We start from the raw sequence: 72089 nt of genomic DNA, 5'->3' as shown, positions 1-72089 counted from the left end.
CTTAACGTTAATGAACTACATATTAGACATATTAGACACTTTGGGTACATATTAGACACTTTGGTTACATATTAGACACTTTGGGTAGAGTTTTTCCATGGTGTGCAAGGGAGTGGAAGTACAACTCTAATTGGCCTTAATTGGAGATGCATAATTAATTCTCTTCATACTGTGCTAAAATCCCAGTGTCTGTTGTTTCAATTGGCCTCTAAATATGAAGATGAAAAAATGTGGTATAGTAATAATGTTTATGAAATAAACTTTGAAATATAAAATACTTCTTATAAAATAATCATGGATCTTTTTATATTGATATGTGAATTATTTTTCCTTTCGTTTAAGACTACAAACTAATATTTAAATATATGTGTTGGAAAGATGATTGTATGAATTCTCCTTATACAAACTAGCAGTTTTAAAAGTCACTTATAAAAGAACTCACCAAACTCCACACCCAAAAAACAAATAATCCAGTGAAGGAATGGGCAGAAGATATGAATAGACACTTTTCCAAAGAAAAAATCCAGATGGCCAATAGACACATGAAACAATGTTCAACGTCACTCATCATTGGGGAAATACAAATCAAAGCCACACTGAGATACTACCTCACACCAGTCAGAGTGACTAAAATGAACAACTCAGGAAACTACAGATGCTGGCGAGGATGTGGAGAAACGGGAACCCTCTTGCACTGTTGGTGGGAATGCAAACTGGTGCAGCCGCTCTGGAAAACAGTGTGGAGGTTCCTCAAAAACTTAAAACTAGATGTACCCTATGACCCAGAAACAGCACTGCTAGGAATTTACCCAAGGGATATAGGAGTGCTGATGCACAGGGGCACTTGTACCCCAAAGTTTATAGCAGCACTTTCAACAATAGCCAAATTATGGAAAGAGCCTAAATGTCCATCAAGTGATGAATGGATAAAGAAATTATGGTTTATATATACAATGGAATACTACATGCCAATGAGGAAGAATGAAATATGGCCTTTTGTAGCAACGTGGATGGAACTGGAGAGTGTTATGCTAAGTCATACAGAGAAAGACAGGTACCATATATTTTCACTCTTATGTGGATCCTGAGAAACTTAACAGAAACCTATTGGGGAGGGGGAAGGGAAGGGGAAAAAAAAGTTACAGAGAGGGAGGGAGGCAAACCATAAGGGAAACCATAAACTCCTGAATACTGAGAACAAACTGAGGGTTGATGGAGGGTGGGGGAGAAGGGAAAGTGGGTGATAGACATTGAGGAGGGCACTTGTTGGGATAAGCACTGGGTATTGTATGAACACCAATTTGACAATAAATTGTATTTTAAAAAAAAGTCACTGGGGAGCCTGGGTGGCTCTGTCTGTTAAGCATCTGACTTCGGCTCAGGTCACGATCTCACAGTTTGTGAGTTCAGGCCCCATGTCGGGCTCTGTGCTGACAGCTCACAGCCTGGAGCCTGCTTTGGATTCTGTGTGTCTCCCTCTCTCTCTAACCCTCCTCTGCTCACACTCTCTCTCTTTCTCTCTCTCAAAAATAAATACACATTAAAACATTTTTAAAAAGTCACTTACAAGAGTATGGTATAGTGGAACTTGTAAATAAATAAAATTAAGGTTTGAGATTAAACTTTCAAAAAAAGTACTAAAATAAATCAGGAAGAATTCTGAAGTAATATAAATTACTTCAGGATTGATTGCCAGTCTTAAATAAATTCATAAAATAATAATTTGAATCCTCTATTTTATTATTCCCCCAAACACTACATCATGAAAATTTATATTACTGTCATAATGATATGAGAGAATTTTTAAATGCAGAGAAGAAAGCACGATTATGGAAAAGAAACAGAAAAACAAAACATGATGTTGCAACTATGAAACCATTTTAATTTTGTTTCAAATCCATTTAAATGCATTTTTAGTTCAATAATGGATTGACTATAATCAGATCACATTATGCTATAATTGACTCATTGAGTTTAATGTGACAAGAGGTTGTTAAGAGGCATGTCTTGTATATTATTTATTTGAAAGGTCAATTTTTGGATGATCTTATTGATGTCTACAGATAAGCTGATGATGCAATCCAGAATTGGGAATTGGGGATACTGTTATTTCTTCCCTGTGAGAGTACTTATAGTTAAAATCTTTGTCTTTATGTTAAAATAATTATGTATGTCTTTATCTTCAAAATAACCAAAAACATCTGTACTTTGCCAATAAACCTCCATGAAGTTTAAAAATAACTGAATTACTGAAGGCAAAAATACAGTTTCCTCCTGTGCAGTATGTTTCTATCAATACTGCATATGTCCTTTGTTATGACTTAACACATGATGTAATTTACAAGTACTTGAAAAATTACCAAGTATATTTTATCAATAGAGAGGACTATTTTCATTGATTCATTCAAAGAAGATGTTTTAATGTTTTAACTATTCTCAATTCCTCACATATGGAAGAATGGTTATTATTATTATTATTGCCCAATATTCCTGGATAATTGCTTGAACACTATATAACCCAACAAAACTGATAACTATAAAAGTTTAGAGAAAATATGTCCATCATTCTAATTTTTCTGTGACAATGGTTCATGCATATGGCTTATGATGAAACACAACTGGAGATTAAATTCATTGAGTTACAAAGTGTATCTATATTAACTCCACAGATGATATGAAATACTTCCAGTATTAAAAAATGAGAAAACCCTGGGGTGCCTGGGTGACTCAGTTGGTTGAGCATCTCACTTTGGTTCAGGTCATGATCTCACAGTTCGTGATTCCAGCTCCAGGTGTGGCTCTGTGCGGACAGCTCAGAGCTTGGAGCCTGCTTTGGATTCTGTGTCTCCCTCTCTCTCTGCCCCTCCTCCACTTGCTCTCTGTCTCTCTCTCTCAAAAATAAATAAACATTAAATTTTTTTTTAAATGGGAAAACCCTAATGTTTAATATTGGAAAGGAGCTAAAAACCTGAAATTTTGCTCAATGTATGGGAGAATGCCAGTTTTATTCACTGCTATAGATGGAGTATATTATAGTGCTGCTTCTTACAAGGTGCTCACTAAATATTTGTTGAATGAATGGATGGATGAGTAATGGCTGACACAGATAAATCAAATCAGTCAGTTTTAGAGCTAGATATTTCAGTGAATACCAGTTTATTCGAATATATTTATGAAACCATCAATATCTCGGTAACAGTTTTTTTGTTGTTGTTGTTGTTAAAATTAATACAATCATTTTCTAAATGTTTTAAGGAAATTCAATGCAGATTGAGTAGAAACTGCCAAATAAATGATGCCTTTCCCACTTTCGCAAAAGCTGTCAGAGTAATCTGGTTTAATCATTTCCTGCTATGATAATAGCACCCTTCTTGACCAGGAAAAAAAAAACAAAACCAAAAACACAACGGAACTCCTGAGCGCTAAGGGATGAAATGGAGGTGCCTAAAAAATCACAACAGACTTTGGGGCACCTGGGTAGCTCAGTCAGTTAAGCATACAACTCTTGATTTCAGCTCAGGTCAGGATCTCATGATTTGTGGGTTCAAGCCCTGAGTCAGGCTCTGTGCTGACAGTGTAGAGCCTGCTTTGGATTCTCTCTCTTCTCACTTTCTTTTTTTTTCCCTTCTCTGCTTTCTCTCTCTCAAAATAAATAAATGAACTTAAAGAAATTTTTAAAAAATCACAATAGACTCTTTTTTTAGTAGTGGTTTCAACTACTGCACTTGCAGGCTACAGTAGATACTCACATTTTGACCAGTACAAACACACATATAAAGATCTATTTGCCCTGACTACAAAAAAAAAAAAAAAAAAAGCTAAATCTACAGTACATATTACAGGTAAAAATAGGACATTCATATTTGATCAGGTCTGATTCCAGTATACATATTGTTTAATCCTAATTTACTAAACCGCATGCCCAATATCTTTTTTGATGTATTATTCTGTAAGTGCATTTTACACCAACAGTCTTAAAATGAGCTTTCCTTTACTATATTTTTTTACTGATGTAAATTATTAAATATTTATCTACTACTACATAGATACAAAAACAAAAACAGAATCCAAAAGTTGTGAAATTACTAGGTAGTCATTTAAGTTATAAGAAATACTGAAAATATTGAAGGTTTTATCATCACAGAATAAAACAAAATCTTTTTTGAGTTTATGCATTAAGGGTCAAACACCCTCTATGGTGTTGATGAGTTAAACCAATTTCCTCCTTTTCAGAATATATGTAGTTTTCTTGGATGATTAGACTGAATGTCTTTTTAACCCCAGTAAATACACCCAAATATTCATGTATCCAATAAGGAGATCAAATAATACATGCATATGTCACTTCACAGTTCTTTTCTTGGACACAGTATTTGTGTGGTTCTATTCTCCTATGATACTTATTTTTGTTATTTCTTTAGTTACCATTCCAGACTGAATTAAACCACAGTTTGAGCTTTCAGTTTATGCGATGATGATGACACTATTCTGCGTATAATGGTCCCTTGTCTCTTTTTTTAGTTGTCTATTACTGATAGAATATGAGTAACAAGATCATAAACATTCCTAATTAAGCCATAAGACATGACAGGTTGTGAGTTGTGTTGTAATATTTCACACCTAGTGTTCTGCTAAGCATGAGGCTGAAGGCTCCGAGCCATCAATGCACCTAAGCGTGAATTAACTCTGTGCAATTCATGCCCTGGAGTATCTGCCTTTGATTATGAAACAGTGAATTTGTTTGGCAATTAAGAAAATAACTTTGTTTTGTGTTTGCCCTAATTTAATTTTATGCATGCAGGTTACACAATATCAGTTTGTTTGGAAAAAAGATTTTTCAAATAATTTAAAATAGACTATGTAATATAATATTCTAAAATCAAAGAGAAACACTATTTAAATTTATTTCTTGGATACACTATAGCAAGATTCTCACTTTTGATTTCAACACATTCACTTTTGATGACAATTGACACAATTCTGTGGAAATCATTTTAAAGCCTTTGAGGGTAACTATTGCCTGATGCCCACCATACCATAATGAAATACAGTCTGAATGGTTTTGTCTCACTCAACTATTACCTTAATGCTATAAATGCATGACAGGTAAAAAAGAGAGGGTCATGTTTCAAAGGAAACACCACAGAGGCAGGTGACTTCTCAAATATAACATAGCTAACATTTAGAAAATAATATAGCAGTATATTTTGTGCTCCTCAGATAGTACCCCTTATTACACATGTACTTTGAAATAAAATCAATGAAGATAAAATAATAGCTGTAACATAGAGCTAAACCTTATTTTTAAGTTACTAGGAATTATATAAATATATAATGTACCATAAAAATTGATAAATCGGTAATCAGGAGAATAATGGCAGGCCACTTAAACAAAGCTATTTAAATGGAAGTATATTATTTTGATAAAACAAACGTTTCTTTGAACACTATTTAATGTCATCTTGCTTTTCCTAATAGTCCTGTGTTCATGATAGAATCAAAAAAGGTGTACCATAAACTTTCCTAGATTGCAAAGAAAATATATCATTAGTTTTAACAACATAGGTTTTGATGTTAGCTAAAACTCAGTTTGTTTTCATGTTACTAATCAAAATCCTTTATGTTAGAATAAAGAACTCCCTTTAGCATTTCTTGTAAGGCAGATCTAGGGGTCATGAGCTCCCTCAGCTTTTGTTTGTCTGGGAAAGTCTTCATCTGTCCTCTATTTTGGAAGACTTACTGGGTAAAGTATTTTTGTTTGATTTTTTTTTTTTTTTTTCTTTAAGCACTTTGAGTATATCATTCTACTCTTTCTTGGCCTGCAAGGTTGCTGCTGAGAAATGTGCTGATAGCTGCAGTGGGTTTCCTTGTATGAGATGAGTTTCCTTTCTCTTTTTGCTTTCAATATTCTTTGTCTTTGATTTTTGATAGTTTTATTATAATGTGTTTTGATGTAGTCATTTTGGGGTTGAATTTGCATGGAGACATATAAGCTTCAGGTACCTGCATGTCTGTATCTCTCTCCAGCTTTAGGTAGTTTTCATACATTTTATTTTTAAATCAGTTTTCTGTCTCTTTTTCCGCTTCGGGCATCTTCATAATGCAAAAATTGTTTTTGTTGACAATATCCCATAAGCCATATAGGCTTCATGTGCTTTATAATTATTGTGTTCACTTGGTAGTATCATGTTTCCTACAGTCTTGTGTTGGTGGCTCCACATTTGATGGAGCAGTCACCTGTTCTAGACTTTACATATTGGTTTTGGTGCAGAAAGATCTTTACCTGTGGGAGAGTGTGAGGGTGTCAGCTGGCTGAGGTGTGGCAATTCCAGCTCCTGGAAAGACCCAAGGGTGTTGTCTCCATGCATCTCCATTGGCTGAAGTCAGCATTAGCAATGGGTGCAGGGGTTCTCAGTGGCCAATGCTGCGGGTAACTGTAGTGGTGGTAAGGGCTATTAGGGTCTTCTGTGTCAAAGGCTGGTGGGGGACCTCTTGATCTCTTTTTTTCCCACAGGGATGTGGTGGCTGAGAGAGACCCTCGTGGCAGCAGGTCTGGCTTGCGGGCACACTAGGCACACTAGCGGTGGTAGGAGCACTTCACCTGGTGCATGGTGCCTGTGGAACAGCCATAGTGCTGGCAACTGGAACACAGGTGCTCCACAGAATGAAAGCAGCTCCAGGGTCCAGGGCACTGGGTAGCCCCCACACGGTGGCTCAGGTGCCTAAGCAGCTGTAGAGCAGGGTCTGAAGTACTGACACACATGGTAGAGCCAGGGTTCTGAGGTGTGAGGTGTGTGCGTGGTTGGGAGAGAGACTGGACACCCTGGTCCTGGACAGTGCAACAGCACTCCTTCTGAGGGCACACAGCAGCCTTCCCTCTCCATATGTCTGTGGCAGCAACAGCTGTTGGTTACCTCAGTGGCAAAAACTGCCAGTGTCCTCTGTGGAGCGGGCTGCAGGGGTCCACAATAAACTCTACCAGTAACTTCATCCTCTTGAAGTTAGACACAGTGAATTGCTCTGGTGATATTTAAAAGCTTACCTCCCCTGGAGCCATTTGCTTCCACTGCAAGGGTAATAAACCTAGAGATATTTTTTTCCTTTTTACCCCAGAAATATTTGATCATTATTTAGAGGTGAACAAGGTTAGGGGATCTCAGATCTTTGGGGTTTCTCTCCTCTGGTGCAAAATCTGCTGCATGTTCAGATAAATATCTAGCCCTCATTACATCATCATTTAGGGAACTGGAGCATGAGGAATGACTATAGGAAGTATGTACTCTTTAGTTTAGAATGATACATTATAGAATTCTGGACTGTATACACAAGTCTGGAGTGTGGTAATTAATAGTTATAGGACCACTGGAAAGTAATTTACTGACTTATTTTCTAATCTGTCTTATCATCTCGATTCAATATTTGAATTACTTGAGGAATACTTTTTTATTTTTTCCAAGATAGAAGCTACATGTTTAATATGAAATAATAAAGACAACAACACATTGTATATGAACAATGTACACACAGTCTTTGTACATACTGGCCTGGCCTGGCTGACAATCTCTGGGTTTTCTACACACCTTTGAGGATCACTTTTTAATTGTCTTTCTTCATATATCTTAATGCATGACATTATAACTCAGTCACCTAACTAATTAATTACTTAATTTCATCCAGAGATTGAGACAGAATATATTGCCTGTATTTTAGGAAACTTTACAACACACAGTGAGAATACATGCATTATAGCAATGACTTTAGGAATAGAAATAGAAAGGATAATTTTAATTTAGCAGTAGAATAAATAGTATTAGTCATTCATTAAATGTATCAAACATAAAATAAAACAAATTTTAACTCTACTGAGTATTGATTGTGATTCTTACTTCCTCCCAAATGCCTTTGTTTATTTCTAAATTGACATAATCTAAAACATTGCTATATTTGCTCTTTTTTCCCAAATAAAACATTTTCCAAATATGACATGAAGGAAGAGACTACATCTTATTTATGTTAATGTGTCCAGTGCCAAATGTACTATTTAGAATACAACGTTTGAAAGTAAAAAGAACATAATAGGAGGAGGATGAGATGGGAATAGAAAATTACTAGAAGTTTAGCTGTAAAATGGGGGTTTTAGAATACATGGGTATTCAAGTTAATAATGTTGCACAATAAACCACTTCAAATTTAATGGTTTACACTTAAATCATTATTTTTAAAGATTCTGTGGGTCAGAAATAGGGGCAGGGTTTGACATGAAAGGAACTTATTTAAGATAAATATGGAAGCCTACGATTTTACTTCTCATTTCATTATCTATGGTGGCTCACTGGTATTCCACTAGTGGTTTTATTGATTGATTTGAATTATTGATTTGAATCGTATTCATCTACCCACCTATTTCATGCATAAGCAGAGATAACTGAAAGTCTGGAAATGTTACACTTGGAAATATTAAACCTAGTGGTAGTTTCAGGGTAGTGAGACTTCTTGCCAACTAGCTTTGCTCAGAATGGTGTTCCAACAGAGCAGAATTAAAGCTGATAGCCTCTTTTGACCTACCTTTGGAAGATATATAGCTTCCTTCCCACATATTCTGTTGGTCAAAGCAGTTATAAACTTGTCTAGATTGAAGGAGAAGGAAATTAAATTCTACCTCCCGTTGGGGAAATGACAGGTTCACACTGAAAAAGAACATTGGGATGGGAAATGTTGGTATCTCTTGAAAATAAAATTATTTACCTGGAAATTGGTGAAATTGCCAAAGTAAACTAGGAAAAATATAAGGCTGATGTCTTAATTTTGAAAATGCATTCATTTATCAAATGGCAATAAAAGGGGAACCCATGAGTCAGACATAAGAAAAGTGTCTAAATTAGGAAGAAAATTAGAAAATTCAATGAAATGGAAAATGAAACAGGCCAATAAGAGTAAACAATTATGCAGAGGTATCTAGGAGGAGAAAACTACCATGATTATTTAATTAAGGGGATCAGACATTTGGTAATAGTCTCATGGTAGGTATGGTAATAGATTCATGAAGGGGAGAAAGTATCAAGTTTACTGACAACAGTAAGAATCCCTCCCCAAATGCCAGATTCTAATCCCAATTACTCTGCTCACTAGTTAGACAAAATACTTAAATGTCTATTCAACTTCTTCTCATCTCATTGACTTGTTATGAAGATTAACATAGGTCATAAATGCTTAGAACAATGCCTGGAAATATTAAATTAATATATTTTAAAAGACTTTTAGTTCAGTCAGTTGTATTCACTACTCGGACCCACACTGGCAGAGTAGGAGTTTGGATGTAACAACACAAGATTTTTAATTCCCAGGAGGCCAAGAAGGCGTTCCTATGCTCTTACCTACTAGTGAAATCCTTTGTCCCCACCTCTGAGGATGAGTCATCAAATTATACATCACAATGTATATAATATAGCTATTGTTAAAATCGTTGACTTTTCTATGATAAAAGGAATAATTAAGACTTTTTCTTAGGTGCATAGTTAGTTCGAAGAGCATGTCACTTCTATCAATCCAGCAAATACTTTTCAGACATCTGCTTTAATGAGCATCAATTATATCTTGTTACCTAACAGGAGAGTAAAATATGCTATGCCCAAACTATACCCTCTTCTCTATCCCATACATGACTATGTTCTGCATCATTTCAACAAAGTTACTGTTTATTTGCTATTACAAATACATTAGTAGGAAATTTGGCATAATCACACAGGTTGTATCTTTCATTAATACTAAAATCTTGCATGAACCCTTCCACCTGAGAAGGATAAGTGGAAAGGACCAGATAAAATTTAAAGCACAGTTCCATAAAAGAAGCCCAAATTCTTCTGGGCACATCCCATACACTGTGATTTAATTTAACTGCCACCCAACAGTGCAACTGCAAAAATAAAAGTGACTTTGGTTTATTCTATAAAGCCATCCATTTCTCTTGTGTTTGATTATTAAATGAGATATATAAAATAGTGGACATGATAAAAACACTGGAGATTTTGACTAAAGCAAAAACCATACAATATGGTTATATACAGTAAGGCAATGGTTGTCGAAGAGTAGGGTTTAGACCGGAAGCATCAGCATCACCTGGAAAATTGTTAAAAATGCAAATTCTCAGTCCCCACCCCAGAGGTCCAGGAATCTTTGTTTTACTAAAAGGCCCTTCAGGTGATTCTGATTAAACATAGTAAGGGGATAGTTTTGACTGGCATATGGAACCACCTACAGAGCTTTTAACAACCTAATTACAAATTTAATGTGCATTAAATTTACACTTCTTTGAATCAGGTGTGTAAAGAATACCTATCTTTATATCTCTTTAAGTACAAATGATGGGATCTAGTTTTTTATTGATTGTAGGATAGTTACAAACTGTCCATTAAAGAAAGATAAAGTTGGTGTTATTCCATTTGGAACTGAATTACTTTTGTCATGACTCTCTATTCAATCAAGGCTCTCTGATTTCTCTCCCTTCACCTTTGTATTTTTTTCTTCCTGGAGTGAGTGGGTTCACATATGTTCTTTAATTCAAGGAGGAATGGAGAGAGAAGCCTCATAACTATTCTCTGTCTACACTGACCCCCAAGTGGGATCAGTATACTTCAATTTCAAAGCTGTATATGTCAATCATTATTGATACCCTGGACGTGCTTTGGATTTGCTATACATTATTGATACCCTGTACTTCCTCAGGTAGCCTGCTGCACATACTCTACCTCTACCATGTCCCTCTCCCAGAGTACTTAGGGGGCTCTATGTATCTAACCCACACTTTCATCCCTCAGAGGAGATGGAAAGATTTAGAGAAGCCTCGTTACTGCACTGGGGTGTGCTGGAGGCTGCCTTTGGGTGTGAGACCTGCCTGAGCAATTCTATCCCCATTGTTACTCTTCCTCTCTGACAATGTGCTGAATGCAGCACTATTCTTGGTAGGGTGCAACTCTAGCTTCTGAAAGCTTTTTGTTGTTGTTGTTGTTGTTGTTTTTTGCTTCCCTTTCAACTATAACCAGAGAGTGAGGCATTGGTTCCCTTCTCAAGAATCTACCTCACATAGATTTCCTCAGATCATCCTCCCACCAGCTCTTAGACTAGGGAAGGGATTACTCCAAAATCAGTTTGCATACCTCTCCTGTCCTTTGTCTACATCATACCTTCTACGCACCTGATCCTTCATGAGTCTGCTTGTCATCCTGACACAGAGGCCATGCTAATGTCTGCACCTTTCCAATTTTAGTATGTGTGCTGGTGAAGTGAGCACTGGACCTAATCCTTCACGTTGTAGTATGTAACAGGTGTATCCAAGCTTTTGGAATTGCCTTAACTGCACCCTAACCCTATCTTTAAAGTTTTTACTTTTAATAATCTCAGCTTTTTTTGATATAAAACATACATTTTCAAATAAATACATAAGTTAAATGGTTGGATTATACAATGTTAAATGTTGCCTTATAATTATTTTCTCCACATTGGATTTGAAAAATAATCTATAAAGAAAATCCACTGACTTTTTTATTCTATGGGTATTCTTCCAAACTTTGAGATAATGCATGCCATGGACTTACTAGCATCAAGGACTGTTGGGAATAAAATGCCTAAAAAATTGTCTTTTAAATTTTTAAATTTGGTTGCAGTGCTTAAAGAAGTAACTCTGGATTGAAGAGCAGAGAATAAGCAACAGTAAATGTATTTACTTAATTATTTAGCACAACACATATTGATCTGAAGAGACCATTTAAGTACTGGTTTTAGAAACTAGAAATATAACAAAATACAACTAGTAATATAACTAGAAATATGAACAAACATTAAAACAAGTAAGAATCCTCCCCCACAAGTAGCTTTAACTTAATAAAACCTGAATTAAAGAACGTTGACTCTTTATGTCACTGAGCAGTCATTACTGTTAACTTCTAAAGGTCTTATGTAACTTGAAACATGTTTTTGACCATACTTAAAGGAGGCAGATCTGTTTCAAAGTCATTGTTGTATTAGTTTTCTCCGTGTAGAAATATGTATTTCAAATAGAAAACCAAGCCTTGGTCAGTTTTAACTCCCTGATAAGATTGTATAGATATGCCATGATACAATATGTGAATATAATTTATACATAAATTTTTTTTATAATAGGGACTGCATATAGCCCAGTATATGAAAATCTATAACAGTATTACAGGAGAAGCTCAGACAATTTAGAACTAACTTTCAAGTTTTTCAGTCATGAATAAAATATAGTCATAAGAGAAATAAAAAGCTACCTATTGGATTATGTCACCATCATGCTATGAAAGTATGTATGTCTAAGAAAAAATTATGGAGAAAATATAAATTATATGATTTTTTACCTTGTATCATATAGAAATAGAAATGGTATATTAAATGATAAAATGTGTCTTATTTTAAAAGTTTTGAATCATAGCAAATATGAATAAAGATTAAATCATATCAGTAAAAATACTCTTATCTAAACAGCCTTGAGGTATATCTTTTAATTTTACAAACATATGTGTTTCTAAATACTGTCATGTATTGCAAATATTAAGCAATTTTCTAATAAGCTTTCATTATTTACTTTGAAAACAGCTTATATTCCATTCAATTTAGAAAAAAACAAACTGAAATTTACCTCATTGCAAAGTTTAAAATATTTGTTTTAATGCCAACCAGTTGCTGTATTTCAAAGCCTAATTTCAAAAGTGGGTATTGAGAGGAGGAATCAAACATAAACTGTGTATTTTGCTAATGGTGCAAACTGGTCTGAATGAAAAGACAGGCTGGAAATAGAAAAGTCGATGAGGTAATCAATAAACTCAAAGAAGGATGAAATAGAGGATACACAAGTCCCATGATTAGTAAGCAGACAAGAATTCATAGCAGCATCCCCCCACAAAATACAATCTATTTCTCTAATATTTGGTGAAGGAATTAATCTGGAAACTGAACATAAATTCAGGCTCTCAATCTAAAAGGTACATTATTGGGAAAATGGAATTGAATACGTAATCATATTTAAAAATTGTGTCCAGGTGCAGGATGTTACTTGAATTCATAATTATTATCTTTATTATTTAAAAAATATATGCTATTTTATAAATACTTCAAATAATTTAGCACTTTGAAAATCTCTACTCCTCGTGTTCAATTAAGCTTTAAAATAAAAACTGTTAAATATTCTTTCTATATGGCACCACTGTGATTTTCCCTCTCTTAACTTTACAGTTATAGATTTTTGAATTTAACAAAGAACAAAAAGGAGTCAAACATAAAGCCAAAAAATGGGGGAGACCATTTCTAATGAGTTTAATATATTTTGATGAAACACTATATATATATATTAAATCTATTCTCAAGATGACCAGCATCATGTAATTAAACATTATTTTTCCCAATAAAATATATTTGAGTTGAGATCACGTATATATGCAAATTTATATGCAAAACAGAGAAAATAATAACAGTAAAGTCATAAAATCTAATTATATCTAAATCACATGGCTCTATTATTACAGACATTTCTGTATCTTTGCCCACTTAACTGTCTCTTTCTTGCTCTTTCTACAGATTCATTCCTTCAAAAAAAAGAATCAGAAAGGATTGATGACTAAAGAATATTTAGTTCTACAAATAAATATATTTCATCTGAATGTCAGTCCTGGAAGGAATTAGCAATGGGGGGGTGATTCCTATTCCACACATTCATACTTCTCTGTAACATACCACCCTAGGAAATGTTTCAAGCCTCATCTTTTTTTCCATCTTTGCCTCTTTTCCTAATCAAAATATATTTAGAGGAAATTATATTTTTATCAGTCTTTTATGCATAAATGTACAGTGTGTCGAGGTTACATGTAATAGCCTGTCACTCTGCTTAAAAAGATAAAAATCCATTCAGTAGTACACAGGTGGGAGATACACTGTCGTGTGGAAGTTTTTAATTAGCACCAACTTACTCTATCAGTGCACAACTTCCCTGCTAAAATGAGGTTCTATAATCAAAGTGCCCACTATTGTAGCAGACAGTGCTTTTGCCTCTCTAGCAATTGCTCCCCCTACTTTGTTTCTACCAAATACTCATTTTACGTCTGTCTCTTCTGAATTCCATAGAACTAAATAGATCTGGGGAACTTCCCTCAATCCCCTGCTCCTGACTCCAATAGGGGTAAGTGCAGTTAATTAAGCCATTTGGTGCACAGAGCAGGTGAACAAGAAATGACTGGTTTGAAGGGAAAGACTCTTATTCCATGCTTGAGAAAAAATAAAGGTTTTCACTTTCTCTGGGTGTGAACCAGGACCCAAAATGTTTCAGTGTCTCTGTCTGACATCTTATGGCAATGAGGGAAAGGCATGCATTGATTAAATATCCAGAGAGAAAGAAAAAAACAAACAAAAAACCTGGATGGTCTTCCTATCTACCGCTATGTCAAATAATACACTATTTTACTTACTGTTTACATTTTTAAAGTTTGATTTAGAGTTTCCGTTACCTGCAGCAAATAGCAAGAGCCATGATGGCCCCTGAAATGCAAACCTTTACATCCCCCTTTTAAGTTAGCAACTTAGTTCCAAAGGATTCAGTATAACTTTCTTAACAAAATACATTTTGGATTTTATGTATATTTTTGCTAGTTTTTGTGGTATAAGGTAATGGTTGATGTTGATTTGAATAACTGTTTCATGTCAGCACAAGCATGAATACTAATTGAACTAACCTATTTAATTTTCACAATAAAGAGGTGCTTTTATTCTCACACCACTTTTCAGAGGAGATCACCCCAAACAACAGAGTGATTGAGTGAGTTTATTAAGCAGCAGCTCCAGGATTAAACCCAGGCTGTTTAAGTTCAGAATCCATTCCTTATATGTCTACTAAAACAAAAATACTCCATAAAAGTTATCCAATAACTTCCATGAAAAATTAATATTATGGTGGATATTACTCCATCTTGGTACAGACTACATGTTTCTAATAATCCTGATTGGAGCTTATTTCTGCATTTGTTTTACTGAATAACAACAGATAAAAAGTGATGAAAGAAATGGAGAAACACTATGCTTACTCTCACGGTCTTCCTCGTCTAATCTCTATTTGTTGTCACAGTGCTTTTCACTTCATTAATTTTGGCTGACATAGTTCTAATTTCATTTTCTGGCAAATTTATGGCATTATATTTCTTTTATTCTGTAAATGTAAATATTGGGTAGAAAGAGAAATCAAAACTAGAAAGGAAACAAGATTCCTTCTACATTCTCGAGAGAAAAAGGAAAACAGTAATTAGAATGTAATCAAGAGAGAAACTGGTCAACATTACATATGTTGCACAAAAATAAAGAGCGTTTTCTGAGTGTTTCGTGACTCCTAATGAGAGAGAATTTAAATAACATTTTAAAAATGAGGATAAGTCGTAATTTGTAACGGTTTTCTTCAATCCATGACCCTGTGTCATTTTAATCTTGAATTTTAGAGCATTTAATGCCACTTTATGCTTTCACCTTTCTCTAGATTTATATTTCTGCTAAAGAAAACAGTTATAACAAAGAATTAGATTATTAGTTATTCATTACGTTTGTTTTGGTTGTTCCCACTCTGACCCCATACCATAGTACCAGGAACTGGTTTTAAATCACTTGTGGTAAAGTCCTTGCCTCTTTCTCATTTCTCACATCTGAGTTTCCAACTTAATCCATGTTTGCAAGTATCTACCCAGTTCAAAACCCACTAGTCCAATATCTCAAAATTGTCATTTAATTCTTATTAGATTGTGACTTAATTAAAATATCTTTTTTTATTTATCAAAGTCAAATATCACTGTGTCCATCCCTCACACTTATAGCCAGACTATTGCTGAAGCTGTGGTGTGAGTGTCTAGTGGGATCTTTTCCCAATCCTCCTGCTATATCTCTTTGGAAGTAACAGCTGAGCAACCAGAACTCTATCCTGCTACCTGCTGCTAGAAAGTCCATTGGTATGGATCATAGAAAGCTCAGTATTATTCCCTTGATCCAACCAACCAAACTCCATTCAAGGAAAAACTGTCACAGAGAATAACCTCTTCACTGCCAGATCTGAAACAATTTCAATTCACTCATTGAAAATTTCCAGGGGTAGCCAGTTATAGGGAGGCTCCCACATTTTTGTGAGCCAGTAGAAATGGCTATAGATACAAAAAGTCATATTTACGGGGTGGGAGGGAAAGGAACCATTGTTTCATCACTCAGTCCGTAATGAAAGGAAAATAATGTTAATATTAATATTTAAATGTTAATAATAGTATTAAAATATCCTAACTTTAGATCTTATAGATAAAAGTTTGTATTTGTATCAAATGAAGACCAATGGACAAAACAATGTATTTAGAAATTAAACCTTTTCAAAGAAAAGAGAGGGGATAGATTGCTCTTTCCTATGTTTCATCTGTTTCTAATATGTGAAATATGTAGATATATTAATTTAGTAAGATGCACAATTGTTGACAATAATGAGAGTCTATCTCTACATTATTTAATAATGCATTCCACTATACACTTCCTCAATAGCATTAATTAAAAACAAAAACAAAAACAAGAACAGACTTTGATTTATTTCTGTTCAGATATTTTTTAACACTTATCGAGCCACTATTATTTTTGGGCACTACATGTGCACTAGGGATAAAAGGTGATTAAGAGAATTCACATGCTAAAAGAAATTTACAGGGGCGCCTGGGTGGCTCAGTCGGTTGAGCGGCCGACTTCGGCTCAGGTCATGATCTCGCAGTCCCTGAGTTCGAGCCCCGCGTCGGGCTCTCTGCTGACAGCTTGGAGCCTGGAGCCTGTTTCAGATTCTGTGTCTCCCTCTCTCTGATCCTCCCCCGTTCATGCTCTGTCTGTCTCTGTCTCAAAAATAAATAAACGTTAAAAAAAATTTTAAAAGAAATTTACATTGAGTGGGATCTTTATCTCTTTTTGGAGGATGGGACAAGCAGAAAAGCACTGACACAAAGGTACAAACAGTTGGTGACTGTGCAGTAAAGGATTAACTCAGCTGTTCTGGGCTGCCCCATACTGTACTTCTCCAAAGAAAGTTAAGGCCTTTGCCTTAACTTGGGAAATTGGGACACAATTTCTAAATCCTTGGATCCTGCCTGTTCCCTCCCTCCCTCCTTTATTCCTTCTGTTCTTTCTTTCTTCTTTCCCAAAACAAACAAACAAACACAAAAAATAGGACTTCCAGTTTCCAGTCACATGTAAGGAACTTGGATGTTCCCACCCTGTCCTGTCAACACTAAAAAATTGAACAGACTGAAAATTCAACTGTTCTTGAATCTGTAAGGGAGGACAGAGGGGAAACTGCTGCCTCTCAGAGTGGAGACAGAGGTGAATCCAGGAGTTCTGGCTTACCAGAGAAGAAACTCAGGAGCAGGAACTGCCATGAGAACAGGTGCTGGGGTTGAAGACCCTGGACTGCAAATGACAAATTGCTGGAGGCTCTGTGTGGACAATTCTGAGTGAAAATTTCCAGGGGGAGCTGGTTATACGAAGGCCTCCACATTTGGGTGAGTTTTGTCTCCAGGAGCTTGTCTAGGCTTTCACAGTAAATACTGGAGAAAAATCCCCTCATGCTTCCTTGCAGTAGGGAGAGGGAAAAAGGAGCCATCTTAAAATACACCAGAACACCGCTCTTCTCCACAAGGCCTGCCCTTAGGGGGAACTAGTTAATCTGAGACTAACCTGCTGGGGTGTTATCTGAGCCTAATTGACCTGGGGAAAGGGAATGCCCAACTCCAATCCACTCTAGTCAAACACCATCCCCAAAACAGAGGTTTATGAAATCTCTGGCAGAGGTTCTATTCATGTCTCATGAATTCTTGTAGTGATATCTTGAAATATCACTTGGAGTCAATGGGAGACTGTTATTTTGAAATTAATGTAGTTATGGAACCACCACAAAATCTTGTTAAAAAAGAAGCATATATATTTCCACATCACAAATTTACTTTTTCAATATTTTATAAGCTATATTTAAATACAATTATTTCCTTAATAATTCTATAAATTATTTAATTTAAAAGAATTATTCTCAGAAGAGATCCTTTGATTTAATCAGACTACCAAAGGGGTCCACATCATTAAAAGATTAATCCCCTCGTTTATTATAGGCTACGTGTTTTGGAACTTTGAGTTTAGGGTGGTTGCCTTGGTTACCTGAAGCCTAGGCACTGGGGTCAGAACCAGGAGGATACCCTGAAGCAGGAAGTACAGATACTTACAAGCTCCCAGAGCATCTACAATCCATAAGAGGCAGCAGAGTGAACAGTAAAGAATATGTCTTCTGGAGTCAGAGTACTGAGTTTGAATCTTAACTTAACCCTCATTCTCTACTCTTTATCTGAAAAATGGTAACAAAAATACCCATAGCAGAGTTGGTTTAAAGATTACATTATTCACTATGTGCAAGACACTGAGTACATATCTGTCCTATGGTAATCATTCACTAAACACTTACCATTATTAATTTTTGAAGGTAGAATGTTTACACAATTTCCATTAAAAAAATTTTTTAGAATGTTTATTTACTTTTGAGAAAGACAGAGACAGAGGTGTGAGCGGGGGAGGGGCAGAGAGAGAGGGCGACATAGAATCTGAAGCAGGGTCCAGGCTCCCAGCTGTCATCACAGAGCCTGACACTGGGCTCAAACCCATGAACCGCGAAATCATGACCTGAGCTGAAGTCAGACACTTAACCAACTGAGTCCCCCAGGTGTCCCTGTACAATTTCCATTTTATCAACAATCATGATTCCTTCTTCAAAATTAGCAATATTTGATGCTTTTATGAAAGTAAAAAAGTTAAATTTGAGATCACATTTTAATCTGAATTTCAGAAGTAATGAAACCACTTATTGGTTTGTGAATTATGTTTCATGTTATTTCCTTATTATTATATTATAAAACTGACCTCTGGTCTTTTTTATTTATAACAATTTTTTCACATGTTGTTTTCTTGTGAATTCTCAGAAAGCAGAGCCTGAGACAAAGATTTATATGACGACACTGTGTTGAGAAAGTCTAAATAGGAGAAGTGGAAGCGAAGGACAAGGGAATAGGAAGGGCAAGAAGAAGAGACAGTGCAAGGATGCTTATCATTTGGTACTAAAATGTACCGACTACTTGATCTCATGACAGTACTCTAAGTAGCAATAAAATGAGTGCATCTCAACAAGGACTATATGAGAGAGGAAAGGTTAAGAACTTATGTGACTGGCTCCTAAATCTCATTAGTCAAAGATTTGCAGTCCTAGAGTTTAACAGAACCTCAATTTAAGTTGCTCATGCAAATGAGCTGAAACATTTCAGGCCTCAAGGTCAACAGAGAAGTCCCAGATTTAGAGGAAAAAGTATATGGAGTGGGGTGGTCAGGGTCTACCCATATGAAATCAGTTGCAAGCAGTAGAGGGTCAGCTGCTATATACAATCTCTGGGCTGGAACACCTGGCCAAAACCGGGGAGACAGGGCAGGATCTGAGGTGGTACTTATGAGATGCTTCATACAGATATCCAGATGTTAATCCTTTGTTGTAGATGTAACTTTTTCTTTTTTCTTTTTTTAATAGTTTAGGGTATAGACATATTTAAATGTATATAGCCTGATATCTCTGTTGTTTTTTTTGTTTTTTTTTTTTTTCAACGTTTATTTATTTTTGGGACAGAGAGAGACGGAGCATGAACGGGGGAGGGGCAGAGAGAGAGGGAGACACAGAATCGGAAACAGGCTCCAGGCTCCTAGCCATCAGCCCAGAGCCTGGTGCGGGGCTCGAACTCACGGACTGCGAGATGGTAACCTGGTTGAAGTCGGACGCTTAACCGACTGCGCCACCCAGGCGCCCCATGATATCTCTGTTTTAAAGATACTTTATTGGGTTGAATTTATATCATACCCAGTTGTATATACTATATTTGATTAATCTGAATAATCCTATAACTCTTCCTTAATGTCAATTAAAAGAGATTACTCCTCTGTTAAGATTATATTTCTAATATATTTAAACAGACTTAGATCCAAGCAGTATTGTTTGGATTAATACAATACAACAATACCTCTTGGTATGTTCCTCTTGAAATGGAGCTAAACTGAACACTTCCTAACTACCTGTAGTTATGAATTAAGAATGACTTTATAAGTTTAATTAATTAACAAACATTTTTTGTAGTTATTTTTCTTATACTGTCAAGCAGGCATATATATTTTTTTTTACTTTCCTTTCTTTCTGGAACACATTTTAAAATAAAGTGCTGATAATGATCACAAAGTTATGCCTCCAAAATAGCTGAAATGGTAAGAATTTTTAAAGAAAAATAATTATTTCCCCCTATGAAGGGCTACAGAATTACCTATTCCTTTGTTATACATGGCATTAGAAATGGAATTAAGTACTAAAATTATCGCTATAAATTCTTGTCTTTTATAGGAGGGATATTTTATAGTTGATTGCAAGCTCAATGTCCCATATTAGCAATTCATCATTTTACAATATTAATATTCATTTTTACTAAATATGGAAACTTCACATAATCAGCAATTTCCTCATCAATTTGGGAAAATCAAATTCATTATTAAGAGTTAGTATAACATTAACAGCAAAATGTCATTCCTGGTTTAAAAATAAACAAGTCTTGATTTACTTATTATATCTAGTTTTGCATGTTATAAGGAGAGAAAAAATTTATAATGTAATTAATTTATAAATTATTTTAAAGGATATCTTACTCATTCAACCTATGGGTAAATGAGAGAAAGAAAAGATAAAATAAAAAAAGAAAAAGAAAGTTTATTATTTTTTTTCTTTCTGAAATTACCAACACAAATTGCAAATGCACTTCTCATAGTCTAAACATAGACTTCATTCTTAGTCAATATCAATCTTTTCTTGGCCAATATAAATGCAAAATTAAGACTTAATTGTATCTATTTATATCAGAGAACTATTTAGAGGTTCTGGGCAAAACTACTGATCACAGAGAAATATCTGTTTCTATTCCAAGAGGATATATGGCAAGGAAGGGTACAATTACATATATTAGAGTAAAAGGAAGGGTCTTGTGCTGCTAAGACAAATAAAGGATAAAGTGGTTAGAAATCTTTCACAAAAACTTCGTGGATATATTAATATCTTATTGCTATATTCTTTGATTACTGAATACACAGTTAAATTATAGTTTACATTAAAAAATATAATCTTTATATTTGTTCACAAATTGGGCCCATTGCTTACATATGGGACTTAAAATAGCCCTTATTCTTTCTGAAAGAGGCATGTAAGGATCTTTCAAATGAGAAAATAATTGTAATTCATAACAAAGATTTATATTGTCTCTGATTTTTTTTAATAAATAGAGTTAGGAAATAGTAAGAACAGTATTTTATAAAACAATCAAACATGAAGTAAATAAAGTGAATCAAGTGCCATGCCTATAATATTATATAAATTCTCAGTAATTCCTCAGACTATTGTAATATGATTTGCTTTTATCTGCCTTAGCTACTAAACTTCCAAACTTACACATATATAGACAACTAATATTTTACAAGGGAGTCAATTCAATGGGAAAAAGATAAGTCTCTTCAATAAATGCTATTGTTAAATATGTATAATTATGTGCAAAAATTTTAAATTAGACCTACTGTCTTAACAGCATTCAAAAAAAAAAAAAACAACTCAAAATGGATTAAATATTTAAATAAAATACCTGAAACCATAAATCTCATAGAGGAAAACACAGGAAAAAAGCCCTTTGACTTTAGTTATGGCAATGACTATTTTGGATAGGACAGCAAAAGCACAAACAACAAAAGCAAAAATAAATAAGTGGGACTACCAGACTGAAACTTCTGCTCAGCAAAAGAAATAAACAAATAAAATGAAAAGATAACCTACAGAACAGGAGAAAATATTTGCAAACCATATATCTATAAAGAGTTACCATCCAGAATATAAAAGGAACATAGAATGTAATTACAAAAGCAAACAAACAAAAAATCTGATTAAAAAATGGGCAGAAGAACTGAATATACTTTTTTCCAAAGAAGACATCTGTATGGAGCCTGATCCATTAAAAGATGAATGATCTCACTCGTATGGGCAATCTGAAAAAGCCAAACTCATAGAAATAGAGTAGAATGGTGGCTGTCAGGGGCTGAGGAGATGGAGGAAATGGGAAAATACTGGTTTAACAGTATAAACTTCCAGCTATTCAATGAATAAATTCTGGATCTGTATATCATAGTAACTACAGTTAACAAATCTCTATTACGTACTTGAAAGATGCTGAGAGAGTAGATCACCACAGGAAAACATGATAATTATGTGAGGTGATGGAGGTGTTTACTAACCTTCTTGTGGTCATTCATCATTTTGCCATATATATGTGTATCATAACATCACATTTTATACATTAAAATAACACAATATTATATGTCAATTATATCTCAATAAAGCTGGAAAAAATTAAAACTATATTGCTTAAGTTGAAAATGAATAAATAATATTGCTATGGTCACGTGATTTACGATGTTATCAGTGGAACAAAACAGAAAGCATAGAATTAGCTCCACAAATATACTGATATTTGCTAGAGTTAGCATTACACAATCTATATAAAAATAATAATTCAGGGGGCACCTAGGTGGCTTCAGCTCAGGTCATGATCTCATGGTTTGTGAGTTTGAGCCCCACATCAGGCTCTGGACTGACAGCTCAGAGCCTGGAGCCTGCTCTGGATTCTGTGTCTCCTTTTCCCTTCCTCTCCCCCGCTCATGCTCTGTCTCTGTCTCTCAAAAAATGAATAAACATTTAAAAAAATTTTTTAATAATAACAATTCAGTATGTGACTTCAGATAATACCCTATCCATAAGGAGAAAAACGAAACTACAACACTACTCAGAGCATATCTCAAAGCAAATATAGGTCTTCCTTGACTTACAATAGGATTACATCCTGATAACCCATCATAGTTGAAAATGTTTTAATTCAAAATGTATGTAATACACATAACCTATCAAACATCATAATGTTCTCAGAACACTTACACTAGCCTACAGTGGGCCAAATCATTTAACTAACAAAGGCTATTTTATTTATTTTTAAAAGTTTATTTATTTTTGAGAGGGAGACAGAGTGAGCGAGCAGGGGAGGGGCAGAGAGAGAGAGAGAGGGAGAGAGAGAGAGAATGTCAAGCAGGCTCCGTACTGTCAGTATGGAGCCCAATATGGGGCTTGAACTCACAAACCATGAGATCATGACCTGACCCAAAACCATATGTTGGACGCTTAACTGACTGAGCCATTCAGGCACCCCCACAAAGCGTATTTTAAAATAAAGTGTTGTTGACAGTGCTGCTATAAATAGCCAAATTATGGAAAGAGCCTAAATGTCCATCAACTGATGAATGGATACAGAAATTGTGGTTTATATACACAATGAAGTACTACGTGGCAATGAGAAAGAATGAAATATGGCCCTTTGTAGCAACATGGATGGAACTGGAGAGTGTGATGCTAAGTGAAATAAGCCATACAGAGAAAGACAGATACCATATGTTTTCACTCTTATGTGGATCCTGAGAAACTTAATGGAAGACCATGGGGGAGGGGAAGGAAAAAAAAAGTTAGAGAGGGAGGGAGCCAAAATATAAGAGGCTTGTAAAAACTGAGAACAAACTGAGGGTTGATGGGGGGGTGGGAGGAAGGGGAGGGTGGGTGATGGGTATTGAGGAGGGCACCTGGGAATGAGCACTGGGTGTTGTATGGAAACCAATTTGACAATAAATTTCATATTAAAAAAAATAAAGTGTTGAATATTTCATGTAATTTCTGGAATACTATACTGAAAGTAAAAAAGAGAATGGCTATATAGGTAAAGGTTGGCTGTAAATGTGTTGGTTGTTGACGCAGGTGATCCTGTGGCTGACTGGGAGTTGTGACTGGCTACCCAGCATCATGAGACATTATCACACAAGATATCAGTAGCCCAGGAGAACATCACAATTCAAAATTTGAAGTATGGTTTCTACTGAATGTGCATCGCTTCTGAACCATCATAAAGTCAGAAAATCTTGTCAGACCATTGTTAAGTCAGGGATTGTCTGTACCGACATATTAAATATGTTAAAAGTTTTAACATATTTAATAGAACTATTAAATTCCTCAGAGTATGGAGGAATTTAATAGTCAAATGTTGAGAAAATTAAGACATATCTTTAAGAATTGGCATAGAAAAGGTCTTTAAAAAGCATAAGTAGCACAAATCATAAAATAGGTGAATTTTACTACATTTAACAAATAAAACCCATTTAATAGGCATAATATATTACCATAAGCAGAAAAGAAATATGTGTCCACAATGTATAAGACAGTCCTTTTGAAGTGATAAGAATAAAAATGTTCCAATAAAATTGGACAAAGCTAATAAATGGGAATTCACCCAGAAATAGATAAAAATGGGTAAAGCACGTGAAAACAGTGCTCAGATGCACTGGTTATCAGGAAACTAAAATTAAAACATGTCACAATTATCAGATTGGAAGAAAAAATATTAAAGCATTCTAATGCTCAATGTTGGTGGTGGTGTTGTAAAATGGGAACTATGATAATCTATTTTTGGAAATGTTATTTTGTATAACCATTTGGGAGATTAATTGGTACTGTCTTGTAAACTTGTAAAGTAAAAGATACACACTCTTGAATCAGTGAATATTTATGCATATATGAGAAATTCTTGTTTATTTACACTAGGGAGTGTTCAAAGAAGTACACTTCAGCATTAATTTTTTTTTCTCACAGCAAACTTGGAACTAACCTAAATAGTCATCAGTAGGGAAATGAATAAGTCAGTATGATATATTCATGTAATTTTACTCAAATTTAGGAATAAAGTAAATGAAGTAGTTTTATGTGTGTCAAAAACAACACAAAAACAAAGGCAGTTTTGTATGAAACAAAAAGTGGAGTAAAAAATGTAAGTCTTATGAGGATATATCAGATGTGTAATTTTTAAATGTATACATGATTGCATACATATCTTAAAATGTACTTACATGTGCAGATTGAAGATGTTTTTAAAATTCTCATTGCTAATTGTAGAAAAGAAGAGGAATGGGAATTAGTAAAGATACAACAGTACATTATGCCTGAATTAAATACATATAAGTACATCAACATTAAAGTTACACCCTAAATATGTTTATATATATATTTTCCCTTCTTTTTTCCCCTCTTCTTTCTTTTCTTCTTTCCAAAAAGTTTTATTAAGTGTATGCATATTACAAGTGCAAAGGATTTAGCAGTGAATGAAATCCCTTCCCTCAAGAATTTCATATTTTGTGAGAGTAAAAAGACAATATCCATATAAACAAAATATATAGTATATCAGATATAACAAGTACTGTGGAAAAAAAATTCAGTGGGGAAGGAGATAGAGAATGCTGAATGGGAAGTGGGTATTTAACATTTTATTGCTCAGTGAAGGCTTTGATTTTAAGGGGGGAATTTGCACTAAGTTGTAGCTATTTTTCTTAAATCATCTTAGGAAAATATTTTTGTAATTTTTAAAACATTAACAATTTTTATAATTGAGCAATTATAATTTGGTTTGTTTTCAATAATTCCAAGTGCCTAAGTCAACTAAGTTATGCCCCAAGAAAGAAACATTTATTGATTCTTGATTAATGGCAGTTTTTGATTGATAGATGCATGTGAAGATTGCTCATGATACACTAGTAATATATTCAACAGGAAATTTTTCTAATCCACTTATGAAATGTTCTCATTATGGTTTCCTTCCAACAAACAACTGAAGAAATTTTATTCCACTCCACTATCACATCAAGCCAAGGTTATTTGAAGGTTATATTGTATTTTCTACAAGGTTGATTTGAAAGCACTTATAAATCTTTAAGCCTTGTGTACCACTAAGCTTATTAAAATTTGTCATGTTAATAGTTGGTGTTTGAAAATTTTACTGTTGGAAAGTTACACGTTGATTTCTATTTTTTGTTTGTTTGTTTGCCAACCTGGGAATGGTTAGTGAATGATGAGTAGCATAGTAGAAGACATCACCCAGCTCATATTAGAACAATTTCCCACAAACTTGCTGAAGTGTATGCTTTTATTTATTTTTTTAAAGCATATATATATACATATATATATATATATGCATATGTATATATATACATATATTTGTGTGTGTATATATATATATATATATATATATATTACATGTTTATTTTAAAAAGAAAAAGTAGTATTTCATTAACTACCACACTGTTATAATACACTTTAAACGTACAATAAGGTAGCCTTTAAATTTGAGGTGCTCTTAAGGATAACAAATGAACAGAATTCCAAATTTTTGAAATAGGTTAACTGCTGCAGTTATAGGGATACATTTAGGAAAACTGTATAACTCTTACAAGAGCAGCAATGAAAGTTTATTTTGTATACTTTTTAATAATTGAAAATATAACAGGTAATTAAAAAATAAAAGGAAAATTTAGCATAATAAAAAAGATACAATTAAATGTACTGGATACATATAAATTTTAAGGGAAGAAGTGAAAGAGGAAAATAGTTGATATTTAAGTACACTGACTACCTAGACAAAAAAATACTTAAAAAAATCATAAACCTCTAGTTTTCTATGACGAATATCCATATTGTTAGAGTATCACCACTATGGAAGTGATTTTGTTATGTTTGAATATGTTATACTTTACTGGTAATTTACATGATGGCTTTTAAGGCTGTGGCAGGCATATGGTTTTTCCAAACAAGACTGGATAAAAAAAATCACTGTTAAGACACAACATACCTTATTTTTTTGGTCTTCCCATATTCAAGAAAAGGGATAATTCATTGTAACATTTTCTTACCACCCAAATACCTCAACCTATACATTTTAAACTTTTTTTTTTAAACATTGGTTATATGCTCAACTTCGTTATTGAAAGAGTATTAACAAGACATTATTTTGGTAAATTAAATATTAAATGTGGCTTATCAACAGGATTTGAAGGGTGACTATCCTTAGAGTTCCAAGTTAAAATGTAGTTTTCAAAGTCTTACAAGAGTAATGCTTAAAAGTAATTAAAATAATTAGCTTCAAAATGACAAACTGATAAACTAAGTAAAGTGTGCATAAACCATGTAACATTTGCTTGGAAACTTGATTTGTCAGTTACACCTAGAAATTACAGTCATCAAGAAAATTACAAAAAAATTTTTTTTATCATAACATGATTTCTTTGACCCCCACAACTTTTTTTTTTTTTTTTTTTTTTTTTTTTAAATTTTTTTTTTTTTTTTTTTTTTTTTTTTTTCAACGTTTATTTATTTTTGGGACAGAGAGAGACAGAGCATGAATGGGGGAGGGGCAGAGAGAGAGGGAGACACAGAATCGGAAACAGGCTCCAGGCTCTGAGCCATCAGCCCAGAGCCCGACGCGGGGCTCGAACTCACGGACCGCGAGATCGTGACCTGGCTGAAGTCGGACGCTTAACCGACTGCGCCACCCAGGCGCCCCCCCCACAACTTTTTTTTAAAAAATCCTACAACAGATAAATATCAACATGTTCTAATTTTTTTAATGTTTATTTACTTTTTTTTTGAGGGGGTGGGGTGGGCAAGGGGCAAAGAAAGGGAGGCACAGAATACAAAGCAGGGTCCAGGCTCTGAGCTGTCAGCACAGAGCCTGACATGGGGCTTAAACTCATGAACATGAGCTTATGACCTGAGCCAAAGGCTGATGCTTAACTGACTGAGCCACCCAGGAGCCTCCAACATGTTCTCGTTTCTATTCCAAACCACAGCATTGATGTATTTAGTTAGACTACCATTCACATTGTTATATTCAATTTTCTCTTTATATAACTTGGCAAAATTTCATTTCTTCTAGATTCCAAAAGTACCTACAAAACCCAGGCAATTTTACCATTTTTAATATGCTATGGAATATCATACAAAGTAAGGCATTTCAGTGTCATGTATAAATAAACAAGTTACTGTCAATCCAAAAATTTTTGCACATTAATAAAAGGATATCTAAAAACTTAACAACAATATTCTCACCACTGTATAAAAATAACCACAATGAGTAAGTCTTTGTGTAATATTTGTTCCACTATCTCATTTCCAGAGACTGTGACAAGCTATAAAGGTATTTCAGTGTTGGTAAGGGTATCTTGATTGCTAGTGGTGGACGTATTAGTGGTTCCTATATCAAACAGAACTTTGTTGAATATTCGCAAGGATAAGTGTGTCCTCCGGCAGTAATCAAAGCATCATCTCATGCAGCTTCCACAGATGCCAGGACTGTACTGCTAGAGTGAATACCTTGTTTTTATTCTGATGTGTTTTAATATGTTTGGCAAGGTGGTCACTTCTCATAAAGCGTTTTAAACATTCTGGACAAATTTCTTCTTACCTGTACATGATCTTCTGTGCTTCTATAATTCAAGTAAATAATTCGAGTAAATCTTTTACCACTGAACATCCAGTTACAAACAAAAGGGTGCTCCCCAGAATGCCAATGCAGATGAGCTCTAAGATGTGAGGTCTTCCCATGGACTTTACCACATCCTGGTATAGGACAAATGTGTTGCTTCTTTTTTCCAAGATTGCTACCTCTCCAGCACATTCTTTACGGTTGGGACAGGGGCAAGCTACCCTACAAAAAGTCTTTTTCCTTCTTGTTGCTGGTTCCCTTGTAGTGTATGCTTTTATATTTTTTCAAAGGTTATTTATTTATTTTGAGAGACAGAGAAAATGTGAGTGGGGGAGGGGCAGAGAAAGGGAGAGAGAGAGAGAATGAATGAATGAATGAATCCCAAGCAGGCTCCATGCTGTCAGCGTAGAGCCCAACATGGGGCCTGATCCCACCAACTGTGAGATCATAACCTGAACTAAAATCAAGAGTTGGATGCTTAACTGACTGAGCCATCCAGGTACCTCAAAGTGTATGCTTTTAAAAGTCACCTTTAACCTAGACTATTGTTTTACATAATGTGCTTTTGGTGACTTCACTCTTAAATATGGTGATCAACTCATGGTGGTGAATTGTCTAGATTCAAATGCTATTATGTTATTAAATTGCAATCAATGTTAATTTGTTGAATCATACAAGAGAATCATCCTTACTAGTTCTATTACAAGTAACAGTAATACTAAAAGTACTATTAGACTACTAAAAATACTACTACTACTAAAAGTAAGACAAAGTCTAATAACAACTAGTTAACTTACTAAGAATAGTGCTTCCCATGTTCCAGACATTACTGGGGAGAGGATGTTTTATAGCTGTTAACTCTCATTTTTCAGGTAGGCTGAAAAATTGTTGCCCAAGCATGCTAATACTCAACATTGGTGGTGGTCTAGTAAAACGGGAATTCTCATAATCTGTTTTTGGAAATATAACTTTATAAAACCATTTGGGAGATAAACTGGGCATTATCTTGTAAACTTAGAAAGTTGTGATGATGTTTGGATTGCACCCAGACACCACATGTTTCAACACTATGTACGTTTTTGTAAAAGAAATAATATGAGCTTAAAATACTTAGTGTAGTTCCTACAAATCCAACATAATTATATTTAGAACCTGATATATCAACAAGAGACTGAACAGGAGAGAACTCAGCAAATGTCTCCACTTATATCACCTCCACAAACTGGCCTATTCAAGTGACATGATTTTATAAAGTTTTTAAGATATGGTGATTTTAATTATGTTCTTGAATAGGCTCTTATTCTAATCAATGTGCACACTATTGGAATCTCTCTAAAACAGAATTTAGTTTTCAACAGTTTAATAAGAACATCAGCCAAAAAAAAAAAAAAAAAAAACAACAACAACAACAGGTGAGATGTTTACATACTCAAATTGTCATGATTTTAAACAGCTTTATTGAGATAACATTCACATGCCATAAATTCACCCATCTGAAGTGTAAAAATAAGTTTTTAGTACACTCACAGGAGGTGTGTAGCCATCACAACTATCTAATTTTAGAAAATATACATCTTTCTAGAGGAATCCCATACCTGTTAGCAGTCATTTCCCATTTCCCTAACCCTAGCTGCCAGCAACCACAACTCCATTTGCTGTCACTTTGGATATGCATATTCTGGGCATTTTATATAAATGGAATCATACACTATGTAGTCTTTTGTGACTGGATTTCACTTAGCACAATATTTTCAAGGTTCACCTGTGTATTTTATGCATCAGTACTTCATTTTTTTATTGCTGAATAATATTCCATTGTATGGATATACCACATTTGCTTATGCATTATTATTTGATAGACATGTGGGCTCTTTATACTTTTTGGCTGGTATGAATAATGCTAATAACTTTCATTTACAAGTTTTTGGACATATACTTTCTATTGGCTTTATACCTAGAAGCTGAATTGATTAGTCATATGGAAACTTTATGTTTAACATTTTGATGAACAGCCAGGCTGTTTTTCAAAGAACTGCACCATTTAATATCTTCATAAGCAATATAGGGGTGTTCTAATTTTTCCACATCCTGACCATTATTTGTTATTATCTAGTTTTTTTTTTTTTTGTGACAGTCATCCTAGAGAGTGTGAAATGATATTGATTTCTCAGATGGCTACTGAATTAGAGCATCTTTTCATGGCACTTTGTATGTATTTTTGAAGAAATCTCTATTCAAATCATTTAACCAATTTTAATTAGGCTATTCATCTTTTTTTTCAGTAGTTGTAAGAGATTTTTTTACTACTTCTGGATACAAGTAGTCACATATATGATCTGCAAACATTTTTTCTTATTCTATGAATTATCTTTTCACTTGATGGTGTCCTTTGAAGCACAACAGTTTTTAGTGTTGATGAAGTCCAATTTATATAATTTTTTCTTTTGTCACTTATTCTTTAGGGACCATATCTAAGAAAAAAAATGTATTGATATGGGGGGGGGTACCTGGTCAATTAGTCAAGTGTCCAACTCTTGATTTCAGCTTAGGTCATGATCTCCTGGTTCATGAGCTTGAGCCCCACATCAGGCTCTGCACTGACAGTGCAGAAGCTGTTTGGGATTCTCTCTCTCTGCTCTCTCTGTTCCTCCCCCACTGTGCTCTCCCTCCCTCAAAATAAATAAATAAACTTAAAAAAATAATAAAAAAGTAAAATGTATTGATATGGATAGAAAAAAATACCTTTCCTTTACTGAACACGTTTAGAATCTTGGTGATCATTTTAACAATTGAAATCACTCCTGTTGTAGATTCACAGATCATCAGGGCCTTTAGAAAAAAAAAGTGATAAATGGACTTAACAGTTAAAGCAAACCCAAAGAAAATTAGCTTTTGAGTTCTTGATATTTTAAATAAATACCCAACAGAGGTGGGAATATTACTAGCTGGAATTTTAATAAGAATGCACAACTCATAATGTAAGAAATTAAAATAATTTTGTCAAATAATAAGGATTAAAAAACTTCTCATTGCTTGCCTCAAAAGTGATCATTTGTCAATAGTGGAATCTAGGGAGTACTCAAACTGTTACTCTCTCAAAATAGGAGTAGAAAGCACTCTAAGATTCAGTTTTGGAATTTCAGCTATGCAATTTACGAAGTTCCTAAAATTGAAAGGCATCCTTAAAAAAAAACCTTTTTATTTATAACTCCTTAACTCCTTCATAAAAAAATGTACTTTATCAATATGTAAAACAGATAAGAACAATAGATATATTAGAAGATTGATATGTAACTTTAAAACTTACTCTTTATCACATATTTCAAAATTTATGCCTATAAAAATAGACTAATTACCATTATTAACTAGCTTTACGGGCTGAAGTAGTCATGATTTTGAACTAATAAAATAGACTCATCTTAAGAATATCCCCTATGTTATGGACTGAACTATATTCCCCCAAAATTGATATGCTGATGCCCTAACCCCCAGTGTGGCTGTATTTGGAGACAGGGCCTTTATGGAGATAACGAAAATTAAATGAGGTTATAGGGTGGGGTCCTAATCCAATAGGACTGGTGTCTTTATAAGAAGAGGAAGAGAGACCAGAAATCTGCGCATTTGCACACAAAGGAAAGACCATGTGAGCACACAGTGAAACGGCAGCAGTCTGCAAGCTGAGAGTCTCTTCACTGGAAACCAGCCCTGCTGACACACCTTATATTGGACTTCTAGCCTCCAGCAATGTGAAACAAGAAATTAAATTTCCATCGTTTTACGAAGCCTGTGGTATTTTGTTATGGCAGTCCATGCAGATTAATTGAACAATGACCTTACTCATAGGTTGGGCCCAACATCCGATTTAACTTGATACAACATATGGGAAAAGAACATTTGCAGAAAAATCACATTATCTGTTGCATTTCTTATTTTCTAGCTACTGGTGTATGTCAGTCAATGAGATCCCTGGAAGGCAGTCAGCCAGAAGTAGGACAGTGAAGTGAGGGCATTTCTTACTCTGGCTCCTTCCCTACAGGGTTACCCTCGTTCTGGAGTAGGGTAGGTTGAATGGAGGTGGCTGTGCCTCCCAAGCTATCGTCCTTTCCTTTCCTTTCCTTTCCTTTCGGTAATTGCTCCCTACCTTCCTTCTTTTAGTCCTAGAAGTGGTCCTAGCTTTGCCATTATTAGCTCCTTAGAATCATACCATCCTTTCTGATATGCTATACTCTGTTCACACTTTCATAAATATTCTCTTTATTAAAAACTCCCTGAAGTATTCTAATTTGACTGTGCCATCTGTTTCATGCTGATACCCTGCCTGAAACTGAGATCTAACTTCTAAAACAGATACTTTCAATTTTGAAGAAACTTATGTAAGTTATGTTAGTAATATGATGCTAATGTAGTCAAATTAAAGCATCACAAAAACATTTATTTAAACTGATTTTCTCCAAATTATCTATGTGCCAGCTTAGAATTACTAATCTTAGTAATCACAAAGTATGAGTCAGATTTCTGTAATGAGCCTTGTAGACCTTTCCTGGTACTGAAAAATTACTTGGAACCCTAAAAATGTCACAATATTAAGCAAAGCAATTAAAGATCATGACACAGATTCATGAAGTTTAGAATTCTACTGTGGTGATCAAACTGGTGATTTTTTTAATACTAAGAATTGATTTGAGCTCCCTATATTATGAAAAGAACAGTTTGTGAACCAGAGGAAGTAGAACATTCTTTTCACAATATAGAAAGATGCATAAAATGGAGATACTATATTTTCAGCAAACATAAAATGCAGAGTACTATATTTGGCAAGTCTCATTTCATGGGTCTAGGATGAAAACTGGTGTTTATACTTGTAAAAAAAGAAACTTGAGATTTTGATGAGCCAGTTTTGGAAATCATTACTCTATCCAATCTTTCTATCCTGAGAAAATAAAATGTTCATCTTTCAAGTCTGAGCTTACATTCTGTCGCTTTTCCACAACTTCCTATAAGTAACCCCAACTCAAACACATTTTCTTGGGAACCCAGTCTTTCATTCTTATGCAGACCTGATTCTGTCTTCTGTCCTGCTCTTTCTTCTTTTCTACCAAAAGGAAGAAAAAAGGAAAGAAGTTAGGAAGGAAAAGGGAAGAAGTTAAAAGAGAAATCATTATAATGTAATGTGGACAATACTGTTAGTGCTCAGAAAATTCCCATCCACTTTCTAAATTCCCCAGCCTCCATGAATTTGGGTTAAAGTCTTATAATCAGTTCTGTCATGTAAAATAGGAGGAAAAGTGATACAGAAATCAGTACCAAAAGAAGGGTGCAACTCTCAAAACAATAATATCTGGCCTGGAATCTGAGAGGACATCTGTGACAAAATTATTCCTGAATGTTGAAGAGATGATTATCTGTATCAGGTAGTGACAAAATTATTAATACTGCTGTCTGTTCTAAGCAGGAAAGAATATTGTTTCCTCAGTCAGAAGCTTTAAGGGAAAATGTTAGAAAACAGAAGGTTAAAAATATGTTCTGGTTGCTACTGAATATGCTGAGCAAGATATTACAAGAAAAAGATGGGCTTAAGAAATAATCGGCAGACTCAATAGTTAAAAAGAAGACAGACAGGAGACTTATAGAACTGGACAAAACTACTGCTCCTAGATCCCAAATAGGTACAAAAGGGATTAACAAAAGCTCTGAACAAAATGATCAAATGGCTTAAGGATAAATAGATTAAGGATGAAGACTTTACAACTATTTTTCCTGATACCTTCAATGCAGAAAACTTTAGATTGACAGAGAGGCATGAGTCAAGAAAACTAAGAAATAAAGTAGAATCGAGAACTACACCTTTTAAAAACAGCATTTTGCTATTAGCATGTAAAATTCATTAAGATTAGAAGACAATTAAGCATCTGTGGGAAATGTATTTCCAAATTAACTACAGATCTAGGAGTGGAAGAGTTTACATGAGACATACAATCACCCATGATCCCTGACACCACACTGATGACATGGGTTCCTGGTGTTTTTCTTTCCTCACTCACTGCTCCCTTCATCCTCACATTGGCTTCTCTCCCATCTTCCAGCCTGATTTGGAGCCCAATCTATTCTCTCTACATTCTCTTCATGAGCTTGGTTATACAATTATATGGTTTTAGCTAAAAATAGATTTATGATGTTTTTAAAAATCTAAATCTATATCTACCAACTCTTCACTAAGTTCCACAACTGATATTTTAATATTTATTTCAAGTTAGATATCTAATAGACCTCCCAAACTTAAAATGTACCAAGACAAAACAAAATAAAACAAATTTAAATAAATAAATAAATAAATAAATAAATAAATAAATAAATAAATAAAATGTGTCAAAACAGAGCTTTTGTTTTTCTCACCACTCATCCAACTCCTTCTGGCTTGTTGTGCTCCCAGCATTTTCATCTTAGTAAATAAAACCACAATCAAACAGATTCTCATTCCAAAAAGAAAAAGATAAACAATGCATATGTGAATATCTCTTCTGGAACAACAACCACAGAAGCCTATTATTCCAATAGCACCTGGAGAAGTCACAGAATTTTCCCTACATATACACCGAAGTCACCCCTTGCAATCAGAAATAATATAACCTCAGTCTTGACTAAATCTCCAATTTATTCAACCCCTTACTTTTCGTTTCTTTGCTCCAGCCATATCAGTTGGTCTCTCTTCTTTACCTTTATCATAATGCACCACCCTCAAATTCGGACTCTTGCTTTGACAGCCGAAACATTCTCATCTATCAGGTCTCAGGTCATATTACACTTTCTCAAAGAGGCTTCCAGATTGCTTTATAGAAAATAGCATCATCATTCCTTTGAAGTTTCATCACTTAATTAATTTCTACAAGCACTTATTAAAATTTGAGTTATCTTTTTATTTACTACTAGTCTCCACAGACTGAATAATGGTCTACATGGGATCAGTGTCTTGATAGTGTTGTTTACCACTGTGCCCCTGATGCTTCACTTTGAAAACAAGTTGTTAAAAATGAAATATAATGAGTAGATTGAATATAATTAACCAATATTCCTCATTCCATTATTTTAGAATAGACATGATATGATGAATACAACTATCACTCTGTTCTTTTGGACTTAAGTCTACTTATTCTATTATGGAATTTTATAAAATTTGATAAAAATTAACCTTTTTGAAACTTGTAATTTTTTAAATTATATGAAAACACTGAAAGCCTCTTATTGGGGACAATATCCCCCATCCAGTAATAATTGATGCTTAAAAATCCATGCTATGTTTTTAAGAGATTCTCTGTATCTGGTTATAGATAAATAAGTGTACTTGCAATTAAGTGTGATAACAAATCTATCAGCCAATGACATCAATAGATATACATATATATATATATATATATATATATATATATATGTACACACACACACACTCACAAATACGTATCTCCTATCACTATCTGTCTCACTATCTGAAGAAAAATCTTACTGTATCTAAGGATATATATTAGATTTTTGTAGTTAATTAGAAGATAACACTAACTGCATAGTTATTAATCTGGGTCTTATTACATCAGATGACAAAACAGAGTAATGCCAAAGAGTTAAAAAACGGAGGGACTCAGAAGAACTAATTTAGAGACGAAAGATTACAAGAAGATGAAGTAACTTAAAATCTCCTTTCTCATCACTGTAAATGGTCCACAGTCACATAACAATTGATAACAAAACCTGTGATAACTTGCCAAACGTTTTGCTCAAACATTCAGAATGAGCACTTAACAGTAATCATTTTACATCTATATATTATTCCAATTGTTTTCCTTATATCATAAGAAAACTTGGAGATATTAGTAATATATACTTCTTTCTTAATGAAAAAAGTAAATTAATGGAAATAATTAGAAAAATATCTGGAGAAAAGGAAAAAGAAATTTAGACTGAAGAACATTCAACATTGCAAATTTATCTTTTAAACTATAATATATGTGATTGTGGTCATCGCTAAAACACTCAAAGTCTATAGAGTGTACTGATTATGCACATAGACCCTGGAGCTCCACTGCCTGGGACACAGCCTTTAATAAGTTTCTTAATGTCTCTATGCCTCACTTCCCTCATCTGTAAAAACAGACATAAGTTTCTACCTACCTCATAGAGTTATTGCAGGAATTAAATGAATAAACATAAATAAAACACTAGAAACTCATGCTACTCACTCATACTAGTTTAAATCTATACTGAAATGTAGCTTTCCTAAAATATTTTATGAGATATTATGCCCTATTTTCTCCTTGTGATACTGTTAAAAAAAAATAAAAAGTAAGGACAGAAACTGCCTATCAATTTTATCCAGATATCTGCTAAAACAATCTATTGTCATATTGAGTCTTTGCTTCTAACTTGTAATTTTAAAAATCTGACAGAAAAGAAGAGTCAGTGACTAACACATTGCTGAATATCTGCTTTACTTATAGAAAAGTTGAGTTATAGTCTTATAACAAGTCTATTATAATCATCAATCTAAGAAAAAAATTGAGATGCCTGGGTGGCTCAGTTGGTTAGGGGTCGGACTCTTGGTTTCAGCTCAGGTCATGATCTCCTGGTTTCCTGACTCGAGCCCCATGTCGGGCTCTGTGCTGACAGTGCAGAGTTGGCTTGGGATTCTCTCTCTCTGCCTCCCCCTTCACTTGTGCTGTCTCTGTCTCTCTTGAAACAAATAAACTAAAAAAAAAAAAAAAAATATATATATATATATATATATATATATATATATATATATATTAAAGATAGAAAACTTTGAGAGCCCTATAAAGGACCAAAACATTTTTAAAGGTTATGGGCTGTGGACTAATGATGCATACAACTTTTCAAACTAATTGAATGTACCATAAAGCTAGATGTTATCTAAACTCTAAATATTCCAATGTTAAATCTGAAATTTTCCTTAATATTGCTGTTGGTAAGAACTACAGGGATATTTCATAGAAAGAAAGAAAAAGGAAAAAAGGAAAGAATAAACAGAGAGAAGAGAGAAAGAGAGGGGGAGGGAAGGAAAAAGGGAAAGGGAAGGGAGATAAGGGAGAAAATAGTCAAATGCCCTTGATAATTCTGATTCAGTGGGTTTGCTATGGTGTTCAGAAATGTGCTTTTTCAGTAAGCATGCCAGACATCTACAGAAGTTTCTATAATATGAGAAAACTTCTTAGCTCTTATAATAGGTTATGAAACAGACTTTAAAAGATTGCTAACTAATAAATTATAAGGACTAAAATTCAGTATCTGCCTTTTATTTTAAAATAGGATTTATTAAAAAAAATAAAACAGGATTTGTCAAATTGTTTTATATTTTTAGATATAGATGTTAGCCTATATTTTTCAAATAATTTTATTTACAAAAAAAGTTTTAATTAAATATTTTCCTGAGTCTATTCCTCAGGTACCTGAGTGATCAAATTATATAAAAATTTCCTTTGACTCTATTTCTTCAGCTAGTTAATATAAATTCTACACAACTGGCACAAAAAGATGTATGGTTAGGTATATTTGTCATAAAATATGAAATGCAAAATAAATGTAAATAAAATAAATTTATTTTCTTACAGTGTACTTGTGATTGGCTAAAGAATGTATTGAATACATGAAATAAAATATACATCATTTTATGCGACCCTGCAATTTAGTACTGATCATAGAACAAAAAAATTCAAAAAAATGCTATGCTTATAAATCATCTAGCTCACATACAATGATTTGTAGATTAGGGCACTAAGTCTGGAAAATGTAAAGTGTTTTTAGTTTTTTAAATTTTTTTAATTTGAAACTTATTGTCAAATTGGTTGCCATACAACACCCAGTGCTCATCCCAACAGGTGCCCTCCTCAATGCCCATCACCCACCCTCCCCTCCCTCCTACCCAAATGTAAAGTGTCTTTATTTTATTTTATTTTTTTTTTTTTTTAAATTTTTTTCAACATTTATTTATTTTTGGGACAGAGAGAGACAGAGCTGAACGGGGGAGGGGCAGAGAGAGAGGGAGACACAGAATCGGAAACAGGCTCCAGGCTCTGAGCCATCAGCCCAGAGCCTGACGCGGGGCTCGAACTCACGGACCGCGAGATCGTGACCTGGCTGAAGTCGGACGCTTAACCGACTGCGCCACCCAGGCGCCCCGTAAAGTGTCTTTAAATACAGAGATTAGATCCCAAGTCACTATATCATATTGCATGTTAACATATAATCACATATATGTATATACGTATACACTGAAAGTTGTTCAAACTATGAAATTAAATATTATGTAAATCAAAAGTATTAAAATTAACCCATAGGTACTGTGTTATGTAAAAAAGTTTAAAAATAACTTAATCTCATGTGTTTCAGAATCTTTTTAAGGATGCAAGTGATCACAGAAACACATCATATGGTCATAAAGATTTATAAGCTGTTAAATGAACTTCAGGGCAGATGCAGAGAACATGTAACACCTGGCATAGATAGTATGTCTAACGATAATACAAATCCTTTATGGTACATTAACACCTTCAAAAATGAGTAATGTCCTAAGATTAACTCTGCAGAAAGTTACAGATGAGGGTCAAAATGAAATGTAATTTCGTGAAACTAAATCAGCAATAGAATTCATTTAACGTTTCTGTTGTATCTGTTGCCATTAATATTTTCCAATAAACATAATTTAAGGTGTGTCTATGATGAATGATATTTATTTCTTTTAGGATCTGGGATATTTTGTGATTTATCTGAATTAGAAATATTATATATTCTATTTCTCATTATGTGCCTAATTAATTCACTGTATTAAAAATTCATCTTACTTTGTTCAGATCAGGCAAGCTAAAGCCTTTTAATTTCATTGTGCTCAAAAATTAATTCTTTCTGCTACTTTAAGGGCAAATAACTTATTCATATTACTCAAATCACCAGAAAAGCATAACTTTCCCCTTAACAATTTTGTGAAACTAAAACTTCGCTGAAAGTTTTTCCTTCTTCCAGAATATTCAAATTTCATGATTGGTAACTTAGAATAAACCAAGTAATATGATATTTTACTTCATATGTGATTTTTATTGTTTATTGCATTATACAGAGAAGTGTAAAGAATGATTCTATGGAGGTAAATTTCCAAATAACTAATTCCAAGCATTTAAAAATATAAATTAATCCTTGGGTTAAAATTTCAATATCTTTCTTTTCAAACATTTCTAGAAAGTTACCTCTTGTATATATATACACACACACACACACACAAACACACATATGTGTGTGTATATGTGTGTATATATATATATTTATACATATATATGTATATATCTATGTATATATGAACATATATATGAATAAATTGAAAAAGACAAAATGAAATTTTGCTAAGCCTAAATAGCAACAATTTATCGTAAGAAAAATCACATGGTAGTATTTGAATATTGTCCTGAAGTTTGTTATAAGGTATACCAAAAGATATATCTCCCATTAGTTCTTTGCCCCATGGAAGTATTTAGTTCCATTTCTCTATCACAATAACTGATAATAATAAGTTAATTATTATAGACTTTAGGTTTTAGTAAAATCTGTATTCTTGCCTGTTTAAACAGAATCTATTATTTTCATTGATTGATTCTAGTGTCTAGAACTATTCCTTATTTTAAAGGTTTCAGGTTGCAGATTAGAAAATATAAACGGAATCAACTGTTTATGTAGGTAAAGTCTACTATCAGTGGAACATTACATTTTTTGTTAATTTTATGAGGCTCCCGGGTGGCTCAGTTGGTTAAGCGTCCAACTTTTGGTTTTGGCTCAGGTCATGATCTCATGGTTCTTCGGTTTGAGCTTGCATCTGGCTCTGCACTGACAGTGCGAGGCCTGCTTAGGATTCTCTCTCTGTCTCTCTCCCTCAAAATAAATAATATCTAGTGTATTTGTCTAGTTGCTTTCAATTGTACAGTTGCTCATGAGTCCTTTTATGTAAAATGTCCAGGATAGGCAAGTCCATAGAGATAGACTAGTGGTTGACAAGGCTGGTTTGCAAGAGAGTACAGTAGTTCCCCCTTATCCACAGGGGATACGTTCCAAGACCTCCAGTAGATGCCTGAAACCATAGACAGTATCAAGCCCTATATACACTGCTTTTCATGTACATACATATTTATGGTAAATCTTAAGTAATAATTTAAGCAGAGCAAGAGACCAAAAACAATAGTAAAATATAACAATTATGGCAATATACTGTACTAAAAGATACATGAATGTGATCTTTTTCTCAAAATAACCAAATTGTATTGCACTCACGCTTCTTGTGATGATGTGAGATCATAAAATGCCTGTGTATTGAGATGAAGTGAGTGGAATGATATAGACATTGTGACACAGTATTAGGCTACTATTTCCCTTTTGCCCATACTTCAGAAAGAGAATCATCTACTTCTGAATCATGGTTGATCTCAGGTAACTAAAACTACAAAAGCAAAACTATGAAAGGGGAGGGGACTACCGTAATGGCAAGTGAGTACTAATGTGTGTATGGGGCTTTTAGAAACAGTGATAAGAAATTCTAGTGTTAGATAGTACTGATGAGCACACAACCCTGTGAATTTACTAAAAATCACTGAATTGTACATTTTTAAAAGGTGTATAGATTTGCATGTGAATTATATCACAGTAAAACTGTTATAAAACAAATCCACATTGAACTTCTTCTGACATCGGTACCCAGTGATGATGGACACATGAAGTGCGGAGTAGGTGGACCAATGCAATATGAAAAATATAATCTGGGAAGAAACATTTAATGTGGGGAAAGGAAAATCTGGAACTCTGAATATTAGTAAGAATGGAGTGGGGAGACAGTTATGTCATACACTGAAAAAATAGCTCATGATTTCTTTTTCCTGTGTAGATGGGATGAGTGCATGATGTAATGTAAGACCCAAAGAATGGTTAAAAAAAGTAGTATGTTGTCTCAGGTAATCTTAGAACAATATTGTAAATTCTATATATGTTAAAATACAAGAGCATGTAATCAACCAGTTCAATTAAGTATTATTATCTACATAGTATTCCACTGGAGCTTCTTTTGTGGCATCATGTACAATTTTGTGGCATCATATACAATTCTTAATGACAAATGGAGATAGTCATAGGTTTCTGTGTATATAGTCATAAGTTTCTGTGTTTTTGTGTGTGGGTACGTGTATTTGTGAAAAAGAGAGTGTGTGTTTCAGTGTATTTGGAGAATGGGAAATGGCAAAGTCGTGTGTAAGAAGGAAGCTAGAGCTTTGCCTTAGGCTCACACATAACTCACCTGTTGTAGAAATGAAACATTCAAGGGTAGAACATTAAATCACTGAATATGACAGAGAGAATTTAATATCGTGAGGGGTCTATAGCTTCGCAAAAATTTAAGAACAGAATAAGGTTGTAAACAAGGAGAAAGATCATATGCACATTCCAATAAAATTCTTAATTCAAATTTACTCCCTTCAAATAACTTTAAAATTTATACTTTGCATTTGAAGATCAAGCAGATATTCCCTCCTTACTCGTTTCTTATATCAAATCCAACAGCAAACCTGTCTGGAACAGTAACTGAAACAAACTTTTATTAAGCTGGTATGCCCCAGGGATATAATTTTCACACAGGAAATTAAATTTACGAACAGAAATTCAGTTGATTTTTATTGATTATTTAAAATATATTCTTTTTTAGAGAATCTATAGATAATCAGGAAACAGATGTTTATCATCCTCTCCCCAAAATTGAATATAGATCTCATAATTATGATGGATAAAATCAATGAGAGTAAAGAACAAAAAATAGAGTGATTAAGTACGCTGTAGTTTTTTTGTCATTGAAATTACTTTTGGGTGGAAGCATATCAATCAGGGTAGATTGTGATGTGGTGGTTTATAAAATATAACCCAACACCTCACTGGCCAAAAACAAAATTTTATTTCTTGTTTATAACACAAGCTTAAAAAGAGACAGGCAAGTGACTAAGGGTGGAGGCTAATGGAGGCCCCGTGTCCATGCAATGACTCACCTGTGTCTAGACAGGGAGATGTGCACTGGCACTTAAAGTTACTATAGTATACTGACAGCTATTTCTTATTCTCACATTTTATTGGCCAATGGAATGGCCATACTTTTCTTCAAAAGAGTTGAAGAAATACAACCCATTATGTTTCCAGATGCAGAAAAGAAGAGATTATAAGGTAAAGAGCATTAATGAATACTGTTAATAGGTTCTGAGATCAAATTTTAATACACTAAATTCAGACCAAAAATAAATGTTCATCTTGTAAAAATCTGAGAATTTGCAGAACTTGAGGAATTTTACTTTATGATTTTGAAAGTTTATTTATTTTTGAGGTGGGGAGGGGCAGAGAGAGAGGGGGACAGAGAGAGATCTGAAGCAGGCTCTATGCTGACAGCAGAGAGTCAGATGCGGGGCTCAAACCCACAGACCATGAGATCATGACCTGAGCCAAAGTCGGAAGCTTAACCCACTGAGGCACCCAGGTGTCCCAGAGCTTGAGGAATTTTTAAAAGGCACTGATAAAAGCTCACCATGCCACCAAGAATATTTACAATTAGGGTTAGGATTAGGTTTTCTAAGTAAGATCCAAGAGTAGTCAAAACAACTAAACATCTATTTTTTTTCTTAAAGTATTTTTATTTATTTTGAGAGACAGAATGAGAGAGAGTGGGGCAGGGGCAGAGAGAGAGGGAGAGAGAGAAAATCCTAAGCAGGCTCTTCACTGTCAGAGCAGAGTCCGATGTGGGACTCAAATTCATGAACCACAAGATCATGACCTGAGCTGAAATCAAGAGTCAGACACTTAACTGACAGAGTTACCCAGGTGCCCCTAAACATCTGTCTAATAAAGAGGCATTTTCATCCTATCTTGATTACAAAAAGTAAACATAATAAACACATCTAAATACCAAACTGCATTTCAGTTCTATTAATTGGTAGAACAAACTGCTACAAAAAGAAAACTTGGATAAATTTTATCTCTTCCCTTTTCAAGTATTGAGATATGTGATTAGCACAGAGATGGCTCATAATAAATGCTAAGAAAAAGCTAGAATTATAGGGGTGCCTGGGTGGCTCAGTGGATTAAGCGTCCAACTTCAGCTCAGGTCGTGATCTCACAGTTCATGAGTTCGAGCCCCACGTCAGGCTCTGCTGATGGCTCAGAGACTGGAGCCTGCTTCAGATTCTGTCTCTGTCTCTCTGCCCTTCCCCTGTTGGTGCTCTCTCTCTCTCTCCCTCTCAAATATAAAATAAAACATTAAAAAAATTAAATAAAAGCTAAAATTATAAATAAAACTTTTTAAACAACCTTCTTCTTCACCTTCGAAACAATGGCAAAGTGCTTTTTCAGGGTATTAAGTTTCTATTGTTGCTGTAACAAACTACCATAAGCTTGGTGGCTTAAAACAACACACATTTACTATCCTTCAATTATAGAGGTCAAAAGACCTAAAATCCATGTATTGGCAGGCTATGTTGTGGAGAACCTAGGAGAGTTTCTTTTCTTGCTTTTTCCAGGCCTTAGAGGCCTGTATCCTTACTTGAGAAATCGCCTCCATTTTCCAGGACAGAAGTGCGACATCTTCAAATCTCTGTCACCTCTGGCTTCTGCCATCCTGTCCCCTCTTCATCTCTGACTCTCCTGTCTCCCTCTTATCAGGGCCCTTGTGATGAGGATAATTTGTTAACAATGTACTGAGTGTCCTGATACTAGTTATGTTTTTGGTATTTCAAAGAGTTTACAAATTATTCAATTAAAATGTTTTCTCCAATTATAAAAAAGTTTTACTAGAATTTTAATTTATGAGGTTATCAAATTTACCAATCATACCCTTTTATTACAAGTTTTATAGAAGGATTTGAATGTACCAGAAGGATTGGCTAAATAAAGTTGATGGTAATTGAATGCTGTATTTGCTTCTGATAGACCTCTTCATATTATTTTTAACAAGTTCTGAAAGATTTTTCTTTCAGAATAAACAAGAGAGACAAAAATGGATTTAGTGGTTGTTTTGAAATGCATGAGCTTCTTTATTAGCATAAGGATAAAGAAAGATCTTTCACAAAACAAATGTCTCAATGATACAGAAACTGAAGGCAACACTGTGAACAGGGGTTGGAACAAACTGGCAACAAGGGGCCAGTACTGGCCGCCAATGTAATATGTTCTCTGCACAGCACACTTTTTATTGTAGCACACTTATCGTTACTATGTAATCTGAGTGGATTGTACTTCACGTTAATAAAATTAAGGTGATGGACTCAACTTCTATACATGCTACAAGAATCACTTCTCCACGGAAAGTGATTCTAATAATCCCAGTATTAAAGTAGAATGGAAAGTGATATTGGCACAAAATTATTTGGATTTGAAGCTGTCGTGTATGACATTAGCCTTACACTAGCAGTGTTAGTAACAGGTTAAAAATGTATATAGACCACAGGTGATGCAATAGTGACTTAATTCAGATTGATGGGTTTAGGGGTCGACATTAATTTGAAAACAATATAGAATGTATACTTTATCCCATCAGGCATTATGCAAAGTGGTAAATTACATGGGATTGAAAAGAAGTTAGATGTTATAATGTGAATATCTGAAATCTGTTGTTCAGTTGAGAAGATATGATTGATGAAGAGAAACTATCTGGAGAATCATCAAAAATCTCAGTGTTTGGGGCACCTGGGTGGCTCAGTTGGTTGAGTTTCTGACTTCAGTTCAGGTCATGATCTCACGATTCATTGGTTGGAGCCCCACATCAGTCTCTGTGCTGACAGTGACAGTGCTGGGCCTGCTCCTGATTCTCTAGCTAGCTAGCTTGCTGCCCCTCTCCCACTCGTGCTCTCTCTCTTGCTCTTACAAATAAATAAATATTTTTAAAAAATCTCAGTGCTTCTGTACAGACAATAAATACCAAAAAAATAAATAAATAAATAAATAAATAAATAAGTCTGAAAATACAGAAAGAAGTATGGATCAACTTTAAAAAGAAAAGATGAAGTCTGAATTTTCCAAAAGTGTTATTTATGGATAATGTGTAGGACATGATTTTGTTAAGACATGATTTTAAAATGTAGGAATTTGTTTTGTGTGAATATACACTTTTGGCTATGCACCAACAATCAGTTAAGAAATACATGCATATTTTTCAGGCAGTTACTGGATTACATTGAGCACCAAAAAGCAATGTGAATAAATTAAATTGAAGGATTTCTTCTTGTAAAAAATTGGGAAGTTAGTAACTTCCTAAAATTATTGTGTAGTATATGCCATCAATTTTATACTGTATCTGGTTACTTTTAAAAACTTAAATTTTCTGGAATTTGCATGAAGCGTCCTTTTGTAAATAGTAAGCATTATTTGTTTTATATTTAAAACACTGAGTTCAATTTATATATCCATATAATGTATGCACACTGTATTGCCAGACACATCACACAATAACCTCATGAATACTTAATGCTTTTTATTCAGAATGTACATAGATTTCGTAAAGTTACCCCACTGCTGCATAAACAGTTCATAAAACCAGCATGATCTGACTGTGCAAGTGCTTTTTAAAATTAACTTGGTAGTAAATTTTAATTATTTATACAAGCTGTATTATGAGCTTATATTTTGTCAGTAGTGTTTGATGGCAACATTGTGACTGGACTTAGATTCTTATACAATGTAAGTTACATAAAATAAAATATAGAATAAGTTTAGGTTATTATGTCATCATGTTATGATTCTTGGTCCTTATTGCAAATAATTAATAAGTACATATTGCTAGATTGACATATATGGTAATTTTTTTCTAACAGCATATGTGTATTGACATCATACATTAAAAAGAAAAAAGGGAGAAAAATACCACCTAGCACTCTTATAAAAAGGCATCCAACATAATGATCATGATTGGATATGATTACTTGAGCTATGCTTTCACTATTTTCTTTTCAGCGTGTTTACCATTAAGCAGGCAATTGGGTTATTTTGTGTGATAGATCTATTTCCTGACACAATGTCTACATCTTGTCAACAGCTCATTGAGTGAAGAGAATTTGTGTGACATACCAAAGAAGCATACATACATACATATATATGTATGTATAAAACTTAGAGATAAGGGTAAACCTTCTAATTCTTCAGCAATAGTAAATTCTGCCTAAATAATGAAAAATTGTAATAGTACATGTAATAAACAAGGCTGTTACAGTTGACAACTAAGTGATGGTAGTGTTAGAGAAACAATCAAGAGAAGAAAATAACAAATTTAAGTGGAATCAAGTATCATAAAATGAGACATACTAGAAGAATTCACAAAATAATACAACTTGAGTTAGTGATAACGATTTCTGGTAATATCTACTTGATAATGGAGTTTATTACACAACTTCTAATAGAAAGTCCTGCTGAATACAGTTAAAAGCCATTTTAGCTAAACGGTGATGATTATATGTCATCACGCCTTCTTTTGGATTTGATGGAAGAATAAAACCCAGGAAACATTGCATTTTCAATGAGAAAACTGACAGCGAGACCATCCTTAGATATCTGCCCAACATTACATTTCTGCCACTTATGTATGCCCTGTCCCCATTTGAATCCAAACCTTGAAAGCTAAAAATTTGTGTTTACAATATACAAGTACAGTAATGTAAACTTTATGTTATTTCACACATTAGACAATAAACAATAACACTTAACAATATTTGAAGACAATTTATAATCTTTACCAACAGCTGATAATGAAAAGTAAATAACTTTAGATCATTTTTATTTTATTGCTTGACTGACTATTATATTTAATTTAATCTGGTTTGGCCTACATAAAAATCTTAGTTTGAACCTCAAATTGAAAGAGACTATTTCCCAAAGCCAGTGAATCTTAAACTTTGATGCACAGTCAAATCATCAGGAGGAAGAGGGAGAGAGGGGTCTTTAAAAACATTTATATTTATTCTTGGCTCTTACCTACAGGCATAAAGATTTAATTGATATGGGCTATGACCCTGTCATCCAGAGTTTCAGAAGCTCACTACATGATTTCAGTATTCAGTACAATTTGGGAAGCTAAAGCCTTATTCCTTCTTAGAGCTATTTTAGAGCTACCTGAAAGGAAGGAGAAATTGAGAATAACACCAAAACATTTTGATTCTACTATCAAACAATACCTTGAAGATCACTTTGCCTTCTGAAAACCCTTAACTATATTGCTAACGATGGGAGAGGCTTAAAATAATGATTCAAATTCTGTTCATGACCCTCATCTAACAAAACCTCATGTCTGGCCTTGCCTCTAGATCAAACCTAGATTAAACTGCCGCATGCATGTTCCAGCCAAAACTCAAAGATTGTTGATCCTAGTTCAAAGTAATGACCAAGAGTAGGCATGGTGGAAAGACAAAAACTAATAATCCTTGATCACACTATGGTGTGTTCTCCACCTTTCTTTGTTCTCATAGCAACATCATGTATTAGAAGTAAGTTCCCACCATTTGATAGATTAAAAATGGATATTTTGGGGAGTTAACTATCCTATTCAAAGAGTGGGCTTAGGCAGGACTCATAAAAAGTTCTGTCAGACTCAAAAGACTTTGATGTTTTTAACTTGTTGAATTCTCATTCTAGTTCTTCTAGAAAACAATAAATCATAAAAATGATTGAGACACACAATTAAAAGAACAATTTGTATCATTGTGCTATTAAACCACAGGATACATGGGTCTCTTATGTATCCGAAGATGTGGAAGAGAAAAAAACATATTTATATGAATGGACGTGATTGACACAAAGTCTCTTAACACTTCCCGTAGGAACTCATCATCTAAAGTCATGCAACTGCTTGAATCTAATATAAATGAAATCTTGTGGGGTAAACAAATCAACATATATATATGACGGTTATATACACAAATGTATTGATATTGTGTATATATAACATTTTAATATATTTCAAACAGAATAGATTACAAGGTTATGAATTATGATTAGGAGCCTTTTTTCATTTCCTAAATCCCTTGTTATTTCCTATATGATACAATTTAAGTTTCATCCTATAAGCTCAATGAAAGCTTTTAACAATCTGACTCTAAATTACCTTTCTTTTTTTTTTCAATATATGAAGTTTATTGTCAAATTGGTTTCCATACAACACCCAGTGCTCATCCCAAAAGGTGCCCTCCTCAAAATACCCATCACCCACCCTCTCCTCCCTCCCACCCCCCATCAACCCTCAGTTTGTTCTCAGTTTTTAAGAGTCTCTTATGCTTTGGCTGTCTTCCACTCTAACCTCGTTTTTTTTTTTTCCTTCCCCTCCCCCATAGGTTTCTGTTAAGTTTCTCAGGATCCACATAAGAGTGAAACCGTATGGTATCTGTCTTTCTCTGTATGGCTTATTTCACTTAGCATCACACTCTCCAGTTCCACCCACGTTGCTACAAAGGACCATATTTCATTCTTTCTCATTGCCACGTAGTACTCCATTGTGTATATAAACCACAATTTCTTTATCCATTCATCAGTTGACGGATGAATGGATAGGCTCTTTCCATAATTTGGCTATTGTTGAGAGTGCTGCTATAAACATTGGGGTACAAATGCCCCTATGCATCAGTACTCCTGTATCCCTTGGGTAAATTCCTAGCAGTGCTAGTGCTGGGTCATAGGGTAGATTCTAAATTACCTTTCAAAATATGTTTGGACTATGTGCACATCTCCTAAAAAACTATGAATCTGCATATCTTTGTTCATAATAATTTCTCTGTTCATGATACTCTCTACTGTTCTCTCCCCATCTCAGCTTAGAAATATAATGTTCATTTTTTCTGAGTGTAAATGTTAATTCAGCAAATTCTTCCAGGTCAAGACAGACGTAAGCACTGCCCTCTTAAACACTCATCTACCCCCATGATTTACTTTCCTTAAGTAAATGGGAACATTAATAACTTGTCAAGCACAGAACCTTGATATTAGAAAGGCTGGCTTGAAATCCTAACTTGACAATTTATTAGGTGTTTGATTTTGGCCACATTACTTCAACTAAATACATTGTACTTTCCCCATACTAAATTAAGACTTAGTATTTTATAAAGACATAGTAAAAAAATAAATGAGGCATACAAAGTATATATTTCTTAATGCATATAAGCATCATTTTAATTTTTTTTTTTAATTTTTTTTTCAACGTTTATTTATTTTTGGGACAGAGAGAGAGCATGAACGGGGGAGGGGCAGAGAGAGAGGGAGACACAGAATCCGAAACAGGCTCCAGGCTCCGAGCCATCAACCCAGAGCCTGACGCGGGGCTCGAACTCACAGACCGCGAGATCGTGACCTGGCTGAAGTCGGACGCTTAACCGACTGCGCCACCCAGGCGCCCCTTAATATTTTTTTAATTTGATGGTAAAGTCAACCTGTTGGGATATACCTTTACTATATATCCTATTAGATATAAAATTATAAATATATGAATGTGCTTAAAACATTTTTGAATCTGTATTTCCAATGTGTTCCATATGTTGGAAGAAATAAATTCCATAATATTAGCATTTCTTTCAATCACCAAGATGTGATCTGTTTTGCAATACTGAGCAATTTTCTAACAAGTTCATATTCTATTACCTTTCATTTATGTGTGTACACACACACACACACACACAAACACACACACACAAACACACACACACACACACACACACAAATCCTAATGTCCTTTCCAAGTTTGGCAATGTTGTGAAACTAAAGCAACTCCTGTGTTTATGGACGAAATTCAAATTCCCTATTTTACTGACTGCTTAATTCCTGCAAAATTAAGCCACCTGCTTACTTAGTACAACATTACACTAACTCATTCTGATTATACCGCAGACTGCAAGTGCCAATGTAAATAGTGAGTAGGCACATCTCCAAAATATTTTCTAGCAGAATATTCTGTGCTCTATGGACACTTTTAACTGACCTGTGTGTTAATAGTCATTCAATAGGCAGTAAAAATGTTAGCATAAAATAAATACTCAAAAACAGAAGCAAAGCAACAAACCAAAGTTATCCAGCAATAATAAGGAAATTTATATGGAATCTGGAAATTCAGTATGTAGAATCTTATCATCAGACTCCCCCAAGGACAAAAATAAAAATGCATCATAAAATGATCTCTACTTGTAGTTAGGTGCCTCTTCTTTGACCATCTTAATCATAATAAGACATAATCAGAGGGTTACACATACATTCAAATACAAATTCAAATATTTAATAAATAATAATCCTGGATTTTAATGACCCAAATTCATCAACATATTGCCAAATTATCTAATTTCTTCTAGATGCTAGGAAATATGTATGCTACATACAGAATGCAGTTTCTTTTTTTTTTTAATTTGAAAGAGAGAGAGAGAGAGAGAGAGAGAGAGAGAGAGAGAGAGAGAGATTATGAGCAAATGGGGGAGAGTGGCAGAGGGAGAGACAGAATCCCAAGCAGACTCCATGTGCACATGGAGTCTGATGCGGGGATCAGTTCTACGATTCTGGGATCATAACCTGAACCAAAATCAAGAATTGGACTCTCAACCAATTGAGCCACCCAGGTACCCCCAGGATGTACTTGTTGACTAACTTACATTTCAAGAATTTTTAGGAACTATCTATATTATATTCCTCCAAATTTCCCCTGACTCTCTAAATTACCTATAAAGTTGTAAAGATATCATCATTTATATATACAAATATAAAATGTATACATCATACATACATACTCACATACATACAAAGATCTTTCTGCATACACACATACATATATGTACATGGTACATATTGATACATACATGGATACATGAACACACATATACCTATGTGTATATAAAGATCTCATCTGTGAAAATGGTAGAGTAGGATGTGTCTCCCTACCAATACAACACTGCAATGGCAGAATCTGCCTGATGTAATTATTTTGTACCTGGAGTCTACTGAAGGCTTAAAACTTCTAAGGGAAGGCCTGAATGGTAAACTGAAGTTAATTTCAATTTCGGATCTTAGCACAGTAGCACCTACCCCTCCTCTACCCCTCTGGCCACAGTAGCTACTCAACAAGTGTTCCAGAAGCAGCTTGGACACATAACTTGTGGCAGCCAGAGTGGGCAAAAAGGACCCTAATCTCCAAATATCAAGTTTCTCTGCCCTGAGTGGGGACTATTGGTTCTATCTCAGAGGTGCAGAGAAATGTCATCAAAACTAAAGGGGAAAGAAAGAAAGAAAGAAAGAAAGAAAGAAAGAAAGAAAGAGAGAGAGAGAGAGAGAGAGAGAGAGAGAAAGAAAGAAAGAAAGAAAGAAAGAAAGAAAGAAAGAAAGAAAGGAAGGAAGGAAGAAAGAAAGTTTCTAAATACTGACTGAAGGTATACCTCACTATCAAATATCCTGAAACACATAGAGTAGAAAACATTTATTCAACATCTCTCTTTAGCCCATAGTAATTCTATTCTACTTATTGTCTCTATGAATTTGAACACTCTAAGGATCCTCTACAAGGGAAATCATAGAGTATTTATCTTTTTGTGGCTGACTTACTTCACTTATTTTAAGTCTTCAAGGTTTATCCATATTGTAGCATGTGTCAGAATTTTCTTCATTTTTAAGACTAAATAATATTCCACTGTAAGTACATACCACATTTGTTTATTCATTAACATTCAATGGACACTTGGGTTGCTTTCTTTCCACCTTTTGACTCTTGTGAACAATGTTGTTATGAATATAGTTATAAAACTATCTGGGTGAGTCCCTGTTTTCAATTTTGGGGCATATGCCCAAAAGCAGAATTGATGGATCATATGATTAATTATATTTGTAATGTTTTGAGAACCATCATATCATTTTCCACAATTTGTGCCATTTTATAGTCCCTTAATAACAGTGAATGAGGGCTTCAATTTTCTACATCTTCATCACATTCGTTACCTTTTTTAATAGTAGCCATCCTAATGATTATAAAGTGGTGTGAAATTGTGGCTTTGATTTGCATTTCCCTAATGATTAGTGATGTTGAGCATTTTTTTGGATGTGCTTATTGACCATCTGCACATCTTATTTTGATGAATGTTTACCTAAAGTCTTTGCCAATCTTTTAAAAAATTGTGGAAAAGAACACATGATATTTATCATCTAACCTGGTTTTAAATGTATAGTTCAGTACATAATATTAAGTATAGTGTGAAGTATAGTCACATTTTTGTGCAACAGATTTACAGAACCTTTCACTTACAACACTGAAATTCTATAAACCCAAAATACTAACTACCCTTTTCTGTACCCTCCACCCTTGGCAACCAACCTTCTACTTACTGTTTCCATGATTTTTTTTTCTATTTGAGGCATTTCATGTGAGAGAAATCATATGGTTATCTGGTGACTTATTTTGCTTAACATTCTATCCTGAGGATCATCCAAGTTGTAGCATGTGAGAGAATTTCCTTCCTTTTTAAGGCTGCATAAAATTCCATTGTATGTGTACACTATATTTTTTTATCCATTCATCTGTTTATAACATTTGGGTTGGTTACACCTTTTAGATATTGTGGATAATGCTACAATGAACAAAGTATACAGATACTCTTCAAGATCCTGCTTTGAATTCTTTTGGGTATATACCCAGAAATAAGATTATTGGAACATATAGTTAGTTATTCTTTTTTTTTTTTCACTTTTTAAGGAAGCTTTTCCTAATGGCTATAACCTTTTGCATCCCCCTGCCCCCAACAGTTCAAAAGGTTTCCAACATCTCTGTATTCTTACCAACATTAATTTCAGTTCTTTTGATAACAGCTATCCTGGTGGGTGTGAGATATCTCATTGTGGTTTAATTTACATTTACCTAATAATTAAACCTCTTTTCATATGCTTAAATTTCATTTATGTATCTTTTTTGGAGAAATATGTATTCAAATCCTATGCCCATTTTTTAAGTGAGTTAATTTGTTGTTGTTATTGAGTTGTAGATGTTCCTTATATATTCTGGATATTAGTCCCTTATCAAATATATGATTGGCAATTATTTTCTCCCATTCTGTAGGTTACCTTTTCATTCTGTTGTTTCCTTTAGTACACAAAATTTTTGAAGTTTGATGTGGACCCGCTTTTTAAAAATTGTGTTGCCTATGCTTTTGGTGTCATATCCATAGAAATCACCAGCAAATATGAATATCTGAAATTGTATCCTAGATTTTCTTATAGGAGTATTAAAGTTTAGGTCTTACATCTTTGGTCAATTTGCATTAATTTTTGTGTAAGGTATTAGCTACAGGTCTGAATTCATCCTTTTACATAGGGATATCTATTTTTCCCAGCACCATTTGTTGAAGAGATGATCTTTTCCCCTTTGTAACAATATTTAGACTACCTACCCATGAAAATCTCTTATTTATATTCTTTGATTTCCCTCATCATAGTTTTATTTGTTTTTCATCATTTAAATTCTGTACATATTTTATTGGCTTTCTACCTATGTTATTTCCTTGGTTTTGGTGCTAATGTAAGTTGTATTAAATTTTTTAATTTGAATTCCAATTGTTGATTGCTGGTATAGAAAAACAACTGACTTTAACTTACTAACATTGTATCATGCAAACTTAATATAATTAATTATTAATTCAAGAGTTTTTTGTTGATTCATTAAGATTTTCTACCTCAATAATCATGTTTTCTGTGAACAAAAACAGTTTAATTTCTCCCTTATTTGTATACCTTTCATTTTATTTTCATGTCTTATAGCCTTAGCTAGGATTTCTAGTGCACACAGTCTGCCTCCAGGAATTCATCAGTTACTATGTAGGTACTATGTTACTATGTAGGTACTATGTTGTTACTATGTAGGTAGCACTATCAGCAGCTTATGCTTCAGATGAGCTGATCTCTTGCTCTTTCTCTCTCTCTTTTTGTATTCTCTGGTTTCCTACACTCTCAGTGATACTTTCTCCTGTGACCAAGACAGCCTTAATGTTCCCCTGAGCATGACTAAATAATAGACAGATTTCTTCCTGATTATAGAACTGTGGTCTCCTTTTCCTTACAATATTTACTTTAGAATGTTTACAATTGCAGGGGTGCATGGGTGGCTCTGTTGGTTAAGCGTTTGACTTTGGCCCAGGTCATGATCTCACAGTTCATGGGTTCGAGCCCTGTGTCAGGCTCTCTGCTGACAGCTGAGAGCCTAGAGCCTGCTTCAGATTCTGTTCCTCTATCTCTGCCCCTCTCCTGCTTATGCTCTGTCTCTCAAAAATAAATAGACATTAAACAATTTTTAGAATATTTATAATTGAAAATTCTTGTTTTGCCCTTTGTAAGTAATGTAAATCTTCCAAACTCTTGCCAATTTTACAACCTAGTAATGTCCTTCTTAAAGACCTGGGAAACATCTCTTTGAAATATAATTATCAAAAGAGGTTAGACCCCTGTCTCTCAGTTTCTGAAGGAGGATACAGAGTATAACTCAACGGGTGCCAAACAGCAAACTCAGATGGTCTAATTGCACAGAAAACTATTAGCAAACTCAGAATAATTTAGTGTTCCCACCATATCCTACTGATTAACTTCTCCTAGTACATTTACTTTTTGATTAACATCCTCCAGCTTTTTCACCAACTCACTCCAGTGCTTAAAAATACTTCTGTTTTTTGTTTGTTTGTTTGTTTCAGTGGAGTTGAATTTAGACTCTCTCCCCTATTTCAATAATCTTGAAGAAATTCTTCCTTGCTTGTTTAATACTGTTCAGTAGAATTTTTGTTTTGACACCTGTGACCACAATATTCTAATGAACCTAAGAAAAATCACTGGCTTTCAATTGTTCAGCTTTTTTCTTGCTGTGAAGGCAGAACTGATGACTTGCAAACTTTTCACATGTTGGACTAGAAAGATGAAGTCTAGACAGACTAATCCTTAATTGTAAACTTCTGAGCAACAAGAAACTGAGGGAATGATTTGTGTGTCTTTTTTTTTTTTTAAGGTTTATTCATTTTTCAGAGACAGAGAGAGAGACAGAGCTTGAGGTGGGGAGGGGCAGAGAGAGAGGTGCAGACACAGAACCTGAAGCAGGCTCCAGGCTCTGAGCTGTCAGCACAGAGCCTGACGCAGGGCTCACACTCACAGACCGTGAGATCATGACCTGAGCTGAAGTCGGACACTGAACTGACTGAGCCACCCAGGTGCCCCTTTTTGTGTGTCTTTCTTAAGGGGTAGTCTGAATATATTCAAGTAGTAATAATGACCACAAGAGATTCTAGGAAATGTATTTGGGTCCTGGAATTTTCTAGATCATCCCCTGTTAAAGCCCAATAGATTTTGCACTAATATAACAAATGGCGAGTGACTATAACTTAAGGGTATTGTTATTATTATTATTATTATTATTATTATTATTTTGGAAGATAAAGATTTGTTTTATTGAATAACAGATCTGTGTTATTGTTAAGGCCACTATGTACGACACAAAGTTTTATCTCTTGGTCTCTTTCTCCTTGGACAGAGTCTTGATGATTTCCTCCTTCTTGTCCTGGAACTGCTCTTCACAGCACTTGTGTGCTATGATATTCCTTGGTCATAGATCTGAGGGCCTCAGCCTGTCAGCCAGAAGCTTCTTGTGAACCTTGTCTGCCTTCAACTTGTGGATGTGTTCCATGAGCATCTGCTTGTTTTTGAACACATCACCTTTCACTTTCCAGTACAGGCTGTGATACACGTGTGGTCAATCTTAGATTCACAGTATCTTCTGAGCAGCCAGTACAGAATTCTCGTCCTCCTCATCCAGCTTAACTTCTCAGGCATTTGAACACTGGCAGTATGTTTTCTCTTACCAATGCCATTATGCTTGCCCTTCCTGCTGGCCAAAGTGTTTTTCTGGTACCAAGCCTGGGAATGGACGGGCACAGGCTTCACAGTGATCAGCCCATCTTTAATCAGTTTCCAGATCTGCTGATGGGAGTTGGCATTGATGATTTCATTGGTCTCATTGGGGTTGAACCAGACCTTCTTTTAGCCACAGCAGAGGACACTGGAGGCAAGCCTCTTCTGAAGCCCAAGCATACTCATGGCTGTGGCCGCAGCATTGAAAGGCAAGAATATTAGTATAAATTTGACCTAATTTGTATCTTTAGGTTAATGAAACCCATGCAATGTTGACACTTTTAGCTTATATTTTCTAGCATTCTATCAAACAGAGCATAAGGGTCAGGTCTTGTTGCCTTAGCTATCCACTTACATGTCTTAAATAAGTTAACTGGATTAACTAGGTCACAGTTTACAGTTCCCTAGTGTTTATAACTTTTATTAAAACATGAAGATATCCTGAAATATGAATTTCTGGAAATTACTATAGATTACAAGCAAAACTTTAATAATAAGATTAACAATGACAATTCAAATTACACTCATTTCATTAATCATGTTGGCCTCAAATTCTATTTCATAATAATATAATTTTTGTTGTCTCACTAATTATATCATAAACTGTATATTTGAATTTAACAGGTATTTCTGTAATTTAGTTCAACGAATAAGAATATCAGTATCACATGAAAAATTATATATTTAACATGTTTTAGTATTTATTTATATAAAGAGCTCTATATTAGTTAAAATTGAAGTTTAAGTGTTTTCTAAATTTATCTATAAATTTAAAGGACATTTTAGAAACTTTATTTGGCCCACTTTAAAATGCATGCGTTCTTTTTGGTGGAATGGTAAATCACGTTTGTTTGGCATTTTTAGATGGTTTGACCATATTTAAAAGGGATATGGCATGAATAATCATCTGTATTTATGTATTATATATTAAAATATAATTTATATTAATCTTGTAGATTTTATAAGTATATATTACATATAATTTTATATCTATATATTATATAGATATATAGTCATCCATTTAGCAGAATTTTCTAAGTAGTCTCTAATGCAACTATAAGCTAACAACATAAAATATGTGTAATTTAGTAAGTAAAGGCAACATATTCACCCTCAGTCCAGAATGATTATAATAGGAAGATCTTTGTCTTTGATTTATTGATCTGTGCAGTTTGAACAATTTCATGTTAACATCAACAAATTCTGGCCCTGAAAATTAGCTGAAAAAGAATTTAGATAATCATGACAGAATCTTGATATGCATGTTTCCATTGGGACTAAACCAGATAGTAATATAACAAAATTCTACTGTCAATATCAGATTTTCTTTACAGCCCTTGATGTCTTTGACCAATAAGGAAATACATATTTAAATAAACTTGTGCCCCAATCATATTTTGGGGGTTAAGTGGTAAAGTAATTTCTAAACATTTTACAAATATGACTAAATTACAGAGAAATTTTTTTGAAATCCTATGCTCCATATCACTTGTTAATGGAGCGAATTTCTGCATCTTTGTGATACTATTACAACTGTCTCCCTATCTTTCATAGGAATTGTGCTTTTAACTGGGGAACCTATTATCATATTGAAGGCTAATAATCAGTTCCTTATTTCTGAATGATACTCTATTTTTTTATAAAGCTAAAATAAATGACTAGAATAAATTGTGACCTACTTCCTTTAATAGACTCTGTGCCATGAATATTGCATTCATCTATAGAACAAGTTTTAAAATATTCTCTGTTTCACATTTTCTAACAAATAAATCTGTATTCTATGATAAATGTTTGTCTTTGACCTGTATATTAATATCCATTATTGAACAACATGTGGCAACCTTTAAAGAAATTAAATTGACAATTGCTAATAACATCAAAAAGGTAATTGTTATTTGATGTAATTGCCTTGGCAATATTGCTATCTGAAGTTCAATGGAGTTTTTATTCATTGCACTTTTACTTTGATTTTTTAATATATTACTTTGAACCCTAAGAAGTAGCAGCTGAGACACTCATTACTTTTGACTACAAATAGCTTCAGAATTGATGGGAAAGCTGATTTAGACAGCACATTCAATACAAAGGCTCTCTTAAGATGTCTTGGTGACAGACTTTAGTGACAAGGAATCCATGTGTCTTCCTGTATATTATAAAACAGAATTCTCTCATTGCAATTTTAACTTCCAGAGAAATAAAGATAGAATTGAAGATTATACATTGATCTCTGGCATAATCACATTCAGTGTAAAACTATTTCATATAATGGCATGTGTCTCAGAATAAATTTAATACTAAAATTAAACATTCACTTACACTTGGCAATAAAGAAAAAATGAAAACAGAGATTCTGAAAATAAAATGAAAAATGAAAAAATAATGTAGATATTTATTACCCAGAGCTAATGTAAGAAGACAAAAAAATATGAATGAATAATATCCTTGCAAAGGGAGGGAAAAAAGTAGCTCTTAAATTAATGCAACTTCACAGGGTCCTAAAGTCTCTAAAGAGTGAAATTAATTGACTCTCTGGAATACTTATGCTATAGCATTATCATTTATTTATTGTGTTGATAATCCCAATGAAAATTTTTAATATCCTCCTTAAGTAAATGAGGTAGATAAGAGTTCTAATTATGTTTTACTTTTGGTTTCAGTTTGCAGACTGAAAGAAGGGGCTGCTAATTCTATCATGAACTTTTAATTCCTTTCTTTCTAAGTTTTTCTTTTACTTCTTTAAGGCTGACTATAGAATGATTCAATTATTTTGTTAATCAAAATGCTTTTAACAATGTAATTATGTTTATATTTCTGCATGTTTCTAGTGTAGGGGGAAAGATAAAGAGATTTTTTTAAATATCAATAATAATATCAGTAGTTGAATACAGAGTATAAACTTTTGGGTCAGGCAAAAACATAAACCTGGCTCTGATGAAATTAATATTATAATAGCATTAGTAGTAGTAGTAGAACAAGTAATATAGATAGTAGTGTTAGTTATCAGAGTAAAAATAATGAAACAGTCATAGTAGCAATGATAGAGAATAATAAACTTTGGTTTAGTGAAGTTGAGGTAAGTAGGAAATTACTTTAAAAACAAAAAAAATATAGTTACATTGAAACAAATTTGATAAATACAGGTAAACTTACATTTGAGAAATAATAAATATATTTAAATTTTTAACAAAGACACTTGTATTGGCTACAATTTGTTATTACATTTTCCTATTAAGCAGGATCAGAAACCTTGTGATTTATCATTCTGAAAATGCATCTCCAAACCTGCTACAGAGGTTAGAGGGTGTAAACCAGGCAAGGATCCGGTTTCCCCATTTCAACTTCAACATTTTATTAGTAGTAGTAGTAGTAGTAGTAGTAGTAGTAAACTACTGAACCCATTGTATATGGTTTAGTTAAAAAACTGACTACTAAAATAGTTTGATATTGTTATTACTGTTAGAGCATATAAAATAATTTGTAATATGCCCTGTATCTTATCACAGGGAATTAAAAAATACATATGAACATTTGAATATACATTAAAGAATTAAAAGAACAGTTTGACTTATTTTTTATTATTAATTTTAAATTAGTATACATAAATAAGTTCTTATTTAAAACTGATATATGCATACATGCATAAACGCATGTGGAAAATGAAAAATTCAGGAAAGCAAGGAACACAAAATTTTAACCTGAGCTGACATGGAGAAGTGGTGTAGTGCTATCCAACTTCCACTTTCTGTGGCTGATTAAATGAAGAGTCTTTTGAAGGTAAAAACTCAGACAGAAGAAGCAGACACAAACATTCTTACCTGAATTATGTCTTACTGCAGCATTCAAAAGAAAGAGAAGATGCACCATGGTGGCTGCAAACCATCATGGTTGTCACTCTTGACCTACAACTAAATCTTATCAGGTGATAAGGAGGTAGAAGATATTTAAAACTTGAAAGATGAATCAGCTATTTGATGCACACATCATTACATTCAATATTTGTTTATTAAAAAAAAAATAAAAGTAAGTAGAAGATATGTCATTTCCCACATCAAATACAATGCAGGCACACAGAAGACTTAAAATTTTTCTAGTGGCTACAATTTTAAAAAGAAAAAAAGGTAAAATTAATCTTAATATATATTTTACTTAACCTAATATGTCTAAAGTATTATCAAGTCAAAATGTAATGAATATAAAAACTAATGAGATATTTTTTACATTCTTTTCTTCATACTAAGTCTTCAAACCAGCAGGTACTTTATACTCACAGCATATTTCAATTTCACATTTCAAGCGATCAATAACCACATGTGGTCAGTGGCTTCATCTCACCACACAGCTGCCTTCATTACCATCACTTGAAATCCTGCCCATCAAGAAACAAGAAACAAGAAAAATCCCAAATACAAAATCTAACAGCACACCTAAAGGAACTAGAAGCAAAACAGCAAAGAAACCCCATACCCAGCAGAAGAAGAGAAATAATAAAGATCAGAGCAGAAATAAATAATATAGAACCCCCCCCCCCCAAAAAAAACAGTAGTACAGATCAATGAAACTAAGAGTTGTTTTTTTGAAAAAATAAACAAAATTGATAAACCTTTAGCCAGGCTTCTCAAAAAGAAAAGGGAGATAACCCAAATAGAAACAGAGCCCAAAATCACAAATGAAAATGGATTTATCATAACCAATCCTTCAGAAATACAAGCAATTATCAGAGAATACTATGAAAAATTATACGCCAAAAAACTGGACAACTTGGAAGAAATGGACAAATTCCTAGACACTCACGCACTACCAAAACTCAAGTGGGAAGAAGTAGAAAATCTGAACAGACCCATAACTAGTGAAGAAATTGTATCAGTTAGCAAAAATCTCCCAACAAATAAGAGTCCTGGACCAGATGGCTTCCCTGAGGAATTCTCCCAGACATTTAAAGCAGAGATAATACCTATCCTTCTCAAGCTGTTCCAAAAAATAGAAATAGAAGGAAAGCTTATGGAATTATTCTATGAAGGCAGCATTATCTTGATTTCCAAACCAGGCAGAGACCCCACAAAAAAGGAGAACTACAGGCCAATATCCCTGATGAACATGGATGCAAAAATCCTCAACAAGATACTAGCAAATCGAATTCAAAGCATATAAAAAGAATTATTCACCATGATCAAGTGGAATTCATTCCTGGGCTGCAGGGATGGTTCAGTATTCACAAAACAATCAATGTGATACATCACATTAATAAAAGAAAGCATAAGAACCATATGATCATGTCAATAGATGCAGAAAAAGCATCTGACAAAATACAACACCCTTTCTTACTAAAAACTCTCAAGAAAAGATAGAAGGAACATACTTAAACATCATAAAAGCCATTTATGAAAAGCCCACAGCTGATATCATCCTCAATGGGGAAAAACTGAGAACTTTCCCCCTGAGATCAGGAACATGACAGTGATTTCCACTCTCATCATTGTTTAACATAGTGTTGGAAGTCCTAGCATCAGCAATCAGACAACAAAAGGAAATCAAAGGCATCCAAATTGGCAAAGAAGAAGTCAAACTTTCACTTTTCGCAGATGACATGACACTCTACATGGAAAATTCAACAGGCTCCACCAAAAGACTGCTAGAACTGATACATGAATTCAGCAAAGTCGCAGGGTACAAAATCAATGTACAGAAATCAGTTGCATTTTTATACACCAATAAGGAAGCAACAGAAAGAGAAATAAACTGATCCCATTGACAATTGCACCAAGAACCATAAAATACCTAGGAATAAATCTAACCAAAGATGTCAAAGATCTGTATGCTGAAAGCTATAAAAAGTTTATGAAGGAAATTGAAGAAGACCCCAAGGAATGGAAAAACATTCCATTCTCATGGATTGGAAGAATAAATGTTGTTATAATGTCAATACTACCCAAAGCAATCTACACATTCAATGAAATCCCAATCAAAATTGCACCAGCATTCTTTCGAAAGCTAGAACAAACAATCCTAAAATTTGTATGGAACCACATAAGATCCTGAATAGCCAAAGTAATATTGAAGAAGAAAACCTTAGTGGGAGACATCACAATCCCAGACTTTAGCATCTTCTACAAAGCTGTAATCATCAAGACAGTATGGTATTGGCATAAAAACAGACACATAGACCAATGGAATAGAATAGAGAACCCAGAATTTGACACACAAATGTATGGCCAACTAATCTTTGACAAAGCAGGAAAAAAGACAGTCTCTTTAACAAATGGTGCTGGCAGAACTGGACCACAACATGCAGAAGAATGAAACTGGACCACTTTCTTATACCATACACAAAAATAAACTCAAAATGGATGAAAGACCAAAATGTGAGACAGGAAACCATCAAAACCCTAGAGAAGAAAGCAGGCAACAACCTCTTTGACCTCAGCCACAGCAATTTCTTATTTGACACACCTCCAAAGGCAAGGAAATTAAAAGCAAAAATGAACTATTGGGACCTCATCAAGATAAAAAGCTTCTGCACTGCAAAGGAAACAATCAACAAAACTAAAAGGCAACCGATGGAATGGGAATAGATATTTGCAAATGACATCAGATAAAGGGCTGGTATCCAAAATCTATAAAGAACTCACCAAATGCCACACCCAAAAAACAAATAATCCAGTGAAGAAATGGGCAGAAGACACGAACAGACACTTTTCCAAAGAAGACTTCCAGATGGCCAACAGACACATGAAACGATGTTCAATGTCACTCATCATCAGGGAAATACAGATCAAAGCCACGCTGAGACACCACCTCACACTGGTCAGAGTGGTTAAAATGAACAAATCAGGAGACTATAGGTGCTGGCAAGGACGTGGACAAAGAGGAACCCTCTTGCACTGTTGGTGGAAATGCAAACTGGTGCATCCACTCTGGTAGATGCAAAACAGTGTGGAGGTTCCTCAAAAAAATTAAAAATAGAACTACCCTATGACCCAGCAATAGCACTGCCAGGAATTTACCCAAGGGATACAGGAGTGCTGATGCCTAGAGGCACATGTATCCCAATGTTTACAGCAGTGCTTTCAACATTAGTCAAATTATGGAAAGAGCCTAAACGTCCAACAACTGACAAATGGATAAAGAAGATGTGGTTTATATATGCAATGGAATACTACTTGGCAATGAGAAATAATGAAATCATGCCATTTGCAGCAATGTGGATGGAACTGGAGGGTATTATGCTAAGCGAAATACGTCAGAGGAAGACATATCATATGTTTTCACTCATATGTGGATCTTGAGAAGCCTAACAGAAGACCATGGGGGAGGGGGAGGGAAAAATAGTTACAAACTGAGAGGGAGGGAGGCAAACCATAAGAGATTCTTAAACAGAGAACAAACTGAGGGTTGTTGTGGGGTGGGGGAGAGGGGAAAATGGGTGATGGACACTGAGAAAGATACGTGTTGGGATGAGCACTGGGTGTTGTATATAAGACAATTTGACAATAAATCATATTTTAAAAAAAAGAATCTCACCCCCCGCCAAAAGGCCTATTTGGGGTTACATTAATATTGTCAATGATTCTGAATAAAATCTCCATGCTTACAAAAAGAAAAAAGAAAAAAGAAATCTTGCCCAATCTGATCATTAAAAAAGAGCACATCATTCTTCTGTCTTTAATGGTTTATTGCATTTTGCCTACTAACCTGACAATGAGTCTAAACCTCCAATACTAAAAAAAAAAAAATGTTAATGTAATGTATCATGTATCCTTTATCAGCTCTCTATCTATATTCTACAAAGGCAGCTTTTGCCTTTTCTAGTTCACCTTTTCTTGGGAAATGGATTCAACCAGGAGCAATGACTAATTTTTTTCTAGAAAAGTATTTTGTTTTCCTATCTCTTTATTCTGCCCGGAACAATAGCAATGAAGGGAGTATCAAAGAAAAAAATACAGCATTTTGTACTTTCTTGATATTGTTTCCCTGGATATAATCCTGCCTCTTCCTCACCTCAATAACTAAAAAGTAAGTACATTTAAAGTGTTTATTATCAACATCTATTTATCATATGCACATTTTTCACATAAGCTCTGACAAATACTAGCAAGTGAAGTAACTAGCTTCAGAAAGAATGCTTATTTTGCTCAAATTCCTGCATGGATTATTACAATACCTGACCACATGGCTTTTGATTCCAGGTCCAATACTTTAAATTATGGCAGTCCTTAATTTATCTGGATGTTTTAGTTTTTATTCCCTTTCTTCTCATTCTTGATATTCTCTTTATAATATCACAAGGTATCAAAACTGAAAATGTCTTCCCAATATAAATTTTGCCTGAATTTGTGTCATTAGCTACTGTCTTTTTTTTCTGTACTTTACGTCAAAATTCCCCAAAATAGCCCAAATATTTTCACATGCATAGTCTACTTGCCCACAACAGAACTCATCACTTTGATCCTTGAGATGTTACCTCTAGGGGCGCCTGGGTGGCTCAGTTGGTTGAGTGTCCGAGGTCATGATCTCACAGCTCCTGAGTTCTGGCCCCGCTTCGGGCTCTGTGCTGACAGCTCAGATCCTGGAGCATGCTTCTGCTTCTGTGTCTCCCTCTCTCTCTGTCCCTAACCCACTCACATTCTGTCTCTTGTCTCTCTCAAAACTAAATAAACATTAAAAAAAAAAAAAGATGTTACCTCATTTTTTTTGTATTTTATTTTATTTTTTATTTATTTATTTTTAATATATGAAATTTATTGTAATTGGTTTCCATACAACACCCAGTGCTCATACCAAAAGATGCCCTCTTCAATGCCATACCACCCTGAACGCGCCCGATCTCATCTGATCTCGGAAGCTAAGTAGGGTCGGGCCTGGTTAGTACTTGGATGGGAGACCTCTCATATTAACTAAACATGACTTAGTATTAATTGAGCAACATCTATATTTCAGGCACTAAAATGGCTGATGAAGTTGTTATTGTAAAATTTCTTAATCCAATGGAAAATACACTCACTTCATAGGACTTTATAGGACTTTATATCTGAATGTGCACCAAGGAAACAGAAGTGAAAAGGGCTAAGCACTGTCTCCCAATCCTGATTGCATAATGAATACCCGGAGACATTTAATACTTACTGATGCCCTCACCACCACCCAGAATTTGACTGAATTGTTTTGAATGGGGTTCTAAGAATTGTTTTTTTTTGTTTTGTTTCTTTTGGTTTGCTTTGCATGTTTTTTTCCCACCTTTAAGTGGTTTTATTGTAATTCCTTCAAAGTAAGTAATTCAGTGATTGGGGTTCCTTTTGGGTACAGGTAAAAAGTCAATAATTTAATCTTATGTATTATTATTTTCATTTTTAATTGTGTTAAAATACATAGAACATAACGTTTACAATCTTATCATTTTGAAGTGTGCAGATCAGCAGCATTGATTCACATTGTTGTACAACACACTCATACTGCACACTCACATTGTTGTGCAATCATCACCACCATCCATCTCTAGAATCCTTTCCATCTTGCAACATTACAACTCTGTACCCATTAAATAATAACTCCCAATTCCTCCCTCCTTCACTTCCAGGTAACCACCATTCTACTTGCCATCAGTATGAATTTGACTAGTTCCTCATGTAAGTGGAATCATATGGTGTTTGTCTTAGAGCTGACTCACTTAGTATCACTTTGTGCTTTTTGTTTCTCTGTTTTAAGTTTGTTAAGTACAGGCAGGGATTAGAGCCACTAAATTAAAATTAAAAAATACAATTTTAAAATAAGTCAAAAGGAAATTTCTAATTTGGGGGACTAGGCAATATCTTTGCCGATAGCATAAGTAGGAAGTTTAAGGGGGAAAAAACCTTGTTAGTTAGAAAGAGATAATGGATACCTACATTACAATACTTGAATAGGGAATCCATAAAAAATTAAATTTCAGGTGTAAAACTGGAGAGATGGGAAGCAGGGAGGAGAAAGACTAATGGATGATAAAGAAAATTAATTATACTGACAGAATGAACTCAATGATGCTGTGAATACAGAAGAAATATGAACTTTTTTAGACATTCTATAAACTGCACAATATGTGCAGAAAACCATCAGGCACATCTACTTTTTAAATGTTTACTTATTTATTTTGAGAGAGAGAATGAGAGAGAGCGTGTGTGCAGAGAGGGCAACAGAGAATCGCAAGCAGGCTCCTTGCTATCAGTGCAGAGCTTAACACGGGGTTGATCTCACAAACCATGAGATCATGACCTGAGGCAATATAGTCGGATGCTTAACTGACTGAGACACCCAGATGCCCCAGGCACCTATATTTAATATCTTACTTTATGTATCTCACTGTAACATAAGTAGCTACACTTCACAAATGAGGCAGAAATTGGGACTCAGAAAGAGAACCATGGCCAATTGACAGGATACATATGATAAAGATCATTCACTTGTTTTCTGATGAAATTCCTGTGCTCATTTCATGTGACCACTGCATGTAGAAATCTGAGTGGAAGGTATTTAAACGGTTTGAAAGTGCTTTATAGTTCAGATTAGAGATAACAAGTAAGTGCAGTTTGTTTCATTATTAGAGTACAGGTGATAGTTAAAGTCATATATACATTCTGAAAGTGTAGATCTAGAAACACTAACTAGAAAAGTGTCAGTGTATAGGGAAAAATAAGTGTTGATGATTATGAACATCACCAGTATTATTATTATCACTAGCATCACCATCTTCAGGATTAGAAAAAAAAATACTGAGTGTGCATTTTTAAGTTGTAACTATTGGCAAACATCGAACTGGATTTCTCAGATTTAAGATAGATATTTAGAACTACTACAATTAAATAAGAACTAATAGAAGGGCATCCTCTCACCTTTTAAAACCAGACTTACTTATTATATATATTTGTATTGTGTCGACGATTTACAATGATCAGCAGTTTTAAGGGGTCTTAAGGGGTCATGGAAATCTTCCCTATCACACTCACAGTTGTGTATCTTTTGGCAGCAGTCACAGAGAGGGTATATGAGTCCCTGAGCATAGAGTTGTAATAGCTTAACTAGTTTAGTATTCTTGATGAGATGCAGTCTTATACCACTCCACAAGTATAAAAATATCAAACATACCCTCTAAAAAATGACTCTGTTTCATTTAAGCATTCTGTTTATAAATTTTTATCAACAGAGAACCAAACTTTGTGTATATGACATAGTATCAACGATTGGATGCTTTATAAGTAAGCAGGATTGTTTTGTTTCTTTTTTAAGTATACAAAACGTTTTAGTATGGGATTTCACCATGGGATATAATTTGATACCACAAGAATACTGTTTGACACTCCCTTCATTATTCTATATTGGCCTTGATCCAATGTCATGACTCTTTTGTAAGTATTTTACTATGTCCGCATTTCTCAAATTGTGTTCTGTGTGCTATTAGTAAATAGTCCAGGGGAAGAAAGTCAAAAAAGATAAAACAGCAAAATATAAAACCTCATAGGAATTAAAGAAGCTAAGAATATGTACAGAAAATAAACTTTTAAAGACCTTTTCTTAACCTAGAGCTGTACAGAAGTTTTTGAGCCTAGGCTACTTATGTATTGTTCAGATAATTTTTTAACATGTGTTATTCAGGACAAAATACTTTTTGTAAAATATTTCATAGTTTCGTTTTGTAAAATACTCTTGGGCTATAAATGTGAAAGTGTTAGTTGGGAATAAAATTGATTAATAAGAACATAGCTCTGCACTTTAGCGACAATGATCACTGTGTCACATGCTCAAAATCTTACCACTTACATGGATCCATCATTTAGTGTATATTTACACTTATTCCTAAAGTCTCAGGGGCTTCATTCTTAAGCTGTGCTATGAAAATATTTTTCAATTATACTATATGCAAATATTCAAATCCACAATACTTTCATGTATCTTATTGAGTTTTTAAAAGTCAAACAAAATATTCAACAATATATGAATGGATATTTAGCTTTTTGGTTTTGGAAGTATTTTGATCATCTTATCATCTTACTAACCTTTAAAAAATAAATTTCTGTATATTTTTAAATATTGCTTCCATTTATTTTAAGTTCAGTTTTCCTTTAAATTATGTGATCTAGAAAATATATTTCAGATACTTAAAAGACAACATAAGGTTATATTTACTATTTTTTAGCATTAATATAACTTCTGGATTTGTGAAAATGCTTTCCATAATAAGGTATTTTACAAACTCTATTTCTTATCTGTCCATGTTAAATTATTAACCCCAAATGAAATATATGCCTATGTCAAAACCATCAAACATACCCTCCCAAAATACTGAACATTATCTAGATTATTTAATAAATAATTGATAATTATTCTTGCAATATTAATAAAAAGTCATAACAATGTAGACATATTTAAAAATTTTAGAACCAGAAGAGTTACACACAAAATCACACATCGGGCCTCACTTCTGCTAAAGTTTTATGTGAGTAAGAGAAAGGCATGATATTTTAAGGAACATTTCCAAAGGTCATTATATTCAGGCAACATTTGCGAGAGTTGGAAAACAGCCATATAAATTTTCTATTCTCCTATTTTGATACTCACCTGAAAAAATGAGTCTCTACTGTTGTATTATTCAGGAACAAGTAACTAAGATATCAAATATTACATGATTCAACTCTATTTGTATCATGATGTATTTGTTCTGGCACCTATACCGAGAAAAATGCAAGTGATTCTTTTTTTAATTATATAGTTAACACTTTATCTTTCAACTGCAAAGCTAAATCACATAGCTTTTTCACATATTTTGAGGGCTGAAAGAGTTTAAAAATGTCAACTACATGGCAAAGGGGTGGGGTTGTAAGTTTATCAGGGTATACATCATCACTAAGGTGGTTATTATACCAGTATTATTAATAATACTTTTTTTCACTGTCAAGTATACTGATTTGGATGATAAATTATATGGAGATCTACTCATAAAGGAAGGAAAAGTTGAGATGTATTATGAAGGGTAAGGATATTTACCAAGTAATGGAAGAATGATAATTTGAAATAAATACATAAGCAAAAAAGAATAATGAAAAATGTTAAACATGTTATGGGAACAAACTGCCATTAGGTTCAACAGAGCAAATATGAGCCATAAGGTCAACTGGGTGACGATATACATTAGGGACCAATGGGAAGATTGCTATGTGTCTCTTTGAGAACATGGGGGGCTTATTTTCAAGGATACTAATGGAAAGCTGAAAACAGAAACCTATTAGAATTCATGGGAGCTCACTCTTAAATGAATTCTTTCTTGCTAAAACTCTATTTTGCCTTTTTATTAAATACACTAGTTTTGTCTTTTTATGACCATCTAATCTGAGCTCTTCCCTCTTCAAGGTTTACTACTTCTATGTCCCATCCCTAAAACCATCCATATCCATCCAATATTCATAACATAACCACTAACTACATGAGTAGGCTACAAGATGAAATAATAAATACCTCTCTCATATATTCAGACTATAAATTAAGTTTTTTTTAGAAAACCAAAAAACAAATTTATAGATATATGGCATTTTGATTTTCCCTAATGATGTGTAGAAAAATTAGTTTTGATGATAGAATTAGTTTACCAGTCACTGGTAAGCCTATGAATGTCCATTTGTTGTTTATGTAAGACAATAGTAACACTGTGTCTTCCCTTTACAAGGAACCATAATAGAAATGTAAAAGGGCCATGGATGAGGCAATTTAACCTGTATAGGAATTGCAAAATCTGTAGGACAAGCTCAATGCCAAAATGCCAATGAATTCCTTATTCAATTTTTATCTTCATTCTTTTCCTGTGCAGGAACATGAGTGGAATTGGTTTTTAGAATGATTTATTTGACAGAATTGTGGAAAGAACCTACACTCTGGAATAAGAAAATGAATGTAAGTTGGAGGAGAAACAAAGATAATTTTCCTGAGATAGTAAGGATTTTATTCAAAAATAATGAAAACAAAGAATTCCAGAATTGTTATGTGTGGGAATGGATGAGAATAAATAGGATGATATGCTATGTTTTATATATATTTCATTTGAAACTCAAAAAAGATATTCAGATTATCACCTGAGAAGTCAATGGACGTTATAAGAAAATAACAATTTCATTGAAATTAATATCTATAATGCATTAAAGGTAATCTCAGACCACTAATATTATGTGTATTATTTATAAATTTGATTGCAACAGAGCTTATATAGAATGCAATTTTTTTAGGACATCTGACAATAAAAATTTATTGTAAGACAATTTGTCAAAAAAAAAGTGGTTGCTGAGAAGTGATTATGGGAATGAAAAAGTTATGGAAACAACTGGATATTGTAGTCAGGGTAATGGTATTTTACGAAAAACTGCCAAGGTATCAATCAAGCAAACCAGCAAGTGGTGAAAATTCACAGAGAACAAAGTAAGCAGACAGATACATCATCATCCTAATGGTAACAGAAGGCATATACTAAGAAGCCTGGAGAAAGGGGATTTTTAGAAATAATTTATGCCAAAATATGTATATATGTTATCTAATGTGAAGACACAAAAGTGAATTGATCACTCTGGGCTAACCAGCTAAAATATCTATATAAACACTTTACCTTATTAGAGCTCAGAATGATTACCCAAGAGCACTCTGAAATTATATTAAATATCTAAATAAACTTTTAACTTGTTAAGAGGTTCTTATTCTAAATTATCTGCCTGGGGCGCCTGGGTGGCTCAGTCGGTTAAGCGTCCAACTTCGGCTCAGGTCACAATCTCGCGCTCCGTGAGTTCGAGCCCCGCGTCGGGCTCTGTGCTGACAGCTCAGAGCCTGGAGCCTGTTTCAGATTCTGTGTTTCCCTCTCTCTGACCCTCCCCCGTTCATGCTCTGTCTCTCCCTGTCTCAAAAATAAATAAAACGTTAAAAAAAATAAAAAAAACCTATCTGCCTGATGTAAAACATTGGTTTCACCATTTTATTTTCATGTTTATGTGTCAGAGACACCAAATAGGCTATTAGAAATTCCACCTTGGCAGTCAGGAAAATGTTAGGAAAAGAGAAACAAAGAGTCATCTTGATAGAGATGACTATTGAAGACAAAAATAAGGATTATAATGACAAGGCAGAAAATAAGAAACCTAGGAAAAATAAAGTTTTAATCAGTGAATCAAAGAAATATTGAAAGGTAAATTATTCATCTTGAAACTACATATATATATATGGATCATTTTATTATGTACTAGAAATAAATATTCAGGAAATTAAAGATTCTAATTTATATTGCTCAGAAAAAATGTTTTTATATGTCTTTTTTATGTTTTAATTATTTTTTTGCTGCACAATAGTAGTTATTTATCCTTTCTTATGCTTTTTCTGCCTTATCTTAACAACAGTTTTGTTGTTGTTGTTGTTGTTTTAGGGGGAAATCCTTTAGTTTTCTTCCAGATCCCAAGAAGTGAGAGTTCATCAGTGGACTGTCCCATGCCACTCAAATATCTTTTTCCAAAATCCATTCCAAAGGTTTTAAATACCATCTAGTGATACTGTGACTCCCAATGTATTAGATACCAAACTTATCTCCTACCTCCAAAATATCTGAACTGAATTTTCTCCCTCCAGCAGCATTAATATTTGCTGTCCTAGAGTGTCTGTCACACA

At 34.0% G+C, this 72089-nt stretch overlaps 1 non-coding gene and 1 pseudogene across 1 annotated transcript; both read right to left on the bottom strand.

Annotated features, from left to right (window-relative positions):
- Positions 1-11183: 11183 nt before the first annotated feature.
- LOC115526762 lies at positions 11184-11287 on the bottom strand. Its single transcript, XR_003972749.1, has one exon. It is a non-coding gene; the product is annotated as a U6 spliceosomal RNA (small nuclear RNA).
- A 44741-nt stretch (positions 11288-56028) lies between these two features.
- LOC115527356 lies at positions 56029-56638 on the bottom strand (annotated as a pseudogene).
- Positions 56639-72089: the final 15451 nt, after the last annotated feature.

Source organism: Lynx canadensis, chromosome A1 (assembly GCF_007474595.2).
Source record: "Lynx canadensis isolate LIC74 chromosome A1, mLynCan4.pri.v2, whole genome shotgun sequence".
Lineage (NCBI taxonomy): Eukaryota > Metazoa > Chordata > Mammalia > Carnivora > Felidae > Lynx > Lynx canadensis.
This window is presented reverse-complemented; position numbering and strand designations above follow the sequence as displayed.